The 72,089-nt window shown below is 36.6% G+C and overlaps 1 protein-coding gene across 3 annotated transcripts; it reads right to left on the bottom strand.

Annotated features, from left to right (window-relative positions):
• Nucleotides 1-15,320: 15,320 nt before the first annotated feature.
• Nucleotides 15,321-33,274, bottom strand: LOC113727325 (sphingoid long-chain bases kinase 1). 3 transcript variants are annotated; one of them, XM_072075959.1, is made up of 11 exons: nt 33,058-33,274; nt 31,984-32,050; nt 31,234-31,891; nt 30,766-31,119; nt 28,065-28,145; nt 25,750-25,843; nt 25,572-25,609; nt 20,369-20,515; nt 18,865-18,964; nt 16,367-17,304; nt 15,321-15,776 (listed from the first exon to the last, which is right to left on the bottom strand). In XM_072075959.1, exons 3-11 carry the CDS (start codon nt 31,651-31,653, stop codon nt 15,630-15,632), a joined length of 2,319 nt encoding a protein of 772 aa, XP_071932060.1. In that variant the 5' UTR covers nt 31,654-31,891; nt 31,984-32,050; nt 33,058-33,274; the 3' UTR covers nt 15,321-15,629. The 3 variants fall into 3 exon arrangements, with proteins under 3 accessions (XP_071932060.1, XP_071932059.1, XP_027107223.1); XM_072075958.1 differs by having other exon boundaries at nt 32,919-33,274; XM_027251422.2 differs by lacking the exon at nt 28,065-28,145 and having other exon boundaries at nt 32,919-33,273.
• Nucleotides 33,275-72,089: the final 38,815 nt, after the last annotated feature.

Consider the following 72,089-nt stretch of genomic DNA (forward strand, 5'->3'; position numbering starts at 1 on the left):
GATTCTTCGTCAGAGGTCCCTTCAGCTTCCATATAATCTTCCCATCTCTCCAACTCCTCCATCTCGACCTTAGTCATCTCCGTTAGTTAAGGGATGAGCCTTTACGTTTTGGCAAAGTCTGGTCTAATTGTTTCCTTGATTTAGACCATTTTGTGAAATAAAAGTGAGGGAAGATTTACTTACTCTTAATCTTTGGTCGCATGGAGTTCTCAAAGTGAAGTCGCTCAAAACAACTTGGACTTGAGAAGAAGAACTCTAGACAAGAAAGCATAAGGACATCTCAACTGAATAATAAAAAAAAAAGGGGATATCTTCAAATGGGATCTTACACCCCTATTTATAGAGAAATCCTAGAGGCAAAATGACACTTTCCAAAATTCGAAATGGCCAGCCTTATTCACTACCATTAATGCATGGCAGTTAGGCTTACAATCTGGATAAGCATGACTCTTCAATCACATCTGTCAAACATGCTGTAAGGATCGAAAACAACTTAAGAGGGGGGTGAATTAGGTTTTCAAAAAACAGCTAAGATATAGGCCACTTTTTTTTAAAAGTCTACCTTTCTTTTCTCAAAGACCAACCAATTGACCAGATAACAAGAGAGCACAGGTATTCGTGAGATGAAGAGGAGAACAGTTTATGTAGAAAAGCAGTAAATGAAAGTAGAGAAACAAACCAGGTTTCAAACACAACTGAGGTTTGAATTACACTTTTACATATCAAGTTACTTCAAGTTGAACAGTCTTGCAACCAATATCTTGTGTATAAGGGAGGGATCACTTCCTTCTTGCCCCAAACCACACTTGGTCAAGCAAGGAAGTTTTACAAACACACGAAAAACCCTCACTAAGCTACACTATTGAAGAAGCTGTGTCATACTTGAAAAACTACAAGAAGATTGCACAAGCTAAGAGTACAAATGTTCCTTTTGAGTATTCTAGCACTAGAATCACTCACGATCTGATGTAGACTTGATGTGCAAAGTTTTTTTGAGGTGGTTGACTTTGTTCTTTTTATAGGAGACCAGAAAATTCTTCAATTAATGCTGTCAACGGGCAGAAGGCAACTGAAGAGTCAACTAGCCGTTGGTGCTGTCGGACGTCCGATGTTTAGTTTTTATGCGTTCGAACAAGATCAATGAGTTCTAGAAGTTTTCTTGAATCTCTTAGGACGTCCGATCCCTTATCATCATGCGTCCGAGGGTAGGATGCACACTTGAAACTTCTTCTTCAATTCCTTCGGACAGCCGATGCGTCCAGAGTGTTGAGTCTGAAGAGCAGCAACAGTTGTCGGAAGTCCGATACTCAGGTGTTGAGCGTCCGATCATGATCAGTAATCATAGAAACCCTGGCTTGTCTTCTTCGGACGTCCGAGTCTGAGTTCTTCACACGTCCGAAGATACTCAAAGGATGTCGGACGTCCGATAATCTCCTTTTGTGCGTCCAACATCATCCTCAGCACTCTTCATCCTCTTTGATCTTCTTTTCCTATTTGGTGTCATTTCTGAAAAGGATCTCTACAAAAAATATTTAGTAATATCCAAATGTTTTGTAATCATCAAAAGATATGAATTGAGATAAATAATCTCTCTCTTTTTGATGATGACAAAACATTTGGATAGAGCAAAAAAAAAATATACGAATTGGGATATAACAGCTCCCCCTAACGAAATGCATGAGTGTACAGGAAGAAATGCAATCAACAGCATCAGAGCTGATCCAACGCAACTCCCCCTGAAACTGACTTCCCCTAACTAGTTACTCTACATCATCAGTGCTAATCCAAATCCAATTCTCCCCCTTTTTGTCATCACAAGATTCAGTATCAGTTTTGGTACCAGCAGTACGATCCATCAGAAACATTATCAATATACTCATTAACAATGTTCAGCACAGTTTGGAATCAATCATTCAGCAGATTCCAGAAACATTCATAACAAACACATTCATTCAGCAGATTCCAACAACACAACCATTCATAACAATCATTCAAAACATTCATAACAAACACTTAGTTATAACATTCATAAACAGTAGAAAATATCCAGTTGTACAGACCAGGTGTTCAACACTTAGTACAAAAGTGTAATGCAAAAGATGAACTATAGTCCTAGATTAAGGTACAGTGACCTAGTAGTGCCTAGATGGTGACTTTTGATGATCCAGGCCTTCTCCTGGTCAGACGATACTGTTCAGGGTCCTCTTCTTCCTCAGTTTCTTCATCATCATCTTCATATGCTTCCTCAGTTGCTGGAGCCTTGCCTTTATTCTTGGGCTGAGAACTAGAAGCTGGTGTGGTCTCAGTACCAGTAGTTGGTCCTGTGGGCACAAATCTTGGCTCATTTACATTGTTCTCAGGTATTGGAGGGACAAGAAAGTTTCTTTTTTCAATGAAGGAGGATTGTTGGTCAGAGGTCATGGTCATCATGAGACCTTCTTCAATAAGCAAGACATGCTGTTTGAGGTTTTCAAGCAAGGAAATGACTTCAGAATTGGATGCAAAGGACTTGCTAGCAGACTTTCTAGGATGAATGGTGAAAGGAGAGACAAAGTCTGACTGATCACGAGGAGTCCTAGGAGTGACAGGGGTTTCCTGAAAATTTTTCCTTCTAGACTCAGCCACGGTCTTCTTATAGCACCAATGACCTTCAAAAAATTTTAAGTTCTTTCGTTCAAAGTAAGTTTTTGAGAAAACTGATGAAGCACTGTCTTTGGGAGATTTTCCAGAAAAAGGTATTTCAAAATGGGCAAAGATAGGAGTCAGAAATCTATCATAAGAGAGTTTCCTACGACTGTCAGTGCTGATTTTGAGCAAAAACTTGCACATTACAAATCCAAAGTCAATGCGAATTTTTTCAACAAAGCAGTAGAAAAGATAGAGTTCCATTTTGTTTGCATCTGTTCTGTGACCATCAGTTGGCACCAACAGATTTGAAATAATGGTAAAGATGATCAGATTCTGAGGACTGAGATCATCCAGTCTTGCTTCAGCAGGAGTATTGAATGTGGTTTGAAAATAGGTCATGAGTTTAGCATTGTGAAAATGATGGTAGGTAGATGGAAATTCCTCATACGAAAAGAAATTTGCAATTTTTCATTTGAAACCAGGTTCAATACTGGTTTTCAGAATGGAATTCACAATGTTAGGGGTTAACATGATGTCTACAGAATTGACCCTAGAGATGAGTTCAGTGTGTGATTTACCCTTTCTAAGGTTAGCAAAGAATTGATAAAGCATGTCAGGGTAAAAAACATTAGGAATGGTCAGAAGATGAGTCCATTTCTGAAATTCAAACAATTTAATAACGGGTTCAAGATCAAGCTTACGAAATTCATAGGGAAGGATGAGCCTTTGGGTGATAAACCCTTTTTGAGAGACTAACTCAAATCTGTCTCTGGCTTCATCATCAATGAATTTTGGAAGAGGAGTGGGTTCTTCTACTGGCTGAGACACAGGAGCCTTTCCAGAACGTTTCCTATTTGAGGTTTGTGTGGCAGATGCCCCTACATTTTGAGCATCAGTTCTTGTCCTTGGAGACTTCCTGATGGAGGGTTCAGGAGTTTGCTGACTCCCAGTAGTGTTTCCTTCATTCTGCTGATCATCAGAGGGATCAGCAGATTGCTTTTTCTTGGATTGGGGAGTGCTCTTCCTCTTTACAGTCCTCTTTCTTTTAGCAGAGGACCTTGTGACAGTTTCATCACCCTGGGTAGCCTGCTCTGGTTCCTCATTTCCACCAGTAATGTTCCCTTCAGAGTTCTGCCCTTCCATCTGCTCATCAGATGATTCAGCAGTTGGAGTAACCAGTTTTCTTTGGGCAGTTTGCTTCACTTTACCACCACGAGTCACAATCTTCTTTTTGGGTGCCACAGGAGGTGGTTCCACGATTTCAATGTCTTTATCCCTAAGCCTAAAGGATCGTCCGGTACTAGTAGATCCTCCTCTGATTCTAACCATGATGCAATGTGGATATGATTTTTGATGCAGAATGTGGTGTACAGAGGAAGAATGCAGTAAGAGCCAACTAGAGTGCACTAAGAAGCCGCAAGGAGGGAGTTATGTGAAGTTAGGGTTTCGTATGTGAATTGGGAGTTTTTGGGTAGTTGGGGGTTAGGAGTGATTTTTATGAGTAATTAATGAGCAATAGAGGTGTAATTGAGTTGGTTGGTTCAATTTCTTGGAACTTGGTTTGAGAAGAGAGGAATTTGAATTTCAAATATTAGAGAAAACTGAAAGGTTGCGTCCGAGACTTATGGAGGAAAATGAACTGAGAAGAATAGGTAACTGTCTTATAGGACTCAATTTTTGAGTGTCGGACGTCCAAATGAAGTGAACCGTCCGACACAACCGTCCGAACCAGGGTTTTTCTGAAACTTGGACGAAGAACAAGTCGGACGTCCGTTCCAATTCATCGGACGTTCGATAAAGATTGACTAGAAATAAGACTTAGAATATTTTTTCTGAAACACCCAATTTTGTTCTCAAGAACACAAATTGATCTAGCGGAAGAGCTTTTGTGAGGATATCAGCGATCTGTTCTTTAGAACAAACAAACTCAACACGGATTACCCCCTTGGAGACAAGATCGTGAATGAAATGATGCTTTATATCAATGTGCTTAGTTCTAGAGTGTTGAATGGGATTTTTTGTTAGATTGATTGCACTAGTGTTGTCACAGTACATGGGTACACATTCATATACTAAACCAGAGTCATTCAATGTGTTTTTCATCCATAACAATTGAGCACAGCAAGCACCAGCAGCAACATATTCAGCTTCAGTAGTAGACAGTGAAATAGCATTTTGTTTTTTACTAAACCAAGAGACCAAGCAATTTCCAAGAAAGTTGCATATGCCAGTAGTACTTTTTCTATCTATTTTACAACTGCCAAAGTCAGCATCAGAGAATTCACACAAAAGAAGTTCATGACATTTTGGATACCACAAGCCAAAATTTAAGGTTCCTTTAAGATATCTCAAGATTCTTTTTACCGCATTCAAGTGTGATTCCTTTGGACAGGATTGAAATCGAGCACATAAGCACACATCAAACATGATGTCAGGCCTACTAGCAGTTAAATAAAGTAAACTTCTAATCATACCTCTGTACTTCTTTTCCTCAACTTTTGTACCTTCTTCATCTTTGTCAAGTTTTGTAGATGTGCACATAGGTGTTCCAACAGGTTTTGAATCCTCCATTCCGAATCTTTTCAGCAACTTCTTAGTGTATTTTGTTTGATTTATAAATGTTCCATCTTGGGTTTGAATCACTTGGAGTCCAAGGAAGAAGTTCAGTTCTCCCATCATGCTCATTTCAAATTCTTTTTGCATGATGATGATAAAGTCCTTGCACAAACTCTCATTAGTAGCACCAAATATGATATCATCCACATATATTTGCACAATTAAAAGATCTCGTGAGCTTTGTTTTATGAAAAGTGTAGTATCTACAATGCCCCTTTTAAAACCATTTTCAATCAAAAATCCACTCAGACGTTCATACCATGCTCTAGGAGCTTGCTTTAATCTGTATAAAGCTTTTGAGAGTTTAAACACGTGATCTGGATAAAATTCATTTTCAAAACCAGGAGGTTGGTCAACATAGACTTCTTGATCTATAAAGCCATTTAAGAAAGCACTCTTAACATCCATTTGAAATAATTTAAAATTCTTGAAACATACAAATGCTAAAAACATTCTTATGGACTCCAGCCTGGCCACAGGTGCAAAAGACTCATCAAAGTCTATTCCCTCTTCTTGAGTGTATCCCTTAGCCACCAGCCTGGCTTTATTTCTAACAACCTCCCCTTTATCATTCATTTTGTTTCTAAAAACCCACTTTGTGCCAATGATAGGATGGCCTTGTGGTCTGGCAACCAAGGTCCAAATCTTGTTTCTTTCAAATTGGATTAACTCCTCTTCCATAGCTAAAATCCAGAGCTCATCATTCAATGCATCAACAACATTTTTAGGTTCAATATGTGATACAAAAGCAAGATTATCTACTAGGTGTCTAGAGGAACGAGTTCTAACCTTTTCAGATGGATCACCAATTATAAGCTCCCTGGGATGGTTATGAACAAATTTTCAGGTTCATGGAAGATCATTAGGAGTAGTGGTATCTCTGTCATTCACTTCTCCAGCTGGACTGACCTGAGTATCAGTATCCTTTGAATCAGTTTTTGGTAAGGCAGAGTCATGATCATTGATTGCTAGCTTCTTTAGTTCTTCTTGAACACCTGTATCATCATCTTCACCACAACTCATAGAGATGTCACCATTAGATTCATCAAAAGTAATGTGTATCGCCTCCTCTATAATCAGTGTTCTACGATTATAAACTCTGAAACCTCTTTTGTTTTCACAATATCCTAAGAAAATTTCCTCATCAGATTTTTTGTCAAACTTTCCAAGATGTTCCTTGATATTCAAAATGAAACATTTACAACCAAATACTTTGAAGTAACCAACAACAGGCTTTTTGTCAAACATGAGCTCATAGGAGGTTTTGTTCAAAATTGGTCTTAGAAGAACTCTGTTCAAGGTATAACAGGCTGTGTTTATGGCTTCAGCTCAAAAATATTTTGGTAAATTGCATTCACTAAGCATGGTTCTAGCAGGCTCTTGGAGAGTTCTATTTTTTCTTTCTACAATTCCATTTTGTTGGGGGACTCTAGCAATAGAAATTTCATGAGTAATGCCATTATGATCACAAAATTCTGAAAAACCACAGAACTTGAATTCTGTCCCATTATCACTTCTAATCCTGATAATTTTCAAGCCAAGCAGATTTTGTACTTTAGCAAATAATGAGGTAAAATTCTTAAAGGCATCATCTTTATGAGCAAGGAATATCACCCAGGTATATCTAGAATAATCATCAACAATCACAAAACAATATCTCTTACCACCAAGGCTTGTAGTTTGTGTAGGACCAAACAGGTCAAGGTGCAAAAGTTCAAGTGGTTTTGAAGTAGAAACACATTTCTTGGGTTTAAAAGATATCTTGACTTGTTTTCCAAATTGGCAAGCATCACAAATCCTGTCCTTTTCAAATCTGATTTTTGGGAGACCTCTAACAAATTCCTTTTTAGAGATTTCTTTTAGCAAATCCATATTGAAGTGACACAGCCTTCTATGCCATAACCATGGGTCATCATTTGCTACTTTGAAACATTTGAGATAGGAGGAATCAATTTTTTCAAGAACAACTACATAGACATCATTAACTCTTTTTCCTTTGAAAATAATGTTGAATTTTGAGTCAAATATTAGACATTCAAGCTTTTTGAACAATACAAACAGATTCCTATCACACAATTGGCTAACACTTAATAAATTGTAGCTCAGATTGTCAACGAGTAGAACATTGTGGATAAAGGTTTGACCATTCTTGCCAACATCACCAATACCAACAGTTTTGGCTTTGTTGTCATCTCCAAACGTTACCTTTCCACTTGTTTTTTGCTTGAGTTTAATGAATTGTGATGCATCACCAGTCATATGTCTTGAACATCCACTATCAATGAACCATTTTGATTCTTTAGCAATGTTATCCTGATTCACCTACACACAAACCCACAAGATAATACTTGGTACCCTTTACATGTTGGGTCCTTGAGAGTTAGTCTTATGTCTAACTACCCACATGCATCTCATGTCATTCCTTATTTTTTCTTAACATAACAATTACTATTCATGTGACCAAATTGACAACAAAAATTGCATACTGACATTGGATCAATCAAATGAACAGGTTTAATGAATCTGACTTGCCTTCTCCTGTGAATAGCAAACTCATTTGCATTTTGATTCAGTCTTATTTGATGAGTATTAACATAAGGTACAGTGTCATTCTTTTGTAGATGGTTCTTTTTCAAATGGTGTAACAATTGACATAAATCATCCATCCTTTTTCTTAAGCTACATTGCTCACTTCTGAGTGTGTCACAGAAATTTTTCTTTTTGTAAAGTTTAGCAAGCATATCAGTTTCAGTCCTTTTCAGGCTATCATTTTCATGCTTAAGACACTTGTTTTGTCGAAAAAGATTTACATTGTCTTGTATTACAAAGCTAATTTTTTGCTTTAGTTTCTTGTTTTTAACATAGGATTCTTTCAAGCTGTTATGCATTTTTTCTAGGAAAGAGTTAACATCATCATCAGATTCACTATCACTATCGGTTTGAGAGTTGCATTGTGTTACCTCTTCATCTCCAATGGCCATGAAAGCCACTTGAGCAGATTCCTCTTCTTCTTCAATTTCGCCTTCTGAGTTGCAATCATTCCAGGTAATCTGGAAATTGTTGAACTTTGGTTTTCGTTCAACCTTGTTTTCCTTCTTTTTCTTCATTGGACACTCATTTGCATAGTGTCCTGATTTGCCACATTCAAAACATTTATCAGTTAGCTTCTTGTTGAACTCCAGTTTCCCTCTGTTTCTGAAGTCATTAGACTGATTTGGGAAGGAATTGCTGGATCCGCCTTTCCTAAATCTTCTCTTGTTGAGAAATCTTTTGAAGCCTCTTGTGATGAGTGCAATATCACTGTCATCACCTTCCAAATCATTTTCATCCTGTGAGGCTGTTTCATCTTCATCTTGTGAAGCTTTCAGAGCAATACTCTTTCTTCCTTTTGTGTCTTCTTCATCCTGCATCTTAGATTTAAGTTTCAGTTCGTAAGAAGTTAGAGAGTTAATCAGAGATTCAATGGATAAAGAGTTTAGATCCTTGGCTTCCTCTATGGCAGTCACTTTGCTTTCCCAATCCTTTGATAGAGCATTCAGAATTTTCCTGTTCTTTTCACCTAGAAAGTACTCCTTCTCAAGCACCTCTAAATCCTTGATCAGATCATTGAATCTACAATACATTTTGTCAATGTTTTCATGAGACTCCATCTTAAAAGATTCATACTTAGTGACCAGAATGGACTTTTTTTGTTCTCTCACGTTGTCACTACCCTCATGAATTTCTCTTAGCTTATTCCATATTTCTTTGACAGATTTACATCCTTTTACTCTAATTGACTCATTTGAGTCTAAGGCACTATAAAGAACATTCATGGCTTTGGCATTCAATGTAAGATTGGTTCTATCTTGAGCATTCATCTCAACTCTTGTTTTTGGCCGTAACAAACCTGTTTCTGCATCAAGAAAGTTAGTATCATGCGGTCCTTCATTCACAATAAACCATAGCTCAATATCAATGGATTGCAAGAAGATAATCATTCTTTCTTTCCAGCTAACATAATTAGAACCAGTAAACATGGGAGGCCTAGTGACCGATTGTCCCTCAACAAACATGGCATGATTGGTTGTCATTTTTACTCCAAGCCGGGTGAGCTTAATCTCTAGGAAACCAAGCTCTGATACCAATTGTAAGAATCGAAGACAACCTAAGAGGGGGGTGAATTAGGTTTTCAAAAAATAGCTAAGATATAGGCCACTTTTTTTTAAAAGTCTACCTTTCTTTTCTCAAAGACCACCCAATTGACCAGATAACAAGAGAGCATAGGTATTCGTGAGATGAAGAGAAGAACAGTTTATGTAGAAAAGCAGTAAATGAAAGTAGAGAAACAAACCAGACTTCAAACACAACTGAGGTTTGAATTACACTTTTACATACCAAGTTACTTCAAGTTGAACAGTCTTGCAACCAATATCTTGTGTATAAGGGAGGGATCACTTCCTTCTTGCCCCAAACCACACTTGGTCAAGCAAGGAAGTTTTACAAACACACGAAGAACCCTCACTAAGCTACACTATTCAAGAAGCTGTGTCATACTTGAAAAACTACAAGAAGATTACACAAGCTAAGAGTACAAATGTTCCTTTTGAGTATTCTAGCACTAGAATCACTCACGATCTGATGTAGACTTGATGTGCAAAGTTCTTCTGAGGTGGTTGACTTTGTTCTTTTTATAGGAGATCAGAAAATTCTTCAATTAATACTGTCAACGGGCAGAAGGCAACTGAAGAGTCAACTAGCCGTTGGTGCTGTCGGACGTCCGATGTTTAGTTTTTATGCGTCCGAACGAGATCAATGAGTTCTAGAAGTTTTCTTGAATCTCTTAGGACGTCCGATCCCTTAGCATCATGCGTCCGAGGGTAGGATGCACACTTGGAACTTCTTCTTCAATTCCTTCGGACGGCCGATGCGTCCAGAGTGTTGCATCCGAAGAGCAGCAACAGTTGTCGGACATCTGATACTCAGGTGTTGAGCGTCCGATCATGATCAGTAATCATAGAAGTCCTGGCTTGTCTTCTTCGGACGTCCGAGTCTGAGTTCTTCACACGTCCGAAGATACTCAAAGGATGTCGGACGTCCGATAATCTCCTTTTGTGCGTCCGACATCATCCTCAGCACTCTTCATCCTCTTTGATCTTCTTTTCCTGTTTGGTATCATTTCTGAAAAGGATCTCTACAAAAAGTATTTAGTAACATCCAAATGTTTTGTAATCATCAAAAGATATGAATTGAGATAAACACATGCCTATTAGACGAGCCTGTTTTTTTAGCCATTGCTATTGTGCCACGTGTCCATCCCTACCATTTTTCTCCTATTTCTTGAGTGTTGCACTATAGGCCTCAGAAATGATAGGTTTCGAGACCCTCATCTCAACAACACATTTTAGGCCCCTTATCTCGTCCTTCTCGAGTTGGGGGCCTATTGTGAGGACCCCACCAACCACAGCATGAGCTCAACCAAAACTCAATTGCTGAGCTAACCGATTGTGCTGATTCATCAATCTTCTCCATGGATAAATGAACTTCCTAAGGTGGCTGAGCCCCCTAGCTGTCACCTCGAGCTATACCTCAAAGGAGGGACCTAGTTTGGCATGTGTCAAGTGCTGCCTAACATACACTAGGGTCCAAACCTAACCTTATTACCGCCGAACTACATTGGACCAAGATATTAGACTATCCTCCATTTCCCTCTCTCTTGCTCACCGACATAAATACCCCCCACTTTGTCCTTCCAAAAGTACACACACCATCCTCCTTACTCTCACTACTATGCCACTCAAAGGTCCTACTAACTTAAGCATCGAAGTGGAACTTAGGAATAGACCCCATCCAAACTTTCCTATTTTTTGCAAGATCCAATTTATTGTACTCCTCGACTCCGTACTTTGGTATTCGAGGATATCTTTGTGTAATGATCAAGGTTGAAGAATTAAGGAATTGAGGAAGATAAAAGGAGAGGAAAGAGAAGAACTACCGGGGACGAAGATAATAGAGTAGAAAGGATAGGGAAGATAGAGTTCAGAGTAGAATTGACTATTTGGAAGAGAAGATTACAATTCACATGCCCAACTGATCTTCATTACATCCCAAATTTTCTATATATAGATTCAGCTTACAAAGTAGTTACGCATAACTGATATTCCTCTTAAAACTAATTGGTCTAATTATCAGATTGGGTCATAACAATGCCTCCCCGTTAAACAATCCTTGTCCCTAGGATTGAACTCTGAAAAGTCTAAACTAGAAACAAATTGATCCCCTTGAACACAAGTCTAGTGAATGCAAAGTTGACCATGAGTCTTAGCTTCAAGGCAAAAAATGGTAACTATGCTCTCATCTTCCATTATCTGAGTTAATTCACCACCACCTGGATCCCATGGAAAATGTGATTTGCAAGCTCTGTAGTGCTGGAATTTTCCAATTGGAATAGTAGCAACTGTCCAAATCATTTTCAGCCCATAAACTTCACCCAAGTTGTCATGCCTCTATTTAATTCTATATTGGGCCAACTTTAAGACAGAATTATGCAATAGAATCAACACTTAGGTGACTTAAAAGCTGATTTGTCATCATCAAGTCCCAGTCCCAATTAATGATCAAAATTATGTTGTCCTCAATAGGCCTCTTACCCAATGCAACCTCTAATATCATGACAACAAGGCAAGAAAGATCACTTTCCAGATTTGTAAGAGTAGAGAAGACACACTCAACAACCATATTTTTCCTTGTTCTAGCTAATACAGTGACATTTTTTGTTTTAGAACTAAGTTCATAAACGCCTACTAGAATAAAATCTCCAATCTCAATACTAGACTGAGCATAAAGCATCATATGACCTGACTCAACATCTTTGTGCATTGTCTGGTTTATGCACTGTAAATGCAAAGTTACAAGACTAGAGTTTCCTTGACCATTACTTATATCTTCCATGAACCCCTCTACACTAGATTCAATCTTAGCAAGGGACAAATAAGCTAGCGCTCTCGTCCTCTGTAATTTGGCTAGACCATTTTCACTATGCCATTTATTAGTAATCTCTATAGTCCCATCTTCTTGGGTGACTGAAAACTAAACCCAAATACCTTGGAACGGCTCTTGAGCAATCCTCCTCTTCAAGTATGACTAGCCCATAATTGGGATTACAAGCATTATCTCCAACCCTCATTAACTTCTGTAGATTCGCCAAATTTCAGCCTGGATTTTCCCTAAATATTGATACTCAATCCAACTAATCATCTCTCTCTCCGGCTTGAGATCAATTCCTCATGAGTCAGTATCAACAAAAGCCAAGTATTTAATCTTTCTCATATCAACAGCAGCATGATCTCCATAAATGTCATCAAACAAGAAAGTGAGCCTTATATCAACCTTAGTTTTACTCAATAGATCATGAAAATTAGAGACATCTTCAAGAAGACCCAAACAATCCTCATTCATGCTTAACGAACCTTTATAAGAACTAATGGAACATGCAAGTTCATCAAAAACATGATGCAGTAACTTTGGATGATGAATCAAGATATGGAGTTTATCATTAAAATCCTCACTCAATTCAATATGACTCGTTTCCACTACAGAATCAGAATGATTCGTGCCTTCACTTGGTTCAAGGGAAAGCTCATACCTATCAGTTTCATCATCATTAGAATAATGTTTGGTTTCGTCTTGGAATTTTGCAACTCCCAAATAAAAAATCCCATTTGGGTTGATCAACTTTGTCTCCAATAGCCTGCAAATTGTGTGTATAGATCATTCCATCATTGCCTTTGTTGCTGTAATCGGTTTCAACAGTCACTTGATTCGCATTAGGAGCCCAGTTCTCAACTATCCCCAAAACAGAACCTATAACTCCAACATAAGAAGAACATTCATCCTCTGCACTTCTTGAAAGGGAGAAGACTTCAAAGCTACAATCTATTTTTACTTCTTGATACCCAGGATTCAAGGTTATTCCTTCAGTAAGAAACATAGGATGGCCCAAGATTTCATTCTCTCCATCCCCTATTCCCACCTCTTTGGTATCCTCCACTGGAGGTTCATCCAGATTTTTCAAGATTCCATCATCCTCAATGAAGGGCATTTCAACAAACTAGTTTCCTCCATATTCAGTTGCTCATCCATTTTCACGGTCTCAGGTTCAAGAAGTTGATTCTTGAATTCTAATTCTCTTTCATTGCTCAACATTGAATGTTCCAACTCCTTTTGAACTGAAATGGATGAAGAAGGAAGCTTTGAACTTTCACCAAACAGGTGGTGTTCTTCAATTGCAAAACCATAGTCACCTTTCAAATGTTCGTCCATTTCACCATGGAGGACTTCAAACTTGTCTGTTTCTACCGTTGCCAAATGTGCATCAGTCCACTTCTTGATTGGGGCAGATATTGAAAGAGAGACCTCCTTGGAATTTCATTTCTTTGTTTCTTCAAGAATTTGATTAGTGAAATTTCCTTCCATCCGTTTTGTGAAATTTCCTTCCATCTATTTGGCTTGATTAGACACAGTTGAAAGCTACTCATTTTCATCCAAAATTGGATAATCCTCCCTTAATCGCCCCTCTCTGATTAAGGTTCTTAGGAATTCGCTAAATGTAGCTGCAAATGAAATCATACTACTCCTTAACTCAAAATCGATCTTATCTGACCTAGATTTGCATTCTGCTGCATTTACTTTTGTTGTGCATTCCGCTACATTTACTTCCGTTAACTATGAAACTCAGATTCTTGTGTCCCCATTTGATGAAGCAAGAATCAATTTGAAAAGATGGAAAAGAGAGAAAAGAAAGGAAGTAAAGGAAGAATGCGGATTAATAGAAGAGTTGAAGACAGAGATAAGAACAGGAAAAGAAGGGACAAGGAAGAGCAGAAATGAGAGAGGAACAGAGAGAAGATTTGAAAAAAGAATGATATCTTTGGGATAATCAAAGCTTGCAATCCAAGGACCCTTGGTTCTGATACCAATTGTAATGATCAAGGCTGAAGAATTAAGGAATTAAGGAAGATAAAAGGAGAGGAAAGCGAAGAACTATTGGGGAAGAAGATAACAGAGCAGGAAGGATAGGGAAGATAGAGTTCAGAGTAGAATTGATTATTTGGAAGAGAAGATTACAATTCACATGCCCAACTGATTTTCATTACATCCCAAATTTTCTATATATAGATTCAGCTTACAATGTAGTTACACGTAACTAACATTCCTCTTACAACTAATTGATCTAATTATCAGAATGGATCATAACACTTTGCTACTGCCCAAAGGGTCTAAAAGAAGATCAAAACACTAAAGAAATTGTATTAATAAATACAAATGAGTACAAAAGATATCCTCCTAGGCAAAGGGAATTGCACTAAAATATTTTTTTTTTACAAGATCAATTTGTTCCCAAAAAAAAAAAAAAAAAAAAAAAAAAAAAAAAAAAAGTCACATGGCTACAGGTGACCACACAGAGCTATATTTTGTGAACTGAGAAGATAACACAACAATCACAAGAATTGTAAAAGTTTGCAAAGACCACAATGCTATTCCCGTATAGAACTCGCTACAGCATTCCATGGCTCACCCAAAAGAGTTATACTTCCAACGTAACCGCCAACGATGAAATTGACAATATAGTTGTACAAAAATAGTTAAACACAAAGCTCAAAGTCTTAGCAAATTCCACCATTCATTCTTGCATACACGAGTACAAAATTCCGTTCAAATTCAATTGCTCAAAAACGTTTATCCTCTTCCTAGTTTACTCAAATTCAATTATTACTTCTTCAATACACATGAAACATGTTTAACCACCAAAGAATCTATCTATAAAAAAAAATGATGATTTCAAATATAACTACGAATCTTATCTAATAATATGTATTTGCTTGATTTTACTATTTTTGCCTAGAGAAACAAATAAATAAATAACAGTAATCATCTACTCTCAATGTCCTTGGATTTTAAAACTCATTTCCCACTGGAGAAATGAATCACGGAAAGAGTTGCCAAGAGAAGAAAAATTGATATACCATCATTCAATCCTGAATTAAATGCTATACAGCAGAAGCAATTCAATACCACAAGTAAAACGAAGACATAGCTAGCTCAAGCACCCAAAACTAAAACTTGCACATACATACATAAATTTCCACCAATTATAAATTATAGTAGAAAACTGAAGTTTGACCAAGAACCGAAAATTTTAACCCAAAAAAAATTAAACTGACAGAATTTACAGGGACCTCAATTTTCACTTTGCTCAAAAGAAGGCGGGAAGGACTGGTACGACACTGGAAGGGGTAACTTTTTCTGGTACAAAAGTTGCCAGCATATTCATCAATCAAAAGTGTAACAAAATGCCACCGTATAGCCTTCTACCAAATCAACAGATGAGATGCAGCTATTATTTGTTAAGTGTTACAAGGGGTACGACCAACAAGCCTGCACTGGTCTGGTAGTAAGGAACAGATGACCTGCCCATTTACTGGGAAAAGTTCACCATCAATACCACAGCCTTTGTGTGTGTGCTTTCCAGGTTTGACCTTGACTGATTTTACCTGAAATGCAAGAAATTTAGTACCATTTGAGAGCTATCTCAACATACTGACACGACGTTACTTCAGAAAAGTATACAGTTGGATGGAAAATCAAAATTCACAAAATACAGACCAAGTTCCCGATTCCCAAGTTAAATTGAATTCCTAGTCTCAACTTTAATCACTGCCCTCATGACACGTTTACAGAAAGTTTAGGTGAAGTCCTTGTTCAGGCTCATAAAAGCATGACTTCATTCTCATTCATTTGTGAAGGTGCCCAGTCATGGCCACTTAAGATGCCTAAGATGCATATTCATTCATCATTCATATATGCTGGAGATCCTTATATTTAAATCTGAAAGATCATTTGGAACAATGCAGTAACACAGTTTGTGATGCAATGCTTGTGATATGTAACGGGAGTTGGAAAAAATAAAAATAAAAAAAGGTGAGCAAACAACATTTTTATGATGCAACAAAACACTTTTTGTGAAAAATGGGCTATCCAAACAAACCTATTATTTTCTTTACGGCATATATTCTTCACAGTAATGGATTACTTGCTCTGTACAGTGAAAAATGGATAGCAAAAGGAAATATTGCTGTTTTACCTTAACATATTCAACATATGGCAGTGACAGGTGTTTACCCAATTGTAGCCGCAAAAAGAATCTGATTAACCTCAACCGTCCATTTCCATGAACCAACAATAGATCCAAGTTTTTGTCATCATGCTCAGCTCTTGGTGCTACCACCTGTGAACTCAAACTTTGAACAGTTTTACATGAATGGTTGCACACCAACACACCAAGAAAATGACCTTTTTTGACGACCCATTTATCTTCAGACTTGAGGGCAATTTCCCTCTTGGCAGCAACATCTGCATCTTCTTTTGGACCTGGAAATTCAATAGAATTTTCCATATCCCAGTTAGGCTCAGTATCCCATCTTGGCTCTGCATCCCATATTGGACCCGGATCTGACATTGTCGAAGAAATATCCTCTTTATCATTCGGAGCATTATTTGCCCAAGAAGATCTCGTCGTATCATTAGCAGCAGTCACTCCAGTCCAGCCTTTGTCAGTCCTAGACTTGGACCTTGTCCTAGGCCAGTTGGGAGTTGAAGAAAGTGGTAGCTGAGGATGGATAACTTCAGGTTCAGATGTGGTGTTATTTCTTCCAGCTGAAAGCCGTTTTGATTTTGGATCAATTGCACGTACATACTCAGATGGCTCAGCACTACCAGAGGTAGCGTCCAAGTCCACTCCAGACATTCTGCTTGGGGTCATTATTGAATCAATACTTGATAGGCTAGAAGCTCTAGGAAGGCCCTCCTTGCTTGATCTCCTCATGATGTCAGTATACAAGTCTGCCATATCAATTACTTCCTGGTCAACCAGGCCTTTACCATCTCCAGTACCTTCTAATGAAGCTGGTAAGTATTCCACTTCAAAATTGTACTTTGGCAAGCAAAAGAATTTGAGGAAGCCGGCAACAAAATATCGTAAAGGCCCAAAGCGCTTCTGATATTTTTCAGAGAGTTCCAAAACTACAAGGAAACGAGCAAAGGGGTACAATAAATATTTCAATCTGAATGCCAATAAATACAGTTAAATCATTCAGCATCAAACAGTAAAACTTAAAGACTTTACAGGAGAAAGAAAACTGATCTTCACAGCATCAGAAAAAGCGTTGTGCAATATATTTCATTCTACCAAAAGTCAATAAGAATAGACATAAACCCTAAGCCAGTGACAGCTAATCCTCTATTTCCCGTGCCAAAGCACAGTGCTCTGTTAGCGGGGACTCTTCATTCATCACAACCCTGATATTGGTACAGAATAAGTACCTAACAGGGTCCCATTTAACTTAGGTTCTTTGACTTTCCAACAATGCCTTGTGCATCAGAGCCTATTTTCCTTCATTCACCATAAAAAAGGAGAAAAAGATAACTCCATGGATGTTTGCAAGTGTTTTTTCTGTGGATGCTTTGCTGCATCAGAGTCTATTGATATTCTAGTATGCGAAAAACATACACTGCAATCATTTAGCAGACAAACAAGAATACTGTTATCAATAAGCACCTAACATGTACCTATATCTAAGTCTTTCAAAGCACCCCCGTATTTAGTTTTAGATGATTGATAAATTGGACACCTAAACATGTTCCCATATTTGACACCTGTACCTGAGTCCAAGTAACATTGGGAGAGGAGCGGTGGGAGAGCAGGGGGCAGGCAAATAAAACTGCAACAAGGGAATGACAACCATATTGTGGCTTAGCCAGAGTAATTTTCTCCACGTAGAGACCACTAGTTCTATTCCTATGTGCACCTCATTAAGAAATTAGAACTAACAGAAGCCAAAACTCATCATGCCATGATGGTGATCTCAGTAGTAATGTTTGCAAAATTGATGGTTACATGTGCTTAATGAAAAAATCAACAATGGCCAGCTCGTAAGAGTTAAATTGTGAAATATATTTCAATCAGGGTTTTTATGCACTTTTGCACCAAACTGTCGAGTACATAAAGCAACTCCAATAAGATGTTATAAACATGTTATTAAACAAGATTAAACATGTAATCCTCACCTACCAAACTTGGAAGAATACATTAGTCAAGCAGAAAGAACATAAGGTCAAAATTAGCAGCCTCCTGTCATATAATCATGTTGTTTTCACATACAAATCACAAACCAGATGTTAATCAACGAAACATGAGGCAATTTCGAATAGTATGAAAGCCAAAATTGCACTCCTGTCAATAAAAGCTTTTTGTTGGCAGCCAAACAAGCAGTCAATAAGTATAAGCTGGTGAGACATCTACATCAGGATTTTCCATATCAAGAACACATCATGTAAAGCACAAATATCACTACAATTTGACAGATTCAGATTATATTAAGTTCTCTAACCAACTGGGCCCCAAGTAGGGTGAGATAAAATGATATGTTCTCAATCCAGTACACTGTATTTTCAAACAAGCAGAATATCCACCATTCAATAACTTTATCAAGGCTGAATTCTGAAATACAACAAATCCATTAAGGTACAAACTAATCAAATCCACACATAGAACATAGAGTCCTAGAGTGCCAATGAATTTACCGTCACTAACAAAACCAAAGTATGTCACAGTTGTCCCAAAGTGAATGCCACCACCTTGAATCCACTCAACAGCAAATACATCAGTAGCAGTAAGCCCTCCCTGTGATCAAGAAAACCAGATTATATATTAATACCAAAACGTAAACGAAGATCAGATAACTTTTAAGGAGCCACTATAAATCATTGCATTCTACTTTTATTTGATGTGGTGCCTTACATCTCCAGCACCTTTGCACGTGAATTGCTTCCTAAGTGTTGTATCCTAGAAGTTGACCCTCAGCTAAGCTATACCAAGTTCAATTCTACAATCGAAGTTTAGAACCTCACTCTAGGAACTATATATCTTATAACATGAGGCTGTAGCAATAACAAAATGTGAATTTTTTCTGACCGAAATCCCTTAATTATTTAGCAATATAATAAATGAGACCGACCCAAAAAAAAAAAAAAGATAGGCTCCTAATTATCAATTGTTGTTGGTCATGTTATTCTTCCAGAGACATTTTAAGTAAATCTAATCTATAATGGGAACTCCAGGATGTTTATTTTGTGGGTTTAGGATAAAGGAAGAGGTCTTCGCAATAAGTCAATCCATAAATTTTCAGGTGCTTAGTGAAAACCTCAAAAGCCTTCAAAGAGAGTACCCAACAGCTTAACTCTAGAGGCTGATGAACAAATGGAAAGCAACAGACTAACCAAAGACGCACATAAAATCAAAATCGGTGATTCCGAATATCAAACAAAGCTTTACAATGTAGTCAACTAGATTCTCATTATAGTTTATCCACCATAGAACCCAACGTTGTAAGCCTGGAGAAGTTTAGTCCAAGTAGCTGGTAATGGAAGCAGTAAAAATTAAAAAATCTACACTTAAATGCTACTTCACTTTCTTTGTGCTTAAAGGCATGACAAGCCATTCAAGTACTGGCACAGTTGCTCTCACAAACAACAAACATAAAGGCCATAACCTGCCCATTGAATTGATTCAAGACCAAGAATAGCAAATTTATAACTATTGTAATTAGTGCCAAGAGTGGTTCATTTGCTAGCCAGAATCACAACAGTATGTTGCTATAGCAGTGAAAACATCCATATGATTCTCATTTCTGTCAAGTGATATTGAAATGCTTTAAGTTGATGCAAAGCTGCAACTTAAACTCACTAATTAACTGCTTAAGGTTAGAAACACAGAGGTAAAATGCAGAAAAGGCCACAAGTGTAGGGTAGACTGGGTTAGCACCATTGATGTGCTCCATACATCATGTTTATTCAGAGATTATGGCGATTGTAAAATGTTATAGTACCAAACGTAAGATTAGGTGATCCCAAGCATTTGGAGGGGAAAAAAAGTTTGAAAGACAGAAGAAATAATAGGCTCAAAAAAGTAACAACTCCTGTTGCTCATATAAAGGAGTAACAAAGTAAAACAAATAATAGGTAGTGAAAACTAGCTTACTCTTGCCTGGTACTAAAGTAATAGATGACCAAAGTATGACTACTGTACCTTTACAATAGCTATAGCAGCAGACACTGGATCTCTAACTCCAAGGACAGTCCACACCAAAGAATTATCAGAACCAGCAGGTATAATACCAATGGGGATAGAAATTGCTTCTTTTTGGTTGTCTCGACTAAGTAAACCATTTAAAACCTGCAGGTAAGATGAATCCACATAAATGCAACTTGTCTCAGAGGAACAATTGATTAATTGTCAATAAATCAAATCAGTTAGATTAATTATTTCACATTAAATCAGTTGTGAGGAATTCAAATTCAAATGGAATCTAAGAAAATTCAAGCCACTTGTTTCCACTAAGAGCCAACTCAATGTACATAATTGACACAATTATAATTATGCACGTCACACAAGTTACAAAATCCAAGATCCATTTCATGTCGGAATCAGCTGTCAAGTACACTCTGAAACTATCTCAACATACTAAGAAGTAAAGACTGCATGATTAAATCTCACTGACACATCTAACGGCTTACTGTATGAAATGGACAAGAATCTTATCCCAAATCAGAACAGCCAATATGAAGCGCCAATTGACAATTCAAGACCCCGGGGTGGTTTAACTCACTAAGCACTTAAAGATAACAACTACTTCCTATTTACCGCGATACCAGTGCACATTCACCATAGACTTCCCTGCAACATGCTGGACATGTGGGCTTACAAAATTTTCCGCTGATATTACAAAAATTTAATTGTTATTATTGACTGTTAGTACTTAGGCATATTGATTATATTACTGCAAGACCCCAGGAGAAACCAACCTTGAGGTTCCAGTAACTGTAATGGAGAAGGCTCCCTGCTAAGCAATAGAAAATGGGACTTTCTGGAAACATTATGTGATTTAACTTCCTACCAGAAAACCAAAGGCAATGACTCGATTGCTCCTTCCATCTGAAAATCAATACCTGTCCTGGAACCCAACTTTCTTTGGTGATATGTGATCAGAATGGACAGATGACGTCAATCTAGTTAAATATACCTTATAACCACTTAAAAATCTTCAATCCTTGAGAATACATTGGTATCTATAAGAATTTTCCTAATTAGGAAACTGAAGCACTCACCCTAATTTTGGCATTTGAAAGGAAAAAATAACATTTGAAATAGATGATCATGGGCAGGGCTGAACATTTTCACCACATTAAATGACATTCATACTGCAATCAAAACTAATTTGAGCTGCTCTTGACTTGATTTTAGCAAGCTCAACTTGAGGTTGAAAAGCTGAGATAAGAATCTAGTGGAGCTCAGTCACAACAAGTCTTTTTGGGTCAAAATCTCATTAAACTTGACTCAATTTTCTGTATTCTAATTTGGTCCAGATATCTTCCAATACTCCCATTACCATAATTAGCCTTTAGACATACATAAATGATGTTGATTTGAATATACATGCATTTGATCAAATCGAGCACAATCTGGAATGCCTCGCACAATCTTTATTAGCTTCACACTAGACTTGCAAAACAAGTAGAAGTCATGAGACTATTTACTGGCTTTTCCATCTCAAACACAGAAGAAAGGGAAATGAACATCTCCTACCTAATTTTTGTAAATGTCACTCTTGCTATTGTTTGAAATATAAAGACCACATTCAAGCTATTGGGACCCAACTCCTAATTATACAAGCCCATTCTGGATTGGCAATAGATTCACATTAAGTGTTAGTGGCACTCCTAGACTAGTCAGCAGCTTATAGCATACTATAAGACCCCTATTAACCAGTTATTTTTGGAGTACTACCCACCAGGGGTGAAAACAAAGCACCAGCCAAGAGACCTGGAAAAGATATTGTCTATCCAACTTCTACCTCTATTCGTCTAAGTTTCCAAATAAAGCAGAGAAGAAGATAGACAAACTTCAGACAACTCCCATTATGAGGGTAGCACTGCCAATAATTTTTTGGCTAATTTCCCTCAACTGCTCCCTCAAATTCAGTCAAACAAAAGCTTGAGTCAAGCTCAAGCGTGCTTGCTAAGGTAAACCAGAACCATGCACACTAGTATTCTGCTCATATGCTCCATGACTTGCTCGAAATCTTGTGTGTGTGGGTGTGTGTAAGATTACTAAAATGCCAGCCCCTTTTGGACATATTACATCTTTATTAGCTTTTTTTAGGTTAGTAGTTGGAGGTTATAGATTTTTTTTAGCTTTTTTTAGGTAATGATCTCAGATAAAATAATTTAACTAATCTGGCTCCAAAAAGAAAAGGAAAAGCAAACCAAAAAACTAAGCTTGAGCTCGCTTTGCTTTCAGCAATGAGCTTGAGCTCCTCGCTGTTTTTATCAAATCTAGATCTCAAACATGACATTTGGTATTCAATGAAGCTTGAGCACAGGTAAAATTAGTCAAGCTCAGGCAGTGTTCGTGCTCGACTCAGCTAGTTTATACTCCTAAAGTCTAAACTTGGTCCAAATGCAGAAGCAAAATTCGATCTGATGGAATGGAATACAATGAGGATCCAAATGCCCGACTTGCCTAGGGCAGTGTTTCCCAATCATGGAGATGCTGCAATAAGAATATCAGACTTGAACAAATCACTAGTTAGCAAATGGAGGTTTGAAAAAAGAGGACAATTCACACTAGAGGCAGAGTATTGACTTAAAAGTGTGGTCTGATTAGCTGTCAACATTTAAGAATAAACCAGGAAAAGCATTGACCGAGAAGGCAACAAGCTCAAATGGCATACTCATTTTGCTGGAAGGGATTGCATCAGAATCAGATTCTCAAATAACATCTAGTGGAGCAACAAAACCTTTGAGGGATAATGATTCCCTATTGTTCACACTTGTTGCCAATCATGGAGTTATTATTGTGGAAATTCTTCATACAGCAGTTTAGGAGTAACACAGAAGCTGCAATTTCAGCCCCAGGATGCAGAGAACTTTCCAGTAGACCTTTAATCTCTCAACATTGAGAATAAACATCATGATCCAATCAATTGGTATGGTGGAGCAAAAAGTGAATTTTCAATCGAATTCCTGCCATCATCTGGGAAACTACGCTTTGAGCTTCCTTCTGAAAAACTATGGGATACTGCTACACCGAAACAAGCAGTCTTTTTATATTTGGGAAGTGACTCATCAAAGCATTCTAACAGGGGATATGCAGACAAAAATGAACACAGTCTACATAAGTTGTTATCATCCAAAACTAAAGAACACGAGTCCCCTACTACTGCATTGTGAAATATCATCAGAATTATAGTCAACACATTTCAAACTTGCCAATTTTCTATGAAAATGCCATGAACAGTAGAAAATGTAAAAAACTTATCACTGAGTTGGACCTTTTAATTCAAAAGGAGAAATAAGACTAGAATGGGATTGTGCCCAGCTTTGTATTCTTGAAGGCTAAGGAGAGGAACAACTGATCTTTCAATGGAAATGTGAAGTTTGAGTGGAAAATACCCTTTAAAAGTATAACAATTCCTGCTGAGTCGGATCTTTTATCTATTAAACAGGACCAAAAAATTAGGATTAAGATTGTGCCCAGCTGTTTGATTTTCCAGTCTATGGTGAAAGGAACAACTGATCTTTCAATAGGGATCCCCAGCACCGAGAACAACTTAATCTCATGTCCACAACACCCTGCAGTTTTGGATAAATGACACCCTAGCCAATTGAAAGCCTCTCTGCTGTTGATTCTTTTAACCCAGCTCATCATTGTTAAAGAAGATAACTAGATCCTGTATCCACAGGTTATACCCCCTTGGTGCCTCCAAGTAAATTATTTTAGGTTCTACGACATATTAACTGGGATCAACTCCGATCATCAAAATTAAAAAAAAAAATACAAACTGTCCTAATTAGCAAACTTCCAATATAATTATAACACGCTACAGAAGAAGCACTGCCAAAGAAATTAAGCTCATAAGCTAAATTTTACGTGCATAATTTCACTCAAACAGATACCAGCTATAAACATGAAATATCAAACTTCTAATGGTTGGAATTCACTTATGTGTTATGAATTGGGATCTATGTGCCCTGTGTAGTCTAACCAAGCCTGTCCAAGAATTGAAATTATAATACAATAACGTATAATTAACATGAAGTGCATCATTTTAAGAAAATCCTCGGGTCTCTATATAAAGTAAGAAAATGCAAAAGTGGAAGCACCAAACTAGGAGGAGATAGGATACCAATTAACAATGCAAAAGAAATCTGTTAAAGTGTTTCTGAAAACCCCAAAAATTAAAATTCCGATTTAAGAGAATTAGAAACATTCTTGCATCCTTTATTTTTTATTTTCTTTTTTTTTTATGAAAATATCTTTTTTACATGTATCCATCTGTAGAATATGCATACCCATGAAATTGTTGACTTGGTTATAGGTTTAGAAAAAATTTATTAGAGAAGCAAACTAAAGGCAGACAAATAGGACATTGAGTATGGCTTGAACAGAAAGTTGACACTAATACCAACCATATATAAGAAGTTACTCCCTGTTGACCTCAAATGACTCCTTTTGCTGGCAGGAGTGCTAATTCAGCAGCTACCGAAATTACACAAATTCCCTTCAACCCTAAATTTTTCTCAGGACATAATAAAGTCAACCTAATCTACATTAATAATGTCTTTTGAAGTAGTAACTTGAGTACCTTTTAGCAAGCCCACAAAAACAATTAAATGAAATTCCTGAAACTCCCTTGTACTCCAAGCTATATCACCATTGAACCATGTCTTACTGTCTGGTTTTCAAGTGGGAAATTGAGTTGATTTCCAGATATCCCAAAAATATAAATCTTTCAGGTCCTCCTGTTTTTTCCCCCTTTCTTTCTTCTTTTTGTCCAAGTACAAGGGAAGGGGTCTAACATCTATCGCTTACAGTATTCATAGATCTCATTTGTCATATTTAGATCCATGAATTGATCATTATGTGGAACTCTTCAATCACAAACTTCATATTGTTTAGCTATTGCCATCTGATACAGAAAAGTAAGATCGATAATTACAAAACCCAACCCCGAAATCATGAAGTCAAATGTTAAGGGGAAAAAAATCAGGTGTTGTGTAGAGATTAAACCACTTTTCTGTCTCATTGATAATATTCAGGAAAATATAAAGGTATTACTACTGACCATGAAAATGATGAAGCAAAAATCAGGTTAAGAGGCAGGGATTTGGAAGATATGCACAACTGCCAATATGCAGTATCCAGGCAGAAAAGGATATAATCAACTGACCTCATTCACTATTCCATCACCCCCGACGCATATGATACCTGACGATAGGGAAAAGATAAAAAACAACAAAGATAACTACAGAAAGATGACTTAAAAATAAAAATAAGTATAAATATAAATATAAATTATTTACTCAAATTAGACAAGAGATATGAAGCACAAAAATTTGAAAAATTACCATCAGGGCAAGTGCTGAAATCAACAGTTGCTGCAAGTTTTCTTGCATGACCAGCAGAATTTGTTTTCACCACCTCCAGCTGAAATCCAGCAAGCTGTTCATTCAAAAAATTGCAGTTATCAACTATGCTAACCAAAAAATTGGAATCAACATTCCATATCCAAAAAAATAATATGAATCAAACCAACTAGCGAATTTAATGCAGCATGTTATGAAAAAGTTTATGCAAACAATGTAGCAAAGAGCAAATATGAGACTCCCACCTCAACCCTGGTATGCACATACAAGAAACTGGGAAAAAAAAAATGCAGCAATAGTTAACCAAAGCAGAGCAGCACTTTTATTAAAAAGATAGTGTTAATCAAGAGGGTTAAAATGCCAAAAGCAATATGCCAGCACCACAAGTATGTCATGTTTCAGAGTCATTCAGTCAGTTGATAATTCCTTAACTAGAAAACAGACAATAACAAATTCTCCACATTGTAGGGGAAAATCTATGCTTCATTAGAGAAGTCAGCAGTAATATCTTACAAGATAAAAGATCAGCTGACAAAGGAAAGGTACTGAATCATCTAAGATGCTTTTATGGAGTGAAGAATTGCCTACCTCACAAGACCCAAAGAGCAACCGCACTTACTTTGCATCCCTACCAAGACACACTCCCACATCACTGGCCCTCGATCATTACAATAGTAAAAGAGGGATTGGGGGAATGAACTGTAAATTTTCATACCTAATAAAATCTTGAGTTTAATGGGGGTCTTTTCGTAATTTTGTCCACCTTTTATTGTCATTGTCTTCTCTGCTCTAACTTTCTTCCACCTAACCGTTCACCTGCTGCTCGACTTCCAATCTCTCATTCTCAAGCGCATAGACAAGCATAAGCACATGCTCACATGCACTCCATACAATTAGCAACAATGTCATCAATTATTGTCTTTTGTTAAGCTTCTTTTTTCTTCATCTTCATTCCAACTTGTCAAATTCATCTCAAATTTGTCATTTCTATTAATCACTAATTCTGAAACACTAAGCCCCAAATACAAACCCATTATGTCTTCCTCAGTATTATGTAGCCACCTCTTTTTTTTCGTATGAAATGAATAACAACAATACTCTCAACTGATGGATCAGGCTTCCCTTGAATGGCTACAAGCTAATCTTTCAGGAACAGCTGGCAAAAGCATGGAGCTTCACTGCACCTCCCACCTGTAAGCTAACGTGGCACAGAAGACACAAAACACTAGCGTCACACGTTACCTTTCTATCTCCCTCCTTATTAAGCTTCCAAGAGAAACTGATCCTTCTTGTTTCCTCTTGCACTGCTAATAAAATTCCATATCAGGTAATTTAGTTTGAAAGACAAAAAAGCTTTAATTAATTCAACAGATGTCCTCCTGCTGGATGGCAACATAGGTCTATGAAATGGCCTTCTCTGTTAGGGGCACTGATCCTAAGTCTCTCTAGTTTGCAGTCTACATAAAACTAGCGTAACACTCACTATGAATGTTTCACAATGCACACTTTGTCAACAGCTAAATGTGATCACTGTACGTCATTTACCCGTTTCGAAAGAGCAAACCCCAGATGAAGCTCTGTTTAGTTGCAAATGTCACAGTTTACAATCCAGAAATGGCCTCAGGTTTGTGGACCTAAGGCTGCATAAAGATGGCCTACCTAGATCCTATAATAGCAAAAACTTGATGCCCTAAAAAAACCACACAATTGAATCATAAAGTGCCAAACCAATTTATCACAACCCCCCCGCGGGGGGGGGGGGGGGTTAAGTGAATCCAAATCACTCTAGGTTGTCATGTTGAAGCAAGGGACCTTCATAATCAGATTTCTTTGAATAAAATTTCGTGAGTTTTCACTTCTCTTTACAAGAGAGCTCCTTTGAATACTTGAGAATCTTTCTTAAGTTATTCATCCCAAACTTATCAATCAAGTATCTCCTTGGTTGTGGCGTTCTACTACCTACAATTTGGTTCGTTAATTCAAGTAGTTGCGGGATGAGATAGTTTCAACATTGTTCGTGACTCCTAGGATTAAATTGGGTCAAATTTCTCCGCTGCCAAACCGTTGTAGTTGTCTAGATCGTGTCGAAGTGCGTATCACATCAGGGGGGGTGGGGAAGAACGAGAGTCATAATAAGAATCAGCAACAAGACAATACAGCTCAGCTAAGCAATCATCGTACCATTACAGAAAATCGTAAGTCGAATATAAAGCAGCCAAAGTTACCAATCACTTGAAAAAATTTAATGGATATCTACGCAGGCAGAAGTGCAGAAAAAGAATTACAAAAATAAACACCTTCATTTCTTGATCAAAGCTATTCTCTCCAGCAAAAACCAGTAGAAAAACCTTAATCATAGTGCTAATCTTGCTAAAAGCCTGAAATTAAATGAGATGAACGAAAAGAAGAAGAAAATAGTCATTTAAACATCAAAATAGTCAAGCACAACACACCATAAACCTGAATATTCATAATAATGCAGCCATAATGGAGGATCCTAATCTAATTCAAATCTAACCATAACTCTAATTGTCCTATTCCAATCCCTCTCTTATCCTCATACCTTAACCTTTCTATCTGATAGCATTTAAACCACATCAGCACTCCTGGACTGGAGAAAAAAACAGGCCTTAAGTATTATTTGACCTTTACACAGTGGAATGAATTCAGGGCAGGCTTTTCTCCTGCTCTCATCGTATCAATTTTCCATGGCAGGAAAATAGAAATGAGTTTCCATAGAAATTCCTTCACTTTTCCCCCAAAACAAATGACTCTACACTCAAATAATATACCCCCCCCTTCCCATTTTATTAGTCTTGATTTCTAATTTGTTTTTTCCAAAATTAGTTGTTATAGTCTAAAAAGGGAAATCAAAAAAAGACCAACCTCTCCATCTTACCCTTACTCAATTTCCAAAAAGAGCATTAAAGTTTTGCTTCATCATTAAATGCTCAAACAAACCATTTTAAAATTCAAAATCAACTAACAAATTTTGAAGTTAAATTAAAAACTAATCATGGAAAGAGTTATTTGCTGGTTGGTCAAGGATCAAGTTTCTTAAAATGTGTGCAAAGTTGACCATGACAAGTAAAATGGGACAGAGGGATGAACTTGCATGCGTTTTGAGACAATGTCCTTGTTGCTTCGTTACCAAGTTCACTCCAGGTAAAATCTTTCCAGATGTAATCTTCTCCTAGATCTCAATCACCAAGAACACTAAAGAACTCATCTTTCAATACTCAATTTATGACTGGTTGCTTCAAAATTAGGCTGCATACCTAATTTAAGTTGTTCTGGAATTGTAATCACTGGCAAAGTATCTCTTCCAAATGAACCATCTGGATACACATCATAGACTAGCACAGAACCAAATGTACCAAATGACCCTGCAATACATCAATATTTAAGGCATACTTCCCCCTGATCTGAAGACTTATGGATGCCACCTTGAATCTCCTCATGATCTTCCTATCTCCTAGGTTCATGAGTTGATCAAGTGCTTTAGACAATGAATGATTCAGCCAGTTCCTTCACTTCTTCCACCCCTGCTCCCATAATCTATGTTGTTTGGCTCTAGTTTTAATTGAAACAGGCGGAAGCACAAGAAAAAGAAACACTAGATTCATGATCACAGCTAAAATTTTTAGCAAAAACCAGAGAACCTTAATGAGAGAGCTAATCTTTCTCAAAACATGAAGTTCAATAACATGAAATCGAACACGGAGACGATAGTCATTTAAATTTCAGAATAGTCAGTTATAACAAATTACATGCATAAACATTTGTAGTACATAAATATTTCTAGAAATGCAGCTATAAAATAGGATCCTAATCTAATTTAAACAGCATCCTAATCTTTACTTGTTTAAATCCTAATCTTTACAGTCCTGCCCAAGTATAATGCTTTGCATATCCTTGTCCCCTTATCCTACTAATCGATAGCATCTATACTGCATCACCTATGTGGTAGCAAAATTTTCTTCCTCTTTTCTTTTATCGTTGTCAATAAGATCTTCATTCAAAATGAACCTGAAGAGCAAACCCAGCTCATCTGAATACCTCTATCATACTTTCACCTTTGGAATGTCCCAGATTTGCATCACCGACAAAGTGGCATTGTTCTCATTTGTATTTCCAATTTTACTTCTCATTATCCTAGGAAAACAAATTATTTATGTTTGTGGGACCCGCGAACCCTAGTTCACATGCTCATAGTATATTACTTAAATGTGCTTTCCAATAGCTTGACTTGTACAAACCAGAGACTTGAATATGGGAGTGAAAATACAAAATATTTTCTGACTACCATTGTGAAGGGAAAAAAGTGTCTTGGTGGTACATTAAGTTCTAATTTCCAGAATAAAAGAGGACTTATGTTGTACCTATTGGATCTAAAGAGACAATAATGATTACAGATAACAATGAAAAGAAATTAAAACAATTAGCACAAGGATGATAATAAGAACCATAAAGTATGAAACCTAACCCAATCTAAGTGACAGAAAATTATCCACTCAATCATTTGTACAAAAGCGCGTATTCTTCACACCAAAAACTAAGCAGAGAACAAGAAAAAACTTTTCATCTTCCGTAAAGGATGTCAGCGGAATGATTAACATTTATTCAGGAAAAGATATTTTTGTATCCACCTAAGGAGGCTCTCCTAGCTGAAAAAAATCCTAATTAGAACATGAGCTCAAGTTTGTATAACTAGGGTTTCAACATGAAATACAGAATGTATCATAACAAAAAAGTAAAACAAAGAGTAAAATGACCTTGTTCTGAGGAAAACAATTGAAATATAATAATGGCATTTAAGCAGATATAATGATTGAACCATGCCCTCAGACATTTTCTAGAATCTATGTTAAATTTGACTCAAGTTTCTTCACTCATCATACATAGTTCTCGACAGTCTAGTGGCTCAAAGGCAGTCACCGAACCAAGACACATAGAAAGATTGTGCCACAAAATGCAAGTAGATACTTGCTGATATACCTTGAATATGGGCTCAACCATGCCGTGGAAAACTTTACTTGAACGACCACGTCCTGACCGAGGGTTTAAGATCACGAGCATTCTAGGTGGACTTTTACATTTTATATATGACTCTGGAGGAAATTCATTAACAACAAAGTCTGAGGCCTGCTTCAGAGGATGAGGCAAACAATTCACATAACACTGCTGATCTGCAAATGAGCCAACCCATTGAAGGGCTTCCTCCGAGGTAGAAGCTAAGAAGCGAAAATCCTTCCGACTTCTCCCACTTTTCACAAAACAAGAAAGGCCAGAAGCTTTTTTACATGGGTAAGAATGCACTGTAAAGTGTCTAAGACCAGAATAATATGAAACCTGCCAAGTCAAATTTCCATATCATATTAATACGTCACACAAGAGTCATAAAAGAGCTCTTCCCTTTGTAACTAATCTGTCACTATCATGCAAAAAGAGAATAGCAAAGCTCACCGATATCACATCTTCAAGAGATAAGATTTGAGTACCCCAAACCAGTGCCTTACTTGTCAACTTAGCCTCAATAGCATCCTGTGTTGAAGTATCTGTTGAAGTTTGTACATCAGTACTTTTACTTGGCTTTCTCTTATCCAAGACCAGTTTTCCAGCAAACACCTCGTATCCTAATAAGTCAGACTGTTCATCTCCAATATCGATCCTATGTTCCTTCCCTTTAGCTTTCGCAGGATCATGATCGCTCACATTGATGTCGGCACGTGATGAAGCTTTTCCTCTGCTGCGTCTTTCTGGAAAGACAATTGGAGATGTCTGCTGTCCAGTTACTATTTGAGAACATAGACCCATCCGACGAAGAGATTGCTGAGGTGTAAGTCTCAAAGAACTGTTCTTTGAAAGATTCGCAGTCTTCTGCATAATAGCTTTTCACAGCAAGACGAAAAACAAAAATCTAAAACCAAGAAAAGTGCCACAAGATCCAATGAGCATACACCCCCATACGGCTCACCATGATACCTTGACCTGCATACTTAGCTTATTGTGATGGTAGTCCTTAATTTTTCAACCATTTAAATTATCATGTACAGGAGCTTCAATTGGTTACATCTGGAAAGAGTTAGATGCCGCATATCCTCTCATATACAATCTTTGTCATCTGCCATTCAGAAGAATAGAAGAATAAGAAGTCAAGCAAACAGGCATACAACCAATTATGTCAATCCCAGTGGCTTAAAGGCAAACCCTTACCTCTATGTTTTTCGAACGTCACTATTCCAGAAGTAGGCTTCCTTCCTTATATTGCTGATCAATGTATCTGTTGAGAGCTTATACATTTAGAAACAAACTTTCTCAAGAATAAGATAACTTTCTAGTATAGTATGACAGCAAAGTTATAAAACAAAAAAATTATAAAGTGAAAATTACACTCATTGTGAATTCAAACTAACTAAATAATTCCTAAAATGACAGCAGTGCTGTTACTCTCCACGCACAAATATATCTTCATCCTGAATGTTTGCTGAAGGTTTGAGTAGATAGTCCTGACCAACAAATTTACTATCCCTAAACTAGGTTGTAGCATATTTTTAAGAGGTCATAAAAGCAAGACATTTTACTAATGCACCAGCAACTCAAATTAATCTAATTTACAAGAAGCAGGGGCGCTCCTTAAATAAATTAAGCTAACACATCAACAGATTACAAACAGTACCAATGAATTTCATGGTAAGAGTATTGGTCTCAAAGAAGCACGTATGCCTGCTCTAAACGATTCCAGAAATGACAAAACCTGGTAGTATGACTTGACGATAAAATGCATACCAACGTAATTGCAACATTTTTAAATAACCTGAATTGATCCTCATATTTCCAAAAGCCATACCAAAGTGATTATCACCATAGTAACTACTCTCCATTTCAGATATCAAATTTATCAAGTCACAATTTCACGAAAAAAAAAAACAAATCATAGCCCAGAATCAAAAAACATAACAAGATTCTCATTTCAGCAACTGACGAAGAAATAGTAGTGTTTACAACAATTGCCTGTAAACCCTCTTCCGGTCCCATTTCACTACTTCTCAAACCATTTCCGTACCAACCAAACAAAAACCAAAACAGCCAAAAAACCCAAACCAAAGACCATCCCAATATTCACGATCACAACATTCTACAATGAATACCTTAAATCATTAATCACAACGGACAGATTGCAACCCCAATTGAATCTTCTACAAACACATCCACCATGTATGCAAGAGCTAATTGCGGTACAAAGTCAGATGATTTTGGGAAAAGGCGTTGGTGTTTGCTTTTACAGACCTTCGAGATGAAGAAGACAAAATATCATGTGTTGGAGATGGTGGCCGGAGGTGAATCCGACGTCGGTGACAGGGGCCGGCGACGGAGATCAGCTGCGTAAGGTTGTGCAGATGGGTGGTTGGGTATTGCGATGGGAGAAATGGGTCTAGAATAGCGACACGCTATTGTCGTCTTTATAAAAATTCCGTCTCATTTTTCTTTTTTTTTTTTGCCCTTTTCTTCTCCTTTTCTTTTGCTTATCAATCCTCCGATAATTTGATGGGTACTACTTTTTGGGGCTTTTTACACAAATAATCCAATTTTTATTCCAAATTCCCAAGATAGACCATCTTTTTAAGTTATTCCAAAAATATAAAGATTTCGATACTTCCACTAGGGACTTTTATCTGACTCATATTTTTACAAAATTAAAAAAATATATGCATGATATGAGGTGAAAGCCAATCTCTGAAATGACGATTCAAGTTTCGCAAAATCATCTAGTGACTTCAAAGTCGCAATTTCTAGATACGACTTATTATCTACAAGTAAGTCTTATTTTTTTTACAAGTTCACATTTCCTTGGACACGTTTTTAACTCTCAAACCTCATTTTGTTGAAAAATAGAACCCTTTTTGTTTCTCCCAATCAAACAAAAATCATAAACCCCATCGATTTTTTAGCTAAAGATTGTGCCCTAATTTGCATCTGCTACCTTTTCAATTTTGGATTGTGTCTGCCCTAAGTGAAGGAGACCCAACAAGTTGTCAACTCTCAATTCAATCTTGTATTGCGTGAATTGCCTATTGTAAAGTCAATATTTCAAATCTAAGTTGTCTATGCCTAGAGGAGATCCAACTCAATTTCAACACTCGATTTGATCCCTTGTTCCATTGGGTTGCTGATGGCAAGTCGAAATCACTCTTGCCAAACTAAAGGTAATTACGCCATATTTTGATGTTAAAAAATTTCTTCGATTAGCATTGCTTGGTGTATTATTTTTATTCTATTTTGCCCAAAATTTGACATTGGCTATATATTTACTTTATTTTAAGGGAAAATCATTCAAAACGTCCTTCATATTTTGCAGAATGACTTTATTTGTCCCTCACTTTTAAAAGTGTAATTTTACGTCCCTTACAAATGTATATTAGTCAAATTTGGTCTCTACCAAGGTTTTCGAGTAGTTTTTTGTCAAAATCCATCACGTACTTTGCACATGATCATTTTTAAGGGCAAAATTGTCAAATCAAATGTTACATAATCCGATTCATAGTCTCTCACATTTCACAAAATGAATTTTTTTGTTCCTAACATTTTACAAAATAAATTGTTTCGTCTCTTATATTTCACAAAATGAATTTTTTCATCCCTCATATTTTTCAAAATGGATTTTTTCATCCGTCATTGATCATGTCTACAAATAAGTTTTTTTTTTTAAAATTCATGTATATATCTATTTAATTTCACCTGAACAGTACGACTAGCATATAATATATCTCTATTTAATTTCATCTAAACAAACTAATCGTAATTGTACACATGCTATTTAATAGATATATACAGGAGTTTAAAATTAACAATTTTATTTTAAACCCATGTATATATTTATATGAGTTTACCATGTGAATCTATTCAATATTTGTGATCTTTCTCTTTTGGTAATAACCTATTTATTAAGTTGTATAATAAGGTCATCTAATTAATGGGTCCTAATTTGAATTTTATAGTCATACTAGCAAATTACAGTTTAAATTTGAAGTTTTTACTCGCCACTTTTAAGACCAAGAGTTGAATTACTTAGTTTGTAATTGTCTAAAAATTTGAAAGTGCTAATCATTTACTTCTTTTTGTCATGCTTTTCTTTTATTTATTTTTTCTATACAAATTTAATTCGATATAAACACTCGATAATGTTTCGAATTAAATGTCTTCTTTGTTTTCAATTTTCGAGTAAAAGGAAATGAATATGAGTAAAAAACTAACATTTTTTTAAATTCATATATATATATATCTATTTGATTTCACTTGAATGGTGCGAAATCAAATAGAGATATATTACATGCTATTCATACTACTTAGGTAAAATTAAATAGATATATACATGAATTTAAAAAAAAATTATTTACACACATAATCAATAAAGGATAAAAAAATCCATTTTGAAAAATGTGAATGATGAAAAAATTCATTTTGTGAAATGTGAGAGACAAAAAAATTCATTTTATGAAATGTGAGGGTCTATGAATCGACTTATATAAAATTTTATTTGATAATTTTGCGCTTAAAAAATAATCACGTGCAAAGCATATGATGGATTTCACCAAAAACTAGTTGAAAACTTAGGTAGGGACAAATTTAACCAATGTGAATTTATAAAGGACGTAAAATTACACTTTGAAAAGTGATGAATGAAAAAAATCATTTTACAAAATGTGAGGGGTGTTTTGAACGATTTTCCCTTATTTTAATATTGTTGTTGGAAGTAGTTTATTCTCTCTATGACCGTGTGTCATTATACCTAAATTTGGAAGTGGCTATGAGTTTACATTATTTTAATATTGTTTGTAGACACTAAATTTTATGCATTTTAAAATGAATTTTCTTTTGTAGGTTTATTTGAAAAAAAAAAGAGAGAAAAGAGGAAAAGAAAGAAAATTGAAAAAAGGGGAAAAAAAGAAAAAAAGATAAGAACAAAAAAAGAAGTCATGACAAAATTTACGCAATTTTAATCATTTCATTCTCAACCAATACACTATTAACCCATTTCAACACTCAATATCCCTTTTGTTCTTTCTTTTCATTTGTTAAAAATCCATCATTTATCAACCTAATTCCACCACCAACTCTCTCTCTCTCCGTCCCTTCTTTTCTTTCCCTCATGACACAAAATTCTTTCCCAACACAACTCTATCTTTCTCTCGGGCTCTCTCTCCCTCTTTTACTCTCTCTTTTTTCTTTCAAACATAAGACACAAAATAGCAAATTTTCTCATCTTCCTCCTCACTCTTCTCTGAGCTCCCTCTGTGACGACCCCACCTCTTCCCTTAGGGCGTACCTCAGGGGTTCGGCGGATCGCCTACCTAACTCTCGCCAGGATTCACTCACTCACATCAAGAAAATAGCGTGCAACCTCAAGAATAAAGGAAATAACAGTTTCCAAGTTTGGAACATACAGATACACTCATTTCTATCTCAAACATCCATACAATCCCAAATATATCAGAAGATTTAAGTTCTCACTACATTCAATCCTAATTGAGCGACTAGTGCGGGTACAATCGCAAAATTTCAAAAACTAGACTATGCTAGCCTGTACCAATCTCACGCCTCGCTCGTACCCCTGTAAGGAAAATAAATGGCGTGGAATGAGCTAAAAACCCAGTGAGGTTCCTAAACAAGTAATCAGGTATAGAAATCAGAGAAACGTTACATTTAACAATTTTCATATTTTGCACCGTAATATCCAGTCATTCACGAAATAAACACTCAATCATTGAAAGGATACGTGCTCACTTGGAGCCATTCATTTAAGTCATTCATTCATTCATTCGTCAATCATTTTCCTTATTCCTCCGACATTAGAAAACATTTGCAATTGAAAATTCCTTCAGTTTATTGACATTCATTCATTGATTTCATTTCCCACCACTAGCCAATTCACTGGCCAGTTCTCCACCAACCTTCATGGTCATACTCAAGTATACCAAAACACTGTCCCAGGGTCACCAGCCGCCTGACCGAGTCCGCTTCTGGCTCGAGTCGGCTGACAACGAAGGGCAAGGGCCCAGTTCAGCCAAGAGGCTTATATTCATGCACAAGTAGCATTCAATCATTTAATCATTGAAAATTTCACGTTAACTTAGGTCGAGTGCGATAAAGTACACACTCGCTTGTCGAAAATTCATTTAACAATTATTGAAAACATTTAACATTTATGCAAACATTCATAACAATCCACATAGGCATTAGAAGCACAACATACAAAGAACACTTACCAATCTAAGCCAAAATAACGTCAAAAGTTCCCTCTCGGATTATGCCTTTGATCACCGACAAACCCTAAGAATAACCAATCCCAAATTAAAGTGAGCAAATGTAATTTAAGATCCAACTAACCCTAAAATAAAATCTTACATCTTACTAATATTCATAATGGCAAGTAATAGAAATTTGGGCAACATGCCCTATGTATTTAGCTATTTTTTAGCCATTTATGACTTCCTTATTTTCCTTAACTCAGTCCAAATTCATACTGTAGACACCAAATTTTTAGTTTTTTAACTTTATTTGTTTAATTAATTTAATAGATTTATTGGCTTCAATTCTAGAGCTTTTATTTTATTTTTGTTCTAGTTTATTTTATTTTAGTTTATTTTTATTTTTATTTTATTTTTGTCTTCATACTGAATTTCAGAAAAAGAAAAAAAAAGGAAAAAGAAAGGGAAAAAAAGAAGGAAAAAAAAAAGAAAATTGACAAGTGGAAACTTGCATGTGGGACAAGTGTCCCTTCTTGTTTTTTAACAACACATCACCTAGGTGGCAAGGTTTTGGGACACTTGTAGGATAGGCACCTTTGAAAAACAGAAAAAAACAGAAGGGTGCGGGTGAGGAAAAAAAGTCTTCGACTGGAGGGTTTTGAGAGAATAGGGGGCGGCTAGAAGAACCTAAAGGGGGAAGAGACCGAGAGGGTTGAGGGCAAAAAAAAAAAACAGAGCAAAGGAGAAGGGCCTGGCCGGAGGAAAAATGAAAGAGAGGAACAAAAGAAAAGGGTTGAGAGAGAAAGATGGCTTCGGCTAAGGAACAGAGGTGACGGAAAAAACCAGAAAGGGGAGAAAAACAGAGGGGAAGCTGAGGGAAATAGGAGAGGCTTATGGCTGGAAAAAACAGAGAGGGGAGGCTTCGGCTTCAATGATCGGTGGGGGAAAATTTCCAACCACCACAGCAACCATCTCAACTCCATCCGCTGCCTGCCAAGACTCTTCCTCATGCTATCAGCCCAAGCCGCCACTAACCCGCATCCGCCGCCGCCGCTGTTCGTCATCTCAACTCCCGCTGCCAGCGTAGCCGTCGAAGCAGCAGGGGCTTCTACTGCCACCTTCATCAAGCCGTCTACCATCAACGCCTCCATAGCCAAGGCACAACTCAAATACCCACTGACCAGAAAGGGAAAGTCTCGGGCCGCTCTCTCTCTCCTTCGGACTGAGAAGAACCCAGAACGAATACTCGACAGTTCGCCACTAGAATCCACCGCCACCACCTCATCTGAGTCCGGCACTGCCGCCCACGGATCACCGTAAGTTATCTCTTCCATTTTTGTATTTCAGTTTTACCTCAAGCACAGATGTTCAGAGCATGTTTGTCATGCATTTGTCGGTGGAAATTTCATGTTGTTTGTTCATCATTTTAGATTATACGTGCCTTATGTGTTAAATTGGACTGAAATCTCTTGTTTGTTGAACAATTTTGGGGGCTGATTAACTTGAATTTGAGCGAAAATCTGATGAAGTTTTAATGCCCGTTTGGTGTTCGACAGAATGCCCAACCGAAAATGCTACTAGAAAGCTGATTTCATTTCTCTGTCGTTGCATGTTCGCCCATTTGGTTCCTCGTTTGATCTGCAATGACTGGCTTCCTACAGTGGGGTTGTGTGAATGTTGAAGTTTTAAGGGGTTTTGGGAATGAATTTGCTGGTTTTGGCTTGGAACTGTGAGTGTTGCTTGAGTAATCTATGAAAATGGCGGCTGGAAAAGTTGTAAAAACCCAACGAAGAAGATGAAGTTTCGTAGCTGGCATGAAAGTAATTTTGAAAAATTGCAATTGAACCATTCATTTTCTGCCTAATTCCACTGTGACCCAAAAATCTAGAAAAATTGAACTAATTTTGCCCTTTTAAATTTAATCCTCTATTTGCATATTTTATGTGGCTTTTTGGATAGATTAATTCTTGATGTTAGGTCATAATTGTGGCTTAATAATTTTAGTTGATTTATTTAGCTTGTTGGGTTTAGTGGTATGATTTTAGAGTTTGGGTAATAATACTTTGTTGGGTTATTTCGTTGGATTTTTGGCTTGGGCTAAAGGGTTAAGGTCCATCAGTTTTGTTGACTAAATTTGGGTCAAAGTAATGAAATGGCCCATTCCTTTTTGTTTTGGATTTCCGTTGGGCTGGGGAGGGTTTTTGGCCCAAACAAATAATGAAAAGGCCCAATGACCTGTTAAGTCAAGAAGCCTGATGACGAAATGTCATTCCAGTCCCCTAACCTTTGGATATTTTCACGGTGGCCCTAAAAACTTCTAATTCCTTTCAATTGAGTCCCAGGTTTAATTGCAAATAGGTCCCTAAACTTTATTTTTCTTTAATATTTGACCTCAAAACTTTGTCAACTTTTGCAATCAAGTCCTTTCTTCTTTTGACTTCTTAAATGTGGGTTGTTTGCATGATTTATTTGATTCAATTTCATGTTTATTTTATCTTTTGTGATTTATTTCTTAACTAAAGTGATGCCTTGACCCTTTCTTTGTATTTTGGAGGGTAAATAAGTGAATTCATATCGTTAAGGCTCCAACTCAAGGGAGGTACATCCTATCCCTTACTTTATGTGACCTTACGTGCCCTATGTGACTTTACATGTTTGATTGTATGCCTCTTGAATGTTTTTTATTCATTTAATTCATTTGCTTTATTGGGTTTGTATATTTATTTTTAATTCAATTTTGATCATTTGAAAGGTACTTGAATGCCAAATTTGTAATAGTTAGGTATTTATTTTAATTATTTATTTCTTTCCCCCTAGATTGTAGTAGGGCCTCCCTAATGTAATAGTTAGGGCTTTATTTGCTTTATTTACCTTGTGTGTTTTTGCATACCTATGTGTTATGTGTTACTCGCTTTCCTAGGGTCTTGCATCTAGATACCATGCTTATGTGTTATGTGCTATATGTGATTTATGTGTTTATTCGCTTTATTAGGCTTTATATGATTTATTTGATTGTAGTGGATGTGTGACGTCACCACACTAGTCCAACGCTAGTTGTGGCCCCCTTTCCCGAATCCACACTAGTCCAACGCTAGTTGTAACTCTTTGTTCTGATTTCCCACCAGTCCAATGCTAGTAGGAATTTATAGACATGAGCTAGTCCAACGCTAGTGTGAGAACCCTGAAAATATATATAAACCAGTGCATATTTCATTTGCATTTCTTTTATTCCTTAATAATTTCTAGCATTACTTTTACTTGTTTGTAATTAAGTATGTAAAAACAGGGTTATGTGAAAAATAATATAATTTTCCTAAGTTATGAAATTTCTTGGTTTTGCAAGACTAAATTAATATCTTTAGAGTTAGATTAATTTTTTTTTCTTTTTTCGCCTTAACATAAAATGTTAGAATACTTAAATTCCTTTATGCAAAATTAATGATACTTGAGCCGATTAATCTTTTTACCTTAAAATAAATTACTTGAAACTCAATGATTAATTCCAATTAGTTGCTGGCGTTATATGTTAAAAGGAAATTTCCCTCTGACAGCATCATAAGCACCGCACCATCCGGCCAATAGAATTTTCTACCATCTCAACACTCAACCTCCTTCTCAAACCGAGGGAATTGCAGGACCTATGACCGAGCTAACCAAGAAAGGGAATAGGTTCATTTGGACTTCGAAGTGCGAGTCAAGTTTTCAGGAATTAAAGAAGCGTTTAACATCCGCTCCTGTTTTGGTGTTACCTGACGGAGGAAAAGGTTATGCCGTGTACTTCGATGCTTCTGGGGAAGGTCTAGGATGTGTTTTAATGCAAAATGGTAAAGTGATTGCCTACGCTTCCAGGAGACTGAAGCCTCACGAACAAAACTACCCAACTCATGACCTAGAGTTAGCAGCAGTGATTTTCGCCTTAAAGAAATAGAGACACTACTTGTATGGCGTGACTTTTGAGGTTTATACAGACCATAAGAGCCTCAAGTATTTGTTCTCCCAGAAGGAACTAAATTTGAGACAAAGGCGATGGGTAGAATTTCTGGAAGATTATGACTGTTCAATTAACTACCACCCAGGAAAAGCTAATGTGGTAGCTGATGCTCTAAGTAGAAAGGCCCAAGTAGCAGGGTTAATGGTTAAAGAGTGGGACATGTTAGAAGAAGTTACTAGTTGGAACCCTCGCTTGGAGAAATTGAAGATATTATTCGGGAACTTATCATTGAAATCACCGTTACTAGAGCGTATTAAGGAGGCCCAGAAAACGGACCCTATAATTCAGAAGAATTTGGAGAAAGTGCAAAAAGGGGAAACCCTAGAATTCAAGTTAGGGTCTGAAAGAGTGTTGAGGTTCCGAGATCGAATTGTGATTCCAGCAGATGAAAAGATAAGGAAAGAAATTTTAGAAGAATCACATCGATCGAAATATACCATACATCCAGGAGTGACTAAGATGTATCATGATGTGAAGGGATTATACTGGTGGGACGGTTTGAAAAAGGACGTGGCAGAGTTTGTACAGAGATGCCTGATCTGCCAACAAGTAAAAGCTGAGTATCAGAAGCCCTCTGGTTTATTACAACCATTAGAAATCCCTGAATGGAAATGGGAACATATAACAATGGATTTTGTAACGGGGTTGCCTAGAAGCAAAAAAAAAATTTGATGCAATTTGGGTAATAGTTGACCGACTCACTAAGTCTGCACATTTCCTACCTGTAAACATGAGCTTTTCTTTGGAAAAACTGGTCAAGTTATATACAGAAGTGATATGGGCAACCCTAGAGGAAGACCCTCCTAGACCCTCCCAACCTTGTAATTATCAGAGTTGGACCTTTTCTCCCAATGGAAATTGAATTCGATTGTTCTCATGAATTCAAGACCTCTGACACACAAAGGCAATCAGCAACCTTAAGCAAATAAGGATGGATGAAGCGACACCACGATTAGGGAACAAGCTAATCGATAAAGTCTGATTTGAATCCTAAGCCATAAACTTAAGAATTCAAGAGTAAGTTCGATTAAGAACTTGAAGGAAAATTCCTCACGATTTCTGGTTGTAATATTCTGTGCCTTTACTCATACAAGAGGTGCCTTTTTTATAGGCTAAAATTAGGGCAAAATCTGGCCCACATAAACCTAAAAGAAATTCGGTCCGCATAAAGAGTTTAAAGAGCCAGCTCTTTAAGGCTTTCCGATAAGACCCAATAAGTAATAAAATACTCAACGCCTAACAACTACTAAACTAGACAGTCTTAAAACAACTACTAACTAAACTAACAAGTATGAGATCATTCCTTCACTTCAAACGTACAAGTGAACAAAGTAATTTCATGGTCCATCAAATCTTCAAACCTAGCTTGCTCATTGCTTGTATGGTGAATGATCAAGGCTTGTAAAGCTTCCTTCACCTTCTTGGATCTTAATCTTGTCATCGGACCACCAATGTTAACCAAAGGATCCTTGACCTAAGATTGAAGTTGCTGCACACCCGTATCCGCATCATTCCCTCTTTTCTCGAAAAGATTCGTCCTCGAATCTTCAAAGTCTACTCTTGAAAGTGATTTGTCCACAAATCGATGGTGCGCTTAAAGGACAGCAATGTTGGAAATAGATGAATGACTACGAGCCATGTTGCATGTCGTTTGGTCAGTTTCGGTAAGCTCTCGAACAAGGACATGAGCCAAGGTAGGAAAGAGCTTGTGTAAGGCGTGTGAAAATCCCAAGTGGCAATCCAAAACTCTCTAATTGGCCTTTGGTCATGAATCTTCACATTGACACCTTGATTGTGCAAAAGTGTAAAATCCAGCACTAGTTGGCATTGATTTGAATCATCTTGCATGGATAAATTGGGAGCAACTTGTTGCATGGATGAGCCACTAAACAACTCGTGGAGGACAGCTTTGGGATCGTGCATAACACACAATTTCTCATCAGCTATAGTTGGAATAAGCATGAAATCAGGTTGCAAGTCTTTAATCAAAACTGGAAAATTTTGGACAGCTTTACAACCTACAAAAACAAAATAACCTTCAACTTGAAACAAATTAGAAATTGGGTAAAGAAGTAATGGTACATCATCAACTAAATGGTAAGAAGGTATAGAACAAGTTTTAAGTGTGAATACTCCCTTTGCCACTTCATTATTCCTTCCACCAATTGATTCAACTTGAGAAGGCATTGCTAGCCTTTTACATTTTCCTTCAAAATCTGCATCAGAAATACAAGTGTTAGGATGGAAATTATACTCAAAAGAAGGTAAAGATGATGAATGAACCATAGGTAGTAAATGAGAGTCAAAGTTTGGAATTCTCCCTTCATGGTTGGTTTGAATTGATTCCCCTTTGGTATGGACAGATTTGAATTGAAATTGTTCCATGAGGTGATCCCAAATAGATTTAATTCCTAAAAGACAAACTCCATGGAAACTAGTGAATTGTACAAGTGACTTTGGAATGGAGCATGGCATGACTAACTTCACTTGACTTTGCTTAATCTGCACAAATGAAGAAACACTAAATAAAACAAAGGTAAGTTCGTTAGGAAAACAATAAACCCTCACATTTTTGCTCAAAATCAACTCACTTTCTTTTTTTTCTTCCTTTTTACCACTCATCTCATCAGATTTTTCCATCTCTTTATCTAGCTTAACGCTCTCAATTATTTTCTCATTATCAACCTTCTCAACAAATGGTTCAATAGGATGAAATACTCCTTTGTTGGGAATAGGATCAGCTACCTCCTTCTTAGAAAACTCACTTTGATAGCATCCATTTGACTCCATTTGTTTTTGGTGTAGAAGACGTTGATATGTCTCCCAAAATGACTCCGCATGAGGTGGTTCAACTCTAGGTTTAATTCTAGAAAATGTTGAATGAACTTTCTTGTCATCTCTTGTATAAACCGGCTTTAAAGAGGTAGATTGCATGGAACCCCTCCTCTTGAGAGATTCGTTCTCTCGTTGGAGCCGATCGTACAAGTCCGTAGTATAATGGAAGGGTACAAATCGTTTCCTCATCACTTGCTTCATTTCAGCCCAAGTGTCAATTGGTGGTTCCCTATTTCTCCTCCTTATGGCACATACTTGCTGCCACCAAATGGATGCATAATCTTCAAATTCAATAGCCGCAAGTTTCACCTTTTTCTCTTCAGAGTAGTTGTGGACTTCAAACACTTGCTCAACTCGCCTAACCCAATCCAAGTAAGTTTCAGGATCATTTTTCCCATGAAAGGTAGGCATCTTGGTCTTGATGGAACCAAGATTGTCATCGGTTCTCCAAGGTCGGTCTCGACCTTCCCTCGCTCCTCTTTGGCTTTTTCTTGATCAAATCGAGGTGTTAGAATGATATCCCTCATCATCCGCATCATGATCAGCACTCTGAACACTCGAAGCCCTATTGTATGTATCTCCAGTACCTCGCATCTCAATGGCAGCCAGCCTGTCGGATATTTGTGTCATCACAAATTCATGTCTCTCCGCTTGTTTTTGAAGAGCTTGGAGCACCAGTTTGAGTGACACGTCAGTCTCAGACGGCTCAGGCATGTTCCCCTCTTGAGACATATTGTCCAACCGGCAAAACAAGTGTATCCTAGTCTACCTTGCAAGCACTCGTGTATCACTCAAGGAAACACACTCGCTCTTAATTTTCCTTCTCGAAATTCTTAAAACAACTCAAACTCTCAAAATTCCAGGATTAATTACCCTATAAGCAAGTAACAAGACACAAAGCAGAAATGTGCAAATCTTAGAAAAACTCTACCCAAAGCTAGAACCTCTTTTTTTTTTTTTGAGCGGCTGTTTTTGCTGAGTTTCTGGCCAGTATTTGGATGGTAAATGGTGTTTGTGGCGGTTTAGGTTTGGTTTTGGAACTGATTTGGGGGTGTTTGGGACTGGTTAGGTCGTTTGGGGTTGTTGGAATTCAATTAAGGTTGGAGACTCAAGAATTGGAAACCAATCAAGATTTGGAAACTCAAGTTTTGGGAAACCAATCAAGATTTGGAGACTATTCAAGAATTGGAAACCAATCAAGAATTGAAAACTCAAGATTTGAGATACTTGATTTCCTTTGTGTGAGAGCCGATTCCTTCTCTTCTTTGTTTTTTTTTCTTGTTATCTCTCTTTTTTTTTTTTTTTTTTTTGCTTCGGCTCTTCAAGGAACACAAATTCAGGTCACACCAACAAGTTCAAGAAAAACGGATGAAAGGTTATGCAAATTTCAAGAAGGCCCTGGTTCTTGATTTATTGTTCAAGAATTTTCAAAACAAGACTTGATGGTCCAAGAACTTCAAGAATTTGTTCAAAAAGCTCAAGAACTTTCCCAAATTGAGTTGTGGTATTTAGGGTTTGCAAGAACAACAACCAATACTCAAGAAATAGGCACAATAAAATTTCAGCAATACTCAAAAGAAAATTCCAGCAATACTCTAGCAAGTTGGACACTAAAACAATATAAGGTACGTGACTCTTTTTTTTTTTGTCTTTAAACCCTAACAACCCAAACCCAAACAAAAGTATAACAAACTCAAAAACAAAAGTTGGACAGAAAACACAAAAAGACAATACCCAAACAGTTTTTTTTGTTTTTTACTCGGATGAACAGTAATGTGAACAGTACGCTACAGTAACGATGAACAGTATTTCGGAACAGTAACGATGAACAGTAATCGCTACAGTTTTTTTTTTGACAAAAGACACAAACTAATAAGATATGAACAATTTCAATTGAAAGAGAATTAACCTGATGCTCTGATTACCAACTGATACGGGCAACCCTAGGGGAAGACCCTCCTAGACCCTCCCAACCTTGTAATTATCAGAGTTGGACCTTTTTTTCTAATGAAAATTGAACTCGATTGTTCTCATGAACTCAAGACCTCTGACACACAAAGGCAATCAGCAACCTTAAGCAAATAAGGATGGATGAAACGACACCACGATTAGGGAACAAGCTAATCGATAAAGTCTGATTTGAATCCTAAGCCATAAACTCAAGAATTCAAGAGTAAGTTCGATTAAAAACTTGAAGGAAAATTCCTCACGATTTCTGGTTGTAATATTCTGTGCCTTTACTCATACAAGAGGTGCCTTTTTTATAGGCTAAAACTAGGGCAAAATCTGGCCCACATAAACCTGAAAAAAATTCGGTCCGCATAAAGAGTTTAAAGAGCCAGCTCTTTAAGGCTTTCCGATAAGGCTCAATAAGTAATAAAATACTCAACGCCTAACAACTACTAAACTAGACAGTCTTAAAACAACTACCAACTAAACTAACAAATATGAGATCATGAATGATGTGGATACGGGTGTGCAGCAACTTCAATCTTGGGTCAAGGATCCTTTGGTTAACATTGGTGGTCCGATGACAAGATTAACATCCAAGAAGGTGAAGGAAGCTTTACAAGCCTTGATCATTTACCATACAAGCAAGGAGCAAGCTAGGTTTGAAGATTTGATGGACCATGACATTACTTTGTTCACTTGTACGTTTGAAGTGAAGGAATGATCTCATACTTGTTAGTTTAGTTGGTAGTTATTTTAAGACTGTCTAGTTTAGTAGTTGTTAGGCGTTGAGTATTTTATTACTTATTGGGCCTTATCGGAAAGCCTTAAAGAGTTGGCTCTTTAAACTCTTTATGCGGACCGAATTTCTTTCAGATTTATGTGGGCCAGATTTTGCCCTAGTTTTAGCCTATAAAAAAGGCACCTCTTATATGAGTAAAGGCACAGAATATTACAACCAGAAATCGTGAGGAATTTTCCTTCAAGTTTTTAATCGAACTTACTCTTGAATTCTTGAGTTTATGGCTTAGGATTCAAATCAGACTTTATCGATTAGCTTGTTCCCTAATCGTGGTGTCGCTTCATCCATCCTTATTTGCTTAAGGTTGCTGATTGCCTTTGTGTGTCAGAGGTCTTGAGTTCATGAGAACAATCGAGTTCAATTTCCATTGGGAGAAAAGGTCCAACTCTGATAATTACAAGGTTGGGAGGGTCTAGGAGGGTCTTCCCCTAGGGTTGCCCATATCAAGAAGAGATCTTAAGATTACATGGTATCCCGGTAAGTATCGTGTCTGATTGAGATCCAAGGTTTGTCTCGCGTTTTTGGCAGAAATTTCAGGAGTCTTTGGGGACTAAGTTCAAATTTAGTACTGCATATCATCCCCAAACCGACGGGTAGTCGGAAAGAATAATTCAAACTTTAGAGGATCTGCTGAGGTCGTGTATATTGGATTTTGGAGATAAATGGAGTAAATATATGACCTTAGTAGAATTTGCGTATAACAACAGTTATGAATCCTCAATTCAAATGGCACCTTACGAAGCGTTATATGGGAGAAGGTGTCGATCTCCGATTCATTGGGATGAAATAGGAGAGAAGAAGATTGTAGATCCAACAGCGATATCTTGGATAGAAGAAGCCCAGGAGAAAGTGAAACTAATTAGAGAAAGGCTTCAAACCGCTCAGAGTAGACAAAAGAGCTACGCCGACACAAGGAGGAAAGATTTGGAATTCGGAGTAGGAGACAAGGTCTTCCTAAGAATTAAACCCTTGAAGGGCGGGGTAGTGTCTAAGAAAGGTAAGAAGCTAAAGCCAAGATATATCGGACCTTTCGAAATTTTGAAGCGAGTTGGGAATGTAGCATATCAGCTGAAGTTACCCGCAAGCATGGCTAAGGTTCACGATGTATTTCACGTTTCCATGCTTAAGAAATATTATTCCGACCCAAGTCATGTGCTGCCACTGGAGGGAATTGAGGTGGATGAGACGTTAACGTATGAAGAAAGACCAGTCAAGATTTTGGAAAGAGAAGTAAAGGAGCTGAGAAATAAGAAAATTCCTCTGGTGAAGATTCTATGGAGAAATCATGGACTTGAGGAAGCAACTTGGGAATTAGAAGAAAAAATGCAGAAAAAGTACCCTGAATTATTTCCTTAGAAAGTGTGAATTTTGAGGACAAAATTCTTTGTAAGGAGGGGAGGATGTGAGAACCCTGAAAATATATATAAGCCAGTGCATATTTCATTTGCATTTCTTTTATTCCTTAATAATTTCTAGCATTATTTTTACTTGTTTGCAATTAAGTACGTAAAAACAGGGTTATGTGAAAAATAATATAATTTTCCTAAGTTATGAAATTTCTTGGTTTTGCTAGACTAAATTAATATCTTTAGAGTTAGATTAATTTTTTTTCTTTTTTTCGCCTTAACATAAAATGTTAGAATACTTAAATTCCTTTATGTAAAATTAATGATACTTGAGCCGATTAATCTTTTTACCTTAAAATAAATTACTTGAAACTCAATGATTAATTCCAATTAGCTGCTAGCGTTATATGTTAAAAGGAAAATTTTCACGGTAAGACGAAATCAATGAATTTTAGATAAATATAATACAAGTATGCTAAACATACTTAAGGCATGAAGTTACGATAATTAAAGTCTTGCATGACTAGTGTATAATTAGGCGTTCAAATCACACTTGGGGATAATTTTTGGAATTAAGTTAGAATTGAGAATTTAAGTAGAGGTTAGGAAGAAAAGTGAAAAGACTAAAATGCCCATACAACCACAACATTTCCATGCAAAACCAAACAATCCCTCTGACAGCATCATAAGCACCGCACCATCCGACCAATAGAATTTTCTACCATCTCAACACTCAACCTCTTCCTACACTCAACCTCCTTCTCAAAAACCGCGGCACCCATCTTTCTTCCTCTTCATTTCTGTATCACAAACCACCACCACACTCCACCTTCATCTCGTTAGACTAGACGCGAAAGAGTGAGAGGGAGAGATCAGCTCCATCCGAGAGTAAAGGGGGGAAAACAGTGAGCTGCAACATCTTCCATTTTGCCGCGAGCTAGGAGGAAGAGAGGGAGAGATACCGTGGGAGTTCCAACCATTCTGCACTTCCATTTCCACCAGCTGCACCCAGCTTTCCAACCGCAACAACCACCAGCTCCACCGGCCGCCACAGCCAAGCAAACCAGCACTTCAGGCCGTGCGTGAGAGCCGAGTGGAAGAAAACAAAAAATTTCAGATTTCTTGTGTGTAAGCTTAGGTTGCTTCTGAGGTATGTTTCTGGACTATTTGGGTTGATCAGAGGTAGATTGAACCATCTAGGGGCATGCATGTGTTGTTTGTGCAGTCGGATGATGAAATCAAAGTTTAGAAAAATCTGTTTTGGAAGTAAATGTTTCTGCCGAGAAGCTGAGTTGAAGATGCAGCTTTATTTTTGCTTCCCTGTGACAATCTGAGCTTAATTATGTGTTTAACCAACCAAAAACAAGAGGATTAAGCTAGATATAGCCTTGCATGTTGAGTTTAGACAGCCGGATGAGTACTTTAGGAAAGAAAAATCTGTTATGCGTAAGAATTTGAGACTGCCGAGAGCTTGACTTGAATAATGCTGCTTTGGTTGGCCTAATTTTGTTGTTCTGAGTTTATAACTATGACTATATCACTAATAACAGGATAATTGAGCTTTGTATGTAGTTAATTAGTTGAGTTAGAACAGAAAATAAAAATAAAATGCATTCAGTCTTCATGCAGCTGCAACCGAGGCTAGCTGGAAATTTCTGGAAAGTTTGGATGACTTTCGTCGTTAATCGAATTTAATTCCTGAGCTAGATATGTTAATTAACTAGTTAAGTGATGGCATGTTGAATTTGAGCCCTTAACACTTTGATTTTAGCCGAGGAAAAAGTTGAATTAAGAACATCTAATTGCTGGAAAATTTTGTGAACTGCCGCAAGGTTTGAACCTGGAAATTTTGAGGTTTATGACTGTTGTTTGAACTCAATTCTGAACTGGAAATGTTAATTGGTTAGATGAGTTGATGCATGGCAAATTTGAGAACCTAAAGTCATGTTTTAGCCAAGGAAAAGCTGGATTTATGAACCTCTAAGTGCTGGAAAAGTCTGGATAGCCGAGAAGTTGAGCAGGAATTCTTAGTTTGTTTTTGGAAATTTTAATTGGCTTCTGGAATTTTATTTTATTTTTCCTTGGAATGTAATGGTTTATAAATGCATGAGAGATGTGTATTTTAAGCTGTGTAAGTTGCTTAGCGATGAAATATTCAATATATTGGAAGACTGAACCAAGAATGTTGGAATATAAATGCTGGAATTTTTCTGTGTGATAGCCGAAGGTTGAGTTGGAATTTCAGCTTGGTTTTGAATTTTTTTTTCTTTGAAACATAATGGTTGAAAATACCTGGAAAATGTTGTGTTAAAGTTTTATAAGATATACGGATGTGAAACACTTGAATTGCTGGATGCTAAGGGCTAATGGTTGATGAAGTCCTTGGCCATTTGAATGAGTTTATAAGTATTAAAGGGTGATGAAATTTAATTGCTGGAATTTCTTGGAGGCCTTACCTTCATTTTGATTTAGTTAAGATGTGATATGAGCTTGCCAAAACCAAGTGCTAATGATTGACGAAGCCTTGGTCATTCATTTTATTCTTGATCAGAAATGAATCTGTTGAAATCTAGGGCTAATGATTGATGAAACCCTAGTGAGATTTCTATTTGAAATGATAGTTTGCTATATTGACGAATCTGAAATATTACATGCTTGCAAATCGGAATCGTAAGGAATCCGTTTTGGTCCTGTGAACTTGAGAAGTTTTTTTTAAGCAAGCTATTTAAATATATCTTCACTCTAGTATGGTACGATAAAACTTAGCACTGTATGTTAAAGTTAGAAATTTCGTGTAGGGATTTTCTAAACCTTGCCAACTCGATATTTCTTCCTTTAAGCTTAAACTAGCCTTATTACTTTTAGAAAATGATTTCACTAGTTTCTAAAAACCCTAGGCTTTGTTTTACTTCCTTTCTTTTCTCTAAGAATTGTTCTTGGCTAGTTGACTATAGGAAAAGTTCCAAAATACGAGTTTTTAATAACTTTAATTAAAAATGTAGAAACTTGCTAGGCAAGAAACGTTATTTTAGGTAAAATAGTTTTAGTGACAATCTTTGCAAGAACCGTAGCTTTAAAGAAATTTTTTTTCAAAGTATCTTTCTAGCTTTGACACTAAGTGGTTTGTCGACTTATTTCAAGAAAATAATACTAGTTACCCTTTTATAAGGAAAAGTATCTCAAGGAAAACTATAAGAAACATTTTTACTACTTTTGTCAAGTTTCAACCTAAGTAGATTTTTGAAATTACTTGAGAAAGTAAACTAGAAATATAGTAGATAATCCCCTATATGAATAAGCTTAAAAATTGAATAGAAAACTTATAGTTTCAAAATTTGGTCTTTTAGGATATTGCGAGGACGCGGAATTCGATTTCCAACTTGACATCTGAACTTCACTCTTGGTGAGTGTCCCTACTTGTTCTATGCTTACTTGGTTAAAGTGCTTTCTTGACTCAATATGTGATAATTTGCAAAACTAGTTTTTGATCCATCGAAGTGAGCAGTGTGTACTTTATCGCACAAGCCGTTCGAGTGGTGACTTGCGTGAAACATTGTTCTCATGAATCCGTGAATCTAAATGTAGTTGCGTCGTTGGGTGAATCTCTCGACTCCTGAATCCAACTACGGAAATGTCGCTGGGTGAATCCCTCGACCAATTTCCTGAGGGTATACTCAAGTATACTGCTCCCAATTTTCTAAGGGTATATCTCGAGTATACTGCTTCCTTAGTCAGCGTTCGGGCCCGGGACAGGGGTATGAATGGTGACGGGTTAGATAACAAAATGAGATACTCTACATGGATCATAAGTAGTGAGAGTTGACGGAGGGTCAACTACGATGAATGGTGATCAAGCGAGGAAAATGGCTCCTGAGAGCCCCTGTATCCTACCTTGTGCTGTTATACGCTTTCCTAACTGTTCAATTTGGTTAAGTTATTACTCGCTGTTTGATTTATGTGACTGCATGTTTTGAGGCACCACTGAGTTTTAGCTCACCCCACGTTTATTTGTTTTCCTTAACAGGTTCTGGAAGTTGAAAGCTTTGAAACTTGCTCATGTTTTCTTTTTGGAATGTATTTGAATACTATGACTACTTTTGTGGGCTGTAATGCGTTAATTTGGATAATGTACTTTTTATTTTGGATTGCCACTTGAAGCTGGAAAATGTGTAAAACTTAATTTGGATGCTTGGCTTGATTGTTGTGTTTTGTTGTATGAATTTTTGCTTAGTTGGGACGGTACGATTCTATTCCGCAGTTCGTAACACGCAAAAATGTTTAAGAGCCGCCATTTGGCTATTCTAAATCACTACTATCTCTGAAGTTAATGTGGTTTTAGTGACGGCCTTCTTCGGGAGAATTGTTTTGTAATAGATTAGGTTATTCTTCGAAAGGATTTGGGTTGAATGCTTGCGTGAGTCCTGGCGAGAGCTGGGCAGACGGCCCGCCAACCCTTTGGTTCGCCTTAGGGGGAAGTGGGGTCCCCACAGCTAGACCCTTAGGAGCCCCTCGAGCGCTAGATCATGTTTGTGTGACCACATTGCATTCTCATGCATATTTTTTCACCTTTTAGGGTCTTTTATCATTTTTTACATGACTCTCCTCCTTATACGTATATCCTTTCCCCATATTTTCCCGTATATATATATTACTTATCCCTTTGTATGAAACATGACATTAGACTCGCATTTCATTTAAGAAATAGAAACTAGGTTAGATCATTTGTGTGCTAGATTAGGAAAACCCCTTGGATATGGGATATGGACGAGTTTGGCTTCTTTAGCCTTAGCACGCTCGTATTCCCTCTATTAAAGGGAACATTGGAGTCACGAGCATTAGTTCCTCGCACCCGACATGATGCATTCCTTTAGGCCACGTATATTTGTATAATTACTCTTTCTTTTTCTTTCTTTCAAGTCTCATGACTTGCATTATTCGTGACTTCTTCGAAAAGTCTTTATTGGGCGTCACAACTAATGTGATTAGTACCAAGTAAGATTTGAAGATACATTTCGACCCTTCGATACCCTCCTAGGCCTAGGGTTTGCATTCATATAGAACATCCAAATGTGATAAATTTTTAGGTTAAAATAAGAAAATCTTTGACTAAATCGTCGCAACTAGTCTTGGCTAGGTTGAAAGGGTGCCTTGGATTCTTATCCTTGCCTTCCCTTTCTTCAAATGTGACTCCCGAATCTTTTTTTCTAATTTTCGTAGACTTGGAGTCGTTTAAGAAGGGTTTTTCTACTTTTTTTCTTTAAAATTCATTTTTAGGTGACTTGGTACACCTGAACTCTATACCAAGTGGCGACTCCATTTTTCATTCAAAAAACCCTTTTTAAACTACATTTTGGGTCAAATCATCGCATTTTCAAGTCCCATTTAGACCCATGCTTTTCCATAATCAAAAATTCATTTTCCAATTAAAAATCGAATCAAAAGCCATTTTTTCTAAACTGGTCTTTAAATTTATTTTTCTTATTTAAAAAATGGGGCGCGACACATACATAAACAATCTTAACACAATAGCCCTTCACTAGGCTCAATGTCATCTCGTACAAGGCAATTCTAGCAATGCAACTATCAAAATCAAAGCTGGAAACTAGTATTAAAGAAGAATGTCTAAGTAGCAGGTTTGTCATCTTCCGGCGTTTTGGTCACAACTGATGTTACGCTTATCAAATTGGGGTAAATTTTATGGTGTTTTGAAGCTAAGACAGAAACCTACATTTCTAATGAAGACATCAACACCCAGTTCATGCATTTTCAAGGTCAAAATGTGAAATCTCAGAGAAAATAGAAAGCTGCCCGCGAAATAGGCTTTTAGTAGCCAGGGGTATTTTAGTCATTTCATACTCTACAGTGTTTCGATTGAGTTGAAATTTTACAAGCAGATATTTACCCCTATTCCCTACAACTTTCATGTTTTGAACAAGACCTGATTCAGCCTTTATCCTGGACGAATATACAGTGCAGGAACAGGGCAGATTCTACTACAATTGCTGGAATTTGATGTTTCAATGCTTAACACTAACATTCATGTCTTGAATCACTACCCCAAGTCCCTATCCAAACTCATCAACATCATATATTAGATAAACAACAATAATCACAACTGAAATTTTCAAACCCTAGCTAAACATTTCACCATATCACTCAAAACTAAATAATTAACTATAGAAAACCAAGAACATAAGCTTATTTCCCAATTTTAACATGACTAAGTACAAGGAAAGGAAAGGAAACCATTATACCTTACAAAGCTGTTTGTAGGTGAAAAACTAACCCCTTTCTTCCAAAAATTTTACCACACAAAGCTTGCCAAATACCACAAGATAAGTTTAATTGGTTTAGATTTTGAGATTTCACTCAAACAAGATGGATTCAAGGTGAAAGTTGAACTTTTCTCTCTTGTGTTTTTTTCTCTCCTCAAGACAACCAACAAGTCATAAATGGAGAAGAAATGAAGCTAAAAGAATGATAAGAAGATAGGAATTTGTTTGGTCAAAGTTGGATGGATGGTTGCCAAGTGTCACCGCGAGATTAAAGCTCAAATTTTTCTTCTTTTCCTCTTTATTTTGCTCAAGATTTTTGGCTGGTTTGGAGGATATTTTTGGGCTAATTTTGCTGAAATAAAGTAAGGAGATTAAGGTAATAAAGTAGTGTTCAAGTGATGTATTCAATCGATAGCAAACGGTGCACGTCGGTTCAAGCCGATTTTCCTTAACTTACCCGTACTAGTGTTTTAACTTATGATTCACTAACTTATTATTAGCAGTTCTAATCACACACTTTCTCATATCTAAAACTCACTCTTAACCACCAATTTAGTAAACACACATCCACAATTAATCACACTATCGAAATATGAAGAAAAAACCTAATTTATGCTAACTATAAAACTAAAGATGTAACTCTTGATTCTATGATTTATTACAACTATGGAGGAAGTGAATGAGTAGTAAAGTTATTATAAAGTAATTTATTCAAAATACAAGGGCATTTTAAGAAAATAAGAAGAATTTTGAGAGTCCTCACACCCTCTTTGGCTATTTCAATCAAGACACAAAACAACAACTAACAAAAAAAACTACCTTATGATCTCGGCTCTCTCTCAATTTGCAAGTCACACGAAGAAAAGAAAGAAAAGAGAAGGTGGAAGAGGTGGATACTATCACCGAGTCCGAACCATCATCACCACCATCTATTTGTTTGCCTTTTTGTACTATGAAAACAAGGTGATGTTCTTTGTCTCATTGTCATACCCAAACATTTTTTTATCCCTACTCTTCATTATTTTTTATTCTTGTTCTCTTTCTTTTATGCTTGTGGTTGTAAATGGAATGTTTCACATGAGTTGCTATGGATTGTTATAGTGATTTGTTGATGAAAATGTGGGATCTAAGTCTGCTTAAGTTCCATGGATTGTATAGGGCAAAATCATGCACGTTAAGTGTGTGGAAAAATGTTTAAATGGAAAAACTGAATTAAGGTGCTAAATGTTGTGCATATACTTTTGTTAAGATAGATGGTCATAGATAGTACGTGGTCTGAAAGATGTTTGGTTATTCAAATTTTTTGAAATTTTAAGCCTTAAAAGCATTGAAATATTTTTCTTCATTTTGGGCTTTTTTGCTTTAATGTATCACTTTGTTGTTGTTTTTTTTTTGCCAAACTAAAGTCATAATTGCACTTTAAAATTCACAAGGGTTGTTTTGGTGTAAATTTTATGAATTTTAGTGAGGATTTGAGCGATTTTTTTAAAAGATAAAACCCGGCTATAAATTAGATTTTTTTTTAACCCTTCTTTGTGCATTTTTTTGCCAAAACTAAGGCCGGAGACGGATTTTACGTGAAAAATTGAGTGAATAGGCGTATTTTGGTGAGTTTTTATGACCAAAAATATCGCTAGCAATTCGGCGACTAGAGCTTCAATCAGAGGGAAAAAGAAGAAGAGGAGGGAAGAAGAAGAAGAGAAATAAAAGAGAAAAATAAAAATAAAGGGTTGGAATTTTATTTATTTGTAGTTGGGTTTAAGAGTGGGCTGGTATTATTTTTTGCTTTGGGTTTCGTCTGGACTTTAGGGTTAGGCCCAACATTTTCATAAAATCTAAATTTGTTTAAATTTTGATTGGATTTGCTTGTTTTTTTAATGGATTAGCCCGCATTTTTCTACTGAGTTAGTGTATTTCGGCCAAAGCAAAAAAAAAAAAAAAAAGAAAAGATGGCCCAACTTTTGCTTCATCATATTTTGTCTAAATCAGAATCAAAATTTGTAATTTGTAAATTTGACCCTCAATCTTTTGAGTAATTTTATTGTATCCCTAAAATTTTAGATTTCTTTCAGTTAGACCCTTAATTTAATTGTATTTGGCCCCTAAACTTTGTCTTTATTTAATTTTAACCCCTAATTTTTTATAAAATTATATTTTGATTCCAAAAACTTTTTTATTTTTGCAATTTAGCCTCTAATAGTGTTTTGATTTTTCAATTATAATTGTTCCCTTCCTTTAATTGTTAATTATAATTCTTTTGCATGCATTTAAATTATATATTTTAAGTGTTTTGAGTTTATTTACATTTTTTAACATGATAATGTGAGTCTAGCACATTTTTATATTATTATATTTCCAATTAAATTGGTGCCATGATGTTTATCTTTGTTCGTACCTTTTGATGATTACAAAACAAGTGGATAAAACTAATGTTTTTCAAGTTTGTTTTTGGGCAGGAAATGGAGCAAAACAGGTTCAAAGGCCAAGCATCTGCTAAAACATCTGTCGGACACACAAATACATCCTATCGGTCGTCCGATAACCGTTGAGTATCTTCAGACGCGCAAAGAACCTATCCTCGGACGTCCGATGCTGATAAGTCAGCACCTCTAAGATCTCTAATCTTGATCGGACGCACAATACCTGAGCACCAGACGTCCGACAACCGTTGCAACACTTCGGACGACAAGCATTAGAAGCACCGGACGTCCGAAAGAATTAATGAAGGATTCCAAGTTTTACATCACATGATCGGACGCATATTTTGATGCTGCCGGACGTCCTAAAGATTTCAAGAAAATTTCTTGAACTCATTGCCTGCGTTCAGACGCACAAAACCAGCCTACCGGACGTCCGACACTACTAACTGTTAGTTGACTCTTCAGCTGCCTTGTGTCCGTTAGTGGCATTAATTGAAGATGTTTTTTGTCTATTATAAATAAGATAAAAGTCAACCACCAAGAGTACGGATACACATTAAGTCTACATCAGATCTTGAGTGATTCAAGCATAAGAATACTCCAAAAAGAAGATTTGTACTCTTAGTTGTGTGATCTTCATTTAGCTTTTCAAGTGTGATTCAATTTCTTCAATAGTGTAGCTTTGTGAGGGTTATTCGAGTGTTTGTAAAACTTCATTGCTTGATCAAGTGTATCTTGAGGCAAGGAGGAAGTGATCCTTCCCGTGTATACAAGAGATTGGTTGTATGTTGAATCAACTTGAAGGAGCTTACAATATAAAGGGATATTCAAACTCTAGTCGAGTTTGAGATTTGGTTTGCTATTCCATCTTCTTATTCTCTGTTTTGCAACATTAACTATTTATCTCTTCTGCTCTAAATTACCTCCGCTTTATCATAATTTGTTCATTGGTCTGGTATTTTAGTAAAAGAGGGCTAGTTCAGAAAAAAGGTGATTTATATTTTGGCTAGCTTTTAACCCCTCTTAGGTTGTTTTCGATCCTTACAATTGGTATCAGAGCTTGGTCTCCTTGAGATTAAACTCAATCGGTTTAGGAGTAAATATGACAACCAACAATGCCATGTTCTTTGAGGGACAATCAGCAACTAGACCCCTATGTTCAATGGTTCAAACTATGTGAGTTAGAAGGAAAGGATGATTATTTTCTTACAATCTATTGATATTGAGCTATGGTTTATAGTCAATGAAGGTCCGTTTGATGCCTCTACTATTGATGCAGAGACAAACAGGCCGAGACCAAAAATAAGAAGGGAACTAACTGCTGAAGATAGAACTCATCTCACTCTAAATGCCAAGGCGATGAATGTACTGTACAGTGCTTTAGACTCAAACGAATCTGTTAGAGTCAAGGGCTGCAAATCTGCAAAAGAAATCTGGGATAAATTTCGAGAAATACACGAAGAAAGTGAAAATGTGAGAGAACAGAAGAAGTCCATTCTGGTCACGAAGTATGAATCCTTTAAGATGGAACCTCACGAAAATATCGACAAGATGTATTGCAAATTCAATGATCTTATTAAGGATCTAGAAGTTCTTGAGAAAGATTACTCTTTAGGTGAGAAAAATAGAAAAATTCTGAATGCTCTATCAAAAGATTGGGAGAGCAAAGTGACTGCCATTGAGGAAGCCAAAAATCTGAACACTTTATCTATTGAATCCCTTATAAATTCACTAATCTCTTATAAGCTAAAACTTAAGTCTAAAGTGCATGAAGAAGAAGACACAAGAGTTAGAAAGAGCATTGCTCTGAAGACTTCACAAGAAGAAGATGATACAATCTCTCTGGATGGAGATGATATGGAAGGTGATGATAGTGACATTGCACTCATTACAAGAGGGTTCAAAAGGATACTCAACAAGAGAAGATTCAGAAAAGGAGGATATAGTAATTCCTTTCCAAATCAGTCCAACAACTTCAGAAATAAAGGAAAGCTGGAATTCAACAAAAAGCAAACTGATAAGTGCTTTGAATGCGGCCAACCTGGTCACTATGCAAATGAATGTCCAATGAAGAAAAAGAAGAAGAACAAAAGTGAACGAAAACCAAAATTCAACAATTTCCAGATCACCTGGAATGACTGCAATTCAGAAGGAGAAGTAGAGGAAGAAGAGGAATCTGCCCAAATGGCTTTCATGGCCATTGGAGATGAAGAGGTGAACCTGGTGAATACTGTTAAAGAATCAAAATGGCTCATAGATAGTGGATGTTCAAGACATATAACTGGTAATGCATCACAGTTCATCAAGCTCAAGCCAAAAACAAGTGGAAAGGTTACTTTTGGAGATGATAATAAAGCCAAAACTATTGGCATTGGTGATGTTGGTAAGAATGACCAGACTTTTGTTCATAATGTTCTTTTAGTCGACAACCTGAGTTACAATTTGCCGAGTGTTAGTCAATTATGTGATAGGAACCTACTCGTGTTATTTAAGAAACATGAATGCCTTGTTCTTGACTCAAAGTTTAACATTATTTTCAAAGGAAAAAGAGTTAATGACATTTATGTGGTGATTCTTGAAAAAGTTGATGCTTCCAGCCTTAGTTGTCTCAAAGTATCAAATGAGGATCTCTGGTTGTGGCACAGAAGGTTTTGTCACTTCAATATGGATTTGCTAAAAGAGGTTTTCAAAAAGGACCTGGTTAGAGGGTTTCCAAAACTCAATTTTTGTAAAGATCGCATTTGTGATGTTTGCCAATTTGAAAACAAGTCAAGGTATCTTTTAAACAAAAAAAAATGTGTTTATACCTCAAAACCCTTAGAACTCCTACATTTTGATCTTTTTGGTCCAACTCAAACCACAAGTTTTGGTGGCAAGAGATTATGTTTTGTTGTTGTTGATGACTATTCTAAATACACTTGTGTGATGTTTCTTGCACATAAAGATGATGCCTTCAAAAACTTTGTTTCCATGTTTGCCAAGGTTCAAAATCTGATTGGTTTGAAAATCATAAAAATAAGAAGTGACAATGGCACAGAATTTCGTTTTTGTGGATTTCCAGAATTCTGTGACAACAATGGCATTACACATGAGTTTTCTATTGTTAGAGTACCTCAGCAAAATGGAGTGGTTGAGAGGAAAATAGAACTCTTCAAGAAGCTGATAGAACCATGCGTAGTGAATGCAATTTACCAAAGTACTTTTGAGCTTAAACTATAAACACTGCATGCTATACCATAAACAGAGTTCTCTTAAGACCAATCTTGAACAAGACTTCATATGAGCTGTTGTTTGATAAAAAACCTGTAGTTGGTTATTTTAAAGTTTTTGGCTGCAAACGCTTCATTCTGAACATCAAGAAACATCTTGGTAAGTTTGATAACAAATCTGATGAGGGGATCTTCTTGGAATATTGTGAAAATAAGAGAGACTTTAGAGTTTATAATCGTAGAACTCTGGTTATAGAAGAAGCCATACATATCACTTTTGATGAATCTAATAGTGATACTTCCATGAGTTGTGGTGAAGATGATGATGGAAGTGTCCGAGAAGAATTAAAGAAGCTAACAATCAGCAATCAAGGCACAGCTCCATCAGAAAATAATTCAAAGGAAGATGAAAATCAAGACAGTCCTGCTAGAGAAGACAATGACAGTGACACTGTGATTCCTAATGATCTTCCAAGAGCCTGGAAATTCGTCCAAAATCATCCTAAGAAACTTATCATTGGTGATCCATCTGAAAAGATCAGAACACGTTCCTCCGCTAGACAATTAATTGATAACTTTGCATTGGTCTCACATTTTGAGCCCAAAAATGTTGTTGATGCATTGAATGATGAGAGCTGGATTTTGGCCATGGGAAAGGAGTTAAATCAATTTGAAAGAAATAAGGTTTGGACAGTAGTTGCTACACCACAAAATCATCCTATTATTGGCACTAAATCGGTTTTTAAAAACAAAATGAATGACAACGGTGAGGTAGTTAGAAACAAGGCCAGATTGGTAGCTAAGGGTTACACTCAAGAAGAAGGAATAGATTTTGATGAATCATTTGCACCTGTAGCTAGGTTAGAATCTATTAGAATGTTTTTAGCTTTTGCATGTTTCAAAAATTTTAAATTATTTCAAATAGATGTTAGTGCTTTCCTAAATGGTTTTATAGATCAAGAAGTTTATGTTGATTAGCCCTCTGGTTTTGAAAATGAGAATTATCCAAACCATATTTTTAAACTCTCAAAAGCTTCATATGGATTAAAACAAGTTCCGAGAGCGTGGTATGAACACTTGAGTGGTTTTTTAATTGAAAATGGGTTCAAAAGGGGCATAGTGGATACCACTCTTTTCACTAAACAGAGTTCACGTGATCTTCTAATTGTTCAAATATATGTGGATGATATTATTTTTGGTGCTACTAATGAGAACTTGTGCAAGGAATTTTCCAAAGTTATGCAAAAAGTGTTTGAAATGAGCATGATGGGAGAATTAAATTTCTTCCTTGGACTCTAAGTGGTTCAAACCAGAGAAGGAACGTTTATCAATCAAACAAAATACACAAAAGAGCTGCTCAAAAGATTTGGAATGGAGGACTCAAAGCAGGTTGGAACACCTATGTGCACATCTACCAAGCTCGACAAAGATGAAAAAGGTACAAAAGTTGATGAAAAGAAGTACAGAGGTATGATTGGTAGTTTGCTTTACTTAACTGCTAGTAGACCAGATATCATGTTTGCTGTATGCTTGTATGCTCATTTTCAGTCCTGTCCAAAAGAATCACATTTGAATGCAGTAAAAAGAATTCTTAGATATCTAAAAGGAACCTTGAATTTTAGTCTTTGGTATCCTAAGTGTAATGAACTCCCATTAAGTGGATTCTCTGATGTTGATTTCGGTGGTTGTAGAGTTAATAGAAAAAGTACGTCAGGAATATGTAACTTTCTTGAAAATTGCTTAGTATCTTGGTTCAGCAAGAAACAAAATGCTATCTCTCTTTCTACAACTGAAGCAGAATATATTGCTGCTGGTGCTTGTTGTGCTCAACTGTTATGGATGGAAAACACATTGAATGATTTCAGACTAATATATGAATGCGTGCCTATGTATTGTGATAATACTAGTGCCATAAATTTGACAAAAAATCCCATTCAGCACTCTAGAATAAAGCACATAGACATAAAGCATCACTTCATTCGTGATCTTGTCCAAAAGAGAGAAATTTGCGTTCAGTATGTGTGTTCGAAAAATCAAATTGCTGATATTTTCACAAAATCCCTTCCATTGGACCAGTTTGTGTATCTTAGAACAAAACTGGGCGTCTGTGAAAAAGTTCTTTAAAAACTTCCATCATACGTCCGATGTGTTAGAACGGATGTCCGACAGTGTTCTTCATCAGTTTCCTCAGGAATTTTTTGTTCAGACGATTGTATCGACGCTTCACTTCATTCGGCCGTCCGACACTCAATTTACTGCATCTTATAAAGAAGCTATCCACTTCATTCAGTTCAGTTACCTCCTTAGACTCGGACGCAACCCTTCGGTTCTCCCTCAAATTCAAAATTCAAATTGGTCTCTCCCGTATTCAAGTTCCAAGGAATTGACCCAACCAACCTCATTACACCTCTGTTGACCATTTTACTCCACTCATAACACTCCATAACTCCCAACTGCCTCATAATTCTCAATTCATACTAGAAACCCTAACTCTTCCAAATCCACTACCTATAATCATCTCAAGCATCCTCTGCAGTTCTTAACGCACTAGTAGTCAATTTGACACGCATCTGCACTACACTGCATCTTAAAAATCAACTACATTGCATCATGGTGAGAGTTAGAAGCGGTCAGCAAGTGCCGGACGCACATTTAGACTCAGGGATGAAGATGTTGAGACCGTAGAACCTTCCACCAGGGTATCCAAAAAGAGGATAGGTACTCGTGGTGGAAAGGCAAAGCAACCTGCAAAGAAGATACAGGATGCTCCAATTGCTGATCCATCTACTGTGCGAGTGGAAGTACATCAAACTGAGGAACAAATTGCTGCGGAACAGCAAACACCTGAACCCCCTAACAGAAAATCACCTAGGACAAGGTCTGGTGCTCAGACTACCGGGTCATCTGCCAAACAAAGTGCAAAAAGGAAACGCACTTCAAAGGAACCAGAGGCTCAGCCTGTCAAAGAACCTACACCCCTGCCAAAGTTCATTGATGATGAGGTCAGAGATAGATTTGAGTTAATTTCTCAAAAAGGATTCATCATTCAGAGGTCTGTCATCCCATATGAATTTCGTAAGATTGATTTAGAACCTGTGCTTAAACGTTTTGAGTTCCAAAAATGGACTCACCTCCTGACTATCCCGAACACCTTCTACCCTGACATGCTTTACCAGTTTTTTACAAATCTTAGGAAAGGAAACTCACACACCGAACTTATCTCTAGAGTCAATTCTGTTGATATCACTTTAACTCCTGATGTCATTAACTCTGTTTTGAAAACTAAGATTGAAGATGGCTTCAGAGGAAAAATTGCAAATTTCTTTTCATATGAAGAATTCTCGTCTACCTACCATCATTTTCACATCTCCAAGTTAATGACTTACTTTCGCACTCACTTTAACACTCCTGCTGAGGCGAGACTAGAGGATCTCAGTTCTTAGAACTTGATTATCTTTACCATTGTTTCTAATCTGCTGGTACCCACTGATGGTCACAGAACCGATGCAAACAAAATGGAATTGTATCTATTTTACTGTTTTGTTGAAAAAATCAGAATCGATTTTGGTTTTGTGATATGCAAATTCCTGCTTAAGATTAGTACCGATAGTCGTAGGAAGCTTACCTATGGAAAATTCCTAACTCCTATCTTTGCTCACCTTGAAATTCCTTTCATTGGAAAGTCTCCTAGAGATAGTGCCTCAACTGTTTTCTCAAAGGCTTATTTTGAATGAAAAAATTTGAAGTTTTTGGAGGGTCACTGGTGTCACAAGGAACCTCTGTCAGAGTTCAGAAGAAAGAGCTTTCACGAAACTCCAGTCACCCCTAGGACCCCTCGGGATCAATCCATGTATGTCTCTCCTTTCACCATTCACCCTAGAAAATCAGCCAACAAGTCCTTTGTATACAACTCTGAGGTTATCACGTTGCTTGAAGACCTCAAGCAACACGTTATGCTCATTGACGATGGTCTAATGTCGACCATGACACCTGACCAGCAGGCTTCCTTCATTGAGAAACGAAATCTTCTTGTGCCTCCTACTTCTATGAACAATGAACATGCTCATCAAAAAGAACCCAGAACTAAGCCTACTGAACACACTCCTGGTACTGAAGCTACTCCAGAAGCTCATGCCTCCAGTTCTCAGCCCAAGAATAAAGGAAAAGCTCCCATCTCTGAAGAGGCGACTGAAAATGATGCTGAAGATACTGAAGAGGAAGATCATGTGGATCCTGAGCAATTTCGTTTGACTAGAAGAAGGTCTGGACCATCCAAGATCACCATATAGGCACTAATAGGCCACTGCACTTCATGAGTAGTTCTCAATAATTTTCTTTTGCATATTTTGCTCTTAAAAGACATCTGGTGTGTTTGTTAAGTTTAAGGAGTTTACTACTCCTCTACTGGTCTGTAAAATATTTAGCTATCCGTTGTTGGAAGATGTTTCTATATTATGGCTATGTCTCTCTTGTCTTAAATGGATGTTTTATATCCGTTGTTAGCTATCTCTCTTGTCTGTTTATGTCAGTTCTTGTTGATTGCTGTCATTTGTTGTTGCTTTAATTTCAGTTCTAATTGATTTCGGTTCTGTTATGATGACAAAAAGGGGAAGAAACATGGATGGAATCAAAATATGAATCGGATCTATATGTGAGGGGGAGTCAAGAATCTGATCTATATGTGAGGGAGTCAAGTAAATTCTTTTTCTGTGGGGTGTGGAAAATTTTCTGAGGGGGAGTCACTAAAGGGATGTGGATATCATTCTGAGGGGAAGTTGTAAATACTCCAAGGCCTCTCTAAGAAAAGAGAAACTATACCAAAATTCCATCACTGCATCCATTGTTTTGTCATCATCAAAAAGGGGAGATTGTTTATCTTTGTTCGTACCTTTTGATGATTACAAAACAAGTGGATAAAACTAAATATTTTCCAAGTTTGTTTTTGGGCTGGAAATGGAGCAAAACAGGTTCAAAGGCCAAGCATCTACTAAAACATCTGTCGGACGCACAAATATATCCTATCGGTCGTCCGATAACCGTTGAGTATCTTCAGACGCGCAAAGAACCTATCCTCGGACATCCAAAGCTGATAAGTCAGCACCTCTAAGATCTCTAATCTCGATCGGACCCACAATACCTAAGCACCGGACGTCCGACAACCGTTGCAACACTTCGGACGACAAGCATTAGAAGCACCGGACGTTCGAAAGAATTAATGAAGGATTCCAAGTTTTACATCACATGATCGGACGCATATTCTGATGCTGCCGGACGTCCTAAAGATTTCAAGAAAATTTCTTGAACTCACTGCCTGCGTTCGGATGCACAAAACCAGCCTACCGGATGTCCGACACTACTAACGGCTAGTTGACTCTTTAGCTGCCTTATGTTCGTTAGTGGCATTAATTGAAAATGTTTTTGATCTATTATAAATAGGATAAAAGTCAACCACCAAGAGCACGGATACGCATTAAATCTACATCAGATCTTGAGTGATTCAAGCATAAGAATATTCCAAAAAGAAGATTTGTACTCTTAGTTGTGTGATATTCATTTAACTTTTCAAGTGTGATTCAATTTCTTCAATAGTGTAGCTTTGTGTGGGTTATTTGAGTGTTTGTAAAACTTCCTTACTTGATCAAGTGTATCTTGAGGCAAGGAGGAAGTGATCATTTTATTGATTTTGATTATAGATTGGGTAACTTTACTTCATTTAGTCACCGCTTCAAAAGGGAGTACCCCTATTATCCTTTAAATTTGGATTATGTGTTCTTACATACTCCTATGTGCTTCTATATATTTATATGTTTTTACATACTTTGTTATTATTTAATTTAAATATTTTTTTCAAATTTTTAATGTTTGTTTAGTTAATTTATAATTATTCGGAAGGTATTTAAGTATCTCAAAATGTAATAGATAGGTAATATGTTGCAAATTATAATTAGATGAACTAATGTAATAGAAAGGATAGATAGACCAATTTTATTATATTTCCCCATTTTAGATTGTATTTGGATCCCTAAATGTAATGGATAGGATAGATAGATTTATTTCATTATATTTCTCTCCACTTTAGGTTGTAGTTAGACTTCTTGCTGTAATAGATAGGTTTTGTGTGTTTATGTGGCCTATGTGTTTATATGTTTTGTTCATTTTTTTAAAATTTTTACATTTAGATATTATACTTATGTATATGCTATGTGCTCTTACATATTTACTTGTTATAACTCATGCTTTATTTTTTTTTAGGGTTAAATATCAAAAACCCCCCTATGGTTTGCCTAATGTTCACTTTACCTCCCTATGGTTTGGAAATTTACAATTTGACTCCCTGTCGTTTCAACTAAAGTGTATTTAACGGAATTTCTGTTAGATTTTCACTTTAGGTGAAACGACAGGGAGTTAAATTGTATATTTTCAAACCATAGGGAGGTAAAGTGTACATTTGACAAACCACAGGGGGTTTTTGGTACTTAACGCAAAACCCTTATAGAGGGGCAGTTTTGACATTTTCCTTTCAGACGTTAGTTTAGATGTTTTCCGTTAGACTTTTACTTTAATTGAAACGACAGGGAGTCAAATTGTAGGTTTCCAAACCATAGGGAGGTAAAGTGAACATTAGGCAAATCACATGGGGGTTTTTCGTATTTAACCCTTTTTTTTTATTGTGCATAATAAATGCATGACGTCACCACACTAGTCTGACACTAGTTGTGGTTTCTCCTTCCACTTCCTTACTAGTCCAATACTAGTGAGAATTTCTAAAAGTGGGGTAGTCCAATGCTAAACTCTTATGTCCTCTATGCGTTGGATTTATCTTTTGTATGTCATTCATTGCATTTTCATGCATTTTTCCTATTTTAAGTCATTTCTCTCATTTGTATAATATTTCCTCTTACATTATTCCCGTACTCTCTATATGTGTAAATCATATTATTTAGAATTGCATCTCATTTAGAAAATTAGAAAATAAGTTAGTTCATTTGTTTATCTAGACTAGAGAGTCGCTTTTTGAATATGAAAAATGGACAATTATAGCTTTTAGTTTAAAATACTCCATTAATCCCTTAATAAGAAAATTGTGTCACGAGATTTTGTTTTCCATACTCATTATGTTGCATTTCCTTTTTTTTTTGTCACTTATACCTATATGTGTAATTTTTTTTCGAACTTCATCTTTGCATGCTCGTCACCATGTAGGAAATATCCAAACGTAATATTTAATGTCTTATTTAAATTTAAGTTTGCATCCATATAGGAAACATCCAAATGTGATAAATTTAAAGGTTAGATTAGAAAATTTTTGACTAAATCTCGCAATTAGTTTAGACTATATTGAAAGGGTACCTTAGATTTGAGCCAATTGACCCCTTGCCTTCATTTTCTTCAACCGTGACTCTTGAACTTATTTTCTCTTATTTTCGAAAATCTGGAGTTGTCGACAAGAGTTTTATTTTATTTTTTGTTTTTGTTAAAAATATTTTTGGGTGACTTGGTACACCTAAACTCAATACCAAGTGGCGACTCCTATTTTCTTAAAAACCCTTTTTAGACTGAATTTTGGATCCCAATTGTTGCAATTTTAAAGCCCCATTTTAGACTTTTTTTACTTATTTTATTTTGTAAAAATAAAAAACACATTTTTTGTATATACCTTTTTTTGCGAAAAATGGGGCGCGAAAGTTTGGTGACTTCATTGAGAATCCTAGTGAATCCGAACACTTGATTTAGTTATCTTTTCTCTTTCTGACCCTTTTGCTTATCGTATTTGGATGTCTTAAGTTGCATTTTTTCTTTTCAGAACTTTTTACATTTTACACTGGTACTCATTCCTCGTTTTTTGTGTATATGATGAATGGTTTGTCTATTTACTTTTATTTATTTATTTGTATTTACTTACTGGTATTGCGCTTTACATTTGGGAGTGGGAAGCTATATTATCCTAGAACCTTCATGCATATTTAATGATATTTAATTCCTCCTCTCAATGGAGCACATCATATGTGCATACACTATTTCTTTTAAACCTTTCATTTTTTTTCCTTTTAGTGATTGTCATACCACTCTTCTCTATTAAGATTAGGATTGATCCACTTAGACATGTGGGCGTGGCACGATGTGTATGTAACAATGTCTGAGGGATCACTCGAACCATCAACCAAAAATTTTGGGATTTGTGAGGACCCGAAAAATTTCTTATTTTTGTCGAATATTATTGGTTTATTTAAATATTTATTCACTTGTTTTCTCCAAATAATTTATTTCAACCATTTTAACTCCATTCATATGGAACAATGTCTTCCTTATGTTTTTAAAATGTCCGGTTAGCAAATTTAATTTTCGGAGGTTCGTTTAAGTGAGAAATAATGAGTACATGTGTTTCGAGGTGATATTCTATTTGAGAGTGTAATTATCTTGAAAAAATTAAGAATGATTAATAGTAGATTAAGAAAAACTAATTGAGGAATTAAAGGTGAATGAGTTCTAATTAAATGCATACTGCTCACGCGTCGATAGTTTTCCAAAAGACGATATAAATTTATTGGAGATTTGAGAAAGTAATACTAGACTCATGTGAGGACCCGCAAATTTACTTATTTTAAATTCCTATTACTAGTTTATTTAAATATTTAATTGGCCGTTTGCTCCGAATATTTTATTCCAACCTTTTTAGACCCAATTACATGGAACTATGGCTTACATGTATTTTTAAAATGACTCGTTACAAAAATTAATTTTTGGGAAGCTCGTTTAGTGAGAATAGTGAATTCGCATTTGGGGGTAATAATCGAATCGAGGATACAATAAGGTTGGAAAATTAGAGACTTGTATATTAGTCTTGAAATAGGTATTTTTATGTTAAATGTTCAATTATTAGTTAGTGATACTATCGTTATAAAAATTTCTTTAAAATTCCACTTTATTGCATACAATTCGGAAATACGCGTTTTCGCGTGCGCGATTAATTGAGGGACTTTAGACCCTTATTTTTAGACCATTAAGAGTGAATAATAATAGTATAAATGGAAGTGCATTAGAGGTTTAGTGCACAAGTGAAACAAACCCGAGAGGAATCAAGCACGAAACGCGCGAAAACGCGCACTATTCCTAGTTGACTTTTGGGACACTTTTGGCCATACATTTTAGCTTCTCAAGGAAGCTTCATTTTTCACCAAACACTCTCTCTCTCTTGCTCTAAGCTGGCCGGCCAACTCCAAGGGAGAAACAAGACCAAAAGTTCTCCATTTTCTTGCTCATTTCTTGTCCAAATCATCTCAAAAATTCACACATAACTTGCAAATCACTTGGTGATCAAGTTAAACTAGGAAAGGGGATTCATTTGCATGGTTTTCTTGAGCTTCATTGGATCGAAATTTTCTGCCTTGCTCATCCAAAGAGGTAATGAACGATCAACCTCTTGATTCTTGATTAATGGAAGTTATATTACACTTGTGATCTCATAAATTCACATGGGTAGCTTTAGATGGTTGGAAATTTGGTGTGTGGGGTCTATGAAATCCCACTATGGCCTGATGAACTGATTTGATGAGTTTTGATGTTATTAATGTTGGATTAGTGCTTAATTTAGTAGAAATAAGTGATATTGTGGGTGGAAACTCAAAGGAAGTGAAGAGGGGAATTTTTTCGTTTCTGCCCTTGTCAATGCCGTGACCCTTAGAGCATTTTTTTGAGGTTCAATTGACTTGTTTATGATGTGTATATGTTGTGTGGGTTGTGTGGAAGGTTTCCACAAAAACAAAAATTACATGATTTGGTTGGCCAAATGTTGTGATTCGAAAGTTCATCAAAACTGGAATTTTTTCCGTATTGCTCTGGTAGTGTTTTTCAACCAACTATAACATTTTGCTTCGACATCAAAATCAAGTGCCGTTTGTGGCACTAAAAACTAGACATTCTCAGTTTTCCAACGGTATAAAATGTATACCAGGAGCTCATATTCGAGCTCCCAGTTTCATTAGCCGAATATTTAGAAAAGGAAAATTTACATACCAGGCAGATTTGCCTTGGAAACTTGTGGGACTTTAATGATTTTGTTAACCGACTTTACGTACGTATTTTTCTATGAAAGTTTACATAGGAATAGCCCTTATATGGTAGTGTAATACTGCCAAGTTTGGTGTCATTCCGAATCCATTTCGATATTCAATCAAAGCCCCAAAATTCGTGATTTAAATCTAGAATTTGCTTAATAATTTCACTTTTGCAGCAATTTTGAGTTACCATATCTTGGTGCTCAAAACTCCAATTCTTGTTTTACTTATTTTGTTTTAAACTTTGATTGCAACTCTAATTGAGTTTCAAATCTGAGAAGCTAGTTCGCATTGTGTGAATTATGGCGAATTTTCAAAGTTGGCCAAAAACCAACCCCGAAATTGTCTTAGCATTCCAAAACAGCCACTTTGAACCGAATTTTGAATGTTTTCCATTTGGAATCATGAAAAGGTGTCTTCTAAGAACTTTTAGTACTTTGTAAGTAGTTTCTAATGGTACCAAATTTTCAAATTTTGGACTTATAAAGAGTGAGTTATGATTTTTTCAAGAATGCCTCTAAATTCGATAATTCCTAACCTTTTGAAAAATTTTCACGCGGGAACCATTTTCATAGAATCCAGCCAACTATCCGGCCAAGAATTGGCTGGATATATGGCTGAATTGGTGGTGAAAATTGAAAAAAAAAATTGGAATGCTGCCTGCCTCGAATTCGGCCAGAAATCCGGCCGAATATCCGGCTAGATCTTGGCTGGATTGTGACGTGCCCCTTTTCAGTTCGACTTCGGTCGTTCATTTGAAAAATAATTTACATGATTTCATACCTACTTGTTTCCGTCCAATGATTTTAAGGTTGAAACCAGATTTCTCTTGTATTTTAAAACCCCACCCTTGAGTATCGATTTACGAGTAATTAAGGCTCGTACTTGTGAGATTTTTTTAGATTGTACAAGCATGCAATCTTTCTTTATACTTAGGGGTTTTAAGTGATTTGAGTAATAATGCGTTATTAATTGCTCAGGCACCCAAGAGGACCTTCAAGAGGATCCCACGGTGGACGCCTGAACTTCGAATGACATTTCTTTTTTGTTTACTTGGTGAGTGTCAAGTGTATGAGTACTTGATACATGCTTAACTGTTATAAATGATTGGAGATTTTGAAAATGGAGTCGAGTGTGTACTTTACAGCACTCGTTCTCATTTGAAATAAATGGAATGAAATATATTGAATGAAATGAATGATTGAATGATTAAATGAAATGAAATAGTATGCTATGGCTGCATACGTCATTGGAGTGAATCTCCTCGACTCACAAATGAATATGAGGGACGCTCAAACTCATAGGCCGACCTTGGGACTCGAGCCGTCATGGGCCTGGTCGGGAACCTCGGTGAGCCATGAGATCAACATGATAAGTTTGATCTATTGGAGAGATCTTGCTTGGCATACTCGTGGAGTATCGCCTTACAAATGACGTTCGGATCCGATGCGGTGTACGGTGGACGGATATGAGAAGTAAGTGGAGTTCTACGGATTTGAAATACCAACTCGGTTGACTGAGTGTCATCACGGGAAGGTATACGAATAAGACTAGCAAAGCAAGTGAAAATTAGCTCCTGAAATTTTATCGAATCTAGATGCATTAGTTAGCTCTAACCTCATGCATCCATTTAGAAATCATTTAGGACAGAGTCTACCTTACTCTGTTAGGAGCACTAGACATGAGGGGAGGAATTCTATCCCTCTTTTTTCACCTTATATTTTCTGTATCATTTTGTTATTTCAATGTTTTATGTGATATTTATCAAATAAACTTACCATTGTCTTCTTCTTATGTCTTGCATTCATAAGGTTTAAAAATAAAAGTCCTATTAAGGTACTCATTTAGAACAGACTGCCTTTATAAATAGATTGTCACACGTTTAAATTTTAATTTATTGCATTAATATGATGTATATATGCATGTCATTTTTAGACTTATTCATATCTAAATGGGACACTTGTAGGTCATGTTTCAATTATCGTATTGCATATTTATTCGTTTTGATAAACTGACATCATGCATTAACTTTAGAGGGAATGACACTTAGGGAATCCTATTTCAAGAATATGCTAACCTTGTCTTCCCTGGGTATCTAACCCTCTATGGGATATTTATGTTTAAATTTTTGTAAAATTAGAGAAGTGGGGCCTGTAGGTAAGATATTTAATCAAGGTTACATGCTTCAGA

The sequence above is a fragment of the Coffea arabica genome, chromosome 2c, assembly GCF_036785885.1.
Source record: "Coffea arabica cultivar ET-39 chromosome 2c, Coffea Arabica ET-39 HiFi, whole genome shotgun sequence".
Lineage (NCBI taxonomy): Eukaryota > Viridiplantae > Streptophyta > Magnoliopsida > Gentianales > Rubiaceae > Coffea > Coffea arabica.

Excerpts from the sequence above, each read along its gene's own strand:
- LOC113727325 (XM_072075959.1), bottom strand. The coding sequence starts at position 31,653 with ATGCAGAAGACTGCGAATCTTTCAAAGAACAGTTCTTTGAGACTTACA. Across the intron at positions 31,120-31,233 it reads CTCTTGAAGATGTGATATCG|GTTTCATATTATTCTGGTCT; the intron begins GTGAGCTTTGCT and ends TTGACTTGGCAG. Across the intron at positions 15,777-16,366 it reads CATATGTTGAATATGTTAAG|GTAAAATCAGTCAAGGTCAA; the intron begins GTAAAACAGCAA and ends CTTGCATTTCAG.